Source organism: Zingiber officinale, chromosome 1A, assembly GCF_018446385.1.
Source record: "Zingiber officinale cultivar Zhangliang chromosome 1A, Zo_v1.1, whole genome shotgun sequence".
Lineage (NCBI taxonomy): Eukaryota > Viridiplantae > Streptophyta > Magnoliopsida > Zingiberales > Zingiberaceae > Zingiber > Zingiber officinale.
In genome coordinates, this window is record NC_055987.1 from 9,522,066 (window position 1) to 9,594,154 (window position 72,089).

Consider the following 72,089-nt stretch of genomic DNA (forward strand, 5'->3'; position numbering starts at 1 on the left):
CCATCTATTATTGTAGTTATCAATAATACACCAAGATACTTGCCCGTCAGGTGTGTTGCATCAATTCTAATTAATTTACGAAAATATGTTCGAAAAACTCTTCCATATGTACTGATCTTGTCCAAAAGTTGATGAGATGGAAAGTTGGGGATGTGGATGTTCCGCTGACCGCTCATAAACTCCGCTCCGCCTAGCAAGACAGATGACGTCAGTGCCGAGCTAGGGAAGGGGTCTCCGACGTTGGCCTTCCAACGCTCAAGTTAGTCACCGACGATGAAATAGAAGGCGGAGCAACAAGAACGAAGACGCTAGCACAAACAGTGTATCGCGTACCTACGTCGATGCTTGGACGACCGCTTTATATAGAGCTCCTATAGCGTGCGTGCCAGCTCCCCAAGGCGGGCACGTTTCTCAAAGTTTCCTCTGAAAAGACTTGTCGGTAAAGTGTCCCTAATACAATACCTTAACAAGTCGAGCATATCTCTGATGTGATAGTGGAAACTTCCGTCATACGATCTTCTGGTTGACCATGCCTGGTGTCAACGACACTAACTCCAAAAGAATGTCGATGGATAACACAAGGGATCTGCTGCTAGGCCAAGCAGAATAGTCGCTTAACCAGAGTTTCGCTGTGTCCGTACTACGTCCGCTCGGTCGTAACTTCGTTGCAACTACCGAATCATGTTGTCGGGTTGAGCGGAATAGTTGCTCGGCCAGGATACCGTACCCTCCTAGCGTCCACCACCTCCTTGAGCGTCGGTTGTTCGGCGCATCCCCCCCTGAGTCAAAGGTAGGGTCGAATCGGGCACCTTCTTCTCCCGGTCGGGGATCTGATCGCCTGACCGGCCGATACACTTATCGTTCGTCCGTCCATATGATACACGAACATTGACCATCTTGACTTTGACCCCCATTGTGGCTACTATCCCCTGCAGGGTGGGCCCCTCCTTATTATCGCATCATGTACCAAAAGTCCAAAAACAACGTTGAAATTTATTACCATTTCTTTTCAATGCAACGTATGTATCTGTGTCTCTATATTTTAGCTCACGAAATAGTCTAGGGAAAATCACCATTATCTTTATCGAAATCACCTACTACCTTATTTATAGCTTCCACACATGCACAGTATGCTTTTCAATATTATTCACTTCAAATCGTGATTTCATCTCATTCTGAATGTTTATGGATTTATAATCTGAATCAATAAAATGACTTTAAATCTAAGAAGCTATAAATGAAGATATACATGTAGGATGATCAGTTGTTACCATACTAATGTTGGTTGGTCATAGGAAGATCGTACCGGTTCCACTGTACAAAAATTTTGTACAAGTGTCGAACCTTTCCTAAACAACTTATTGTGTTCTTTAGAAGTTAAATTAGGAATCGCAAACGGAACTTAACATTATTGAATCCAAATTTAACTTATCTGTTCTTAATGGTTTAGATTTGGATCGCAAGCGAAACTTAACATTATTGATCCAAATCAACCTATGTTATAAATTCAATTAAATATTAATTTCCAAAATTGGCTTCCAGGACTGCATGGCGAGACACATGACCTTCTTAGGCATGAGAGCATCCACCACCGCCTATACAAAGCCTTTTAAGAAAAGCTAATATTTAATTTCCTTATATAACTCTAGGTTTAACCAAAAGGAACAATCGAATCACAAATTCGAAAAATAAAAAAAAAACACAAACTTGAATAACAAATTCGAAAAACTAGAATCTCGAATAACAAATTCGAAAAACTAGAATCTAATGCCTCTTGTGTTTGGAATTCTTACAAAGAAAATAACTAGCATGATGTAGAAAAAAATTACTAGTTATACCTCTTCTTTGTAAGCTAATAACCTTGAGATCTTCTGCCGTATTTCTCGCATCACCTTGGATGTCGTGTGGACGACGATCCTCCAAGATGAACACCACCCAAAAGCCTTCTTCCTCCTCTAAAATCCGGCCACCACCACAAGAGAACAAAATAAAGCAAGGGGAAAGGAAGAGGGAGAGGGTCGACCACAAGAGGAGCTCCAACAAGAGAATAAGCATTGTTAATGCATGAAGCCTCCTCTCCCCTTCTTTTATATTGCTTGCCCAAGGCAAATAAGGAAAGATTTTTTATAAAAATTAAAATTTTCTTATTGTTTTTCCTTTTCCCCTTTTATTTTTCCTTTTCTTTCCTCTTGATTGATTCAATCATCAATCTTTGATTGGCTAATTGATTGGCCGACCCCTTACTTGGGCACCAAGCAAGGGTGGCCGACCACTTAAAGAGGAATAAAAACTTTGTAAAAATTTTATAAGTAAAGAAGGAAAGCTCTTATAAAATTTTACAATCTCTCTTTTAAATTCTTAATGTGGATGTTAAAAAAGGAAAGTTTAAAAAATTAAAACCAAGTTTTAAAATTTAAAACTCCTCTTCTAAAATTTCTTTTTTTAAACATGGTTACAAAATTAAAAAGATTCAAATTTAAAACTTCTCTTCCTTTTTTTTTCTAAAACCATGAGGATAGTTAAAAAAAGAAAGTTTTAAAACTTTTAAACTTTCTTTTAAACCATGTGGCCTAATTCAAATAAGGAAAATTTTATATTTTAAAATCTCTCTTTTAAAACTTGTAGATATCTACAAAGAGAAGATTTTAAAAATTCAAAACATCCCTCCTATTATGAATTATTATGGCCAACCCCTCTTTGCTTGGACACCAAGCAAAGGGCCAGCCCCTTTGAGAAGGAATTGGCCGACCCCTATGGTTTGGTCACCAAGTCATGGGTCGACCCCCTCTTGGACACCAAGAAGAGCTTTTCATGAGTGGACTTGAGACATTAATGAGGCTATGACAGGGACCTAGAGGAGAAATTGATTTTGGCCTTCCGATGAGCTTGAGCATCCCGTGTTCGCCCCGAACACACAACTCAAGTTCATCAATAATAATTCATTCCACTAGAGAGTTATTATTGCACTATCGCACCAATCCCAAATTATATTATGAGCTCCTTCTTATCATGAGTGTGTTGGTTTCCTTGTGTTTAAGATATCGAATGCCCACTAATTAATTGAGTCACTGACAACTCATTTTAATTAATGTCTTAGTCCAAGAGTAGTACCACTCAACCTTATTGTCATGTCGGACTAAGTCCACTTGCAGGGTTTAACATGATAATCCTTATGAGCTCCTCTTGGGGACATTCTCAACCTAGATAACTAGGACACAGTTTCCCTATATAATCAACAACACACACTATAAGTAATATCATTTCCCAACTTATCGGGCCTATTGATTTATCGAGCTAAATCTCACCCTTTGATAAGTTAAAGAAATAAATACTAAATATATATGTTTGTTATTATATTAGGATTAAGAGCACACACTTCCATAATAACTAAGGTCTAGTTCTTTTATCAAGTCAGTATAAAAAGAACTTACCTAAAATGGTCCTACTCAATACACTTAGAGTGTACTAGTGTAATTTATTAGTCAAGATAAGCTAATACCTAATTATACTACGACTATTCCAATGGTTTGTTCCTTTCCATCTTAATCGTGAGCAACTGTTTATAATTTATAAGGAACTGATAACATGATCTTCTGTGTATGATACCACACACCATGTTATCTACAATATAAATTAATTGAACAACTACACTTCACAAATAAATGTAGACATTTGACCAATGTGATTCTTTTATTTCAAAAGTAAATGTTTACAAAAGCTAGGTTTTTGATATACACTCTAATAATCTCCCACTTATACTAAAAGACTAAGCTGACATATCTACTGTCATACATCTGATTCTCATCCCCTCCACGTGCTGATCAAAAGCTTTCGCCGGAAGGGCCTTAGTGAAAGGATCTGCCAGGTTATCTGCTGATGCAATCTTCGCGACTACAACTTCTACTCGCTTAACGATGTCGCGTATCAGGTGGTACTTGCGCTCTATATGCTTACTTGTCTTATGGGCTCGTGGTTCTTTCGAGTTTGCAACTGCACCGCTATTATCACAATAAATTGTATTGATTTTGGGGAAACCAGGAATCACATTTAAGTCCATTAGGAAGTTTCTGAGCCATACAACTTCTTTGGCTGCCTCAGAAGCTGCCACATACTCAACTTCCATGGTTGAGTCTGAAACGCATTTCTGCTTGACACTCCTCCATGCAATGGCTCCACCTCCTAAAGTAAACACATAGCCTGATGTAGACTTACTATTGTCCCTATCTGATTGGAAATCCGAATCCATGTAACCCACAAGGAGCAGATCATCTGCTTGGTAAACTAGCATATAATCTCTAGTCCTTCTCAGGTACTTTAATATATGCTTTACAGCAGTCCAATGTCCTTGTCCAGGGTTATTTTGATATCTGCTAACCATGCCCACGACAAAGCAGATATCCGGTCTCGTACACAGCATTACATACATTAGGCTTCCGACAGCCGAAGCATAAGGAAACTGCCTTCATGTCCTCTATCTCCTTTGATGTCTTCAGAGACATCTCTTTAGATAGAGCTACTTCAGGCCTAAAAGGTAGAAATCATTTTTTGGAGTCTTGCATGCTAAAACGAGCAAGGATTGTATCTATATATGAAGCTTGAGATAAGCACAACATTCTTTTCTTGCAATCCCTTATAATTTTGATCCCAAAAATGTGTGCACATTCTCCTAAGTCCTTCATATCAAATTGTTTGGATAACCATACCCTTACGTCCGATAACACTTTGACATTGTTGTCAATTAATAAAATATCATCTACGTATAGTACAAGACATACCACCACGTTTTCGTTACACTTGTTGTATACACAAGACTCCTCCAGACACTGAATAAATCCATATGACTGGATTACTTCGTTAAACCAGATATTCCAAGATCTAGAAGCTTGCTTCAGTCCATAAATGGACCAATTCAGCTTGCACACTAGATGCTCTTTGCCTTTTTCAATGAATCCCTCAGGTTGCTTCATATGAATGTTTTCTTCAAGACTTTCATTAAGGAAAGCTGTCTTGACATCCATTTGCCAAATCTCATAATCCATATGAGCGGTAATGGATAAGAGTATCCGGATAGACTTAAGCATAGCTACTGGTGAAAAAGTCTTCTCATAATCGATTCTCTCTTTCTGAGTATACCCTTTCGCAACAAGTCTTGCTTTGAAGGTTTCTACCTTCCCGTCTGTCTCTCTTTTCCTTTTGTAGATCCACTTGCATCCAACGGCTTTTATACCATCTAGTGGTTCTACAAGTTCCCAAACTTTATTAGAATACATAGACTCTATTTCAGAATTCATTGCCTTTTGCCAAGATACTACATCTATATCTTCGAGTGCTTCGTCATATGTCCGGGGGTCAAGTTCATGTTTACCCGGGATCAAATCCGAAGACTCTCCCAAAAACATGAATCTCTCAGGTTGCCTTACAACCCTCCCACTATGACGAGACACTGTCTCTGGTTGTGTATCATGTGTGACACGTGTTGCAGTATCTTGTAGTACTTCATCTTGTACTGTTGGTACTAAATTAGACGTGTCCTCTCTTATTTCTTCTAGAACAATTTCACTCATGGGCTTATGGTTCATTACATAATCTTCCTCTAAAAATTGAGCATTGGTTCTAACAATAATCTTCTGATTTTTAGAATTATAAAATAAACTCCCTTTCGTTCCCTTAGGATATCCCACAAACAGACATACTTTCGTACGTGATTTCAACTTGTCAGTATCTCCCTTCAGCACATGTACTGGACTACCCCATATTTGGATATGATTCAGACTAGGCTTATGCCCATTCCACAATTCCATGGGAGTAGAAGGAACTGTTTTAGAATGTGTCATATTCAGAATATACACTGCTATTTCCAGAGTATATCCCCAAAATGAATTTGGTAATTCTGAATAACTCATCATCGATCTAACCATTTCCATAAGAGTCATATTTCTTCGTTCTGCCACACCATTCTGTTGGGGTGTACCAGGTGTGGACAATTGAGATTGAATCCCGGCTTCTGATAAGTAATTCCTAAATTCTCCAAAGAGGTATTCGCCACCACGGTCAGACCGTAGTGTCTTGATACTTTTACCAAGACGTTTCTCTACATCAGCCCTATATTCTTTGAACTTATCAAAGCATTCAGACTTGCAGCGCATCAAGTAAATGTATCCATATCTTGAATAATCGTCTATAAAAGAGACAAAGTATTCATAACCACCTCTTGCCTGGATTGACATATGACCACACAAATCAGAATGAACCAGTTCTAACACATCTTTGGCTCTATACCCCTTGGCCTTAAAAGGTCTCTTGGTCATTTTACCTTCCAAGCAAAATTCACAGGTTGGAAAGTTTTCCAACTCTAATGAACCCAAGAGTTCATCGGCTACAAGCCTTTGAATCCTACTTAAGTTAATATGGCCAAGCCTTAGATGCCAAAGATATGTTTGGTTCATTTCCGAAGGTTCTTTTCTCTTATTAGAGTTAGAAGATGTGTTATTAATTTCCATTTGTTGCTTTATGGGAGAAATTGGATTTAATGTATATAAATTGCCAACCAATGCACCAGAACATATAATAACTTTATTTCTCTGTATAACTATATTGTTACTGAAAGAAACAAAATATCCATCCAAATACAGTTTAGAAAGTGAAATTAAATTCTTTCTGAAACTGGGTACATAAAGACAATTTCTTAAAACCAAACTTCTATTCCTATCAAAAGATAAGTAGACGTCTCCCACTGTAACAGTCGCCACCTTAGTAGCATTGCCCATGTAGACGGTTATCTCTCCTTCAAATAGTCGTCGGGTTTCCTGGAACCCCTGCAAAGAGTTGCAGATATGATCAGTGGCTCCTGTATCTACACACCAGGTGCTGGTAGATAACACCGCTAAACATATTTCAACTACTAGAGTATGAGATAGACCTTTATTGTTCTGATTCCTACGAGGACATTCAGGCTTAAGTATTAGAGTTTATGAATCCTGGTAACCAAGTGAGATCTTAAGCCTGGAGGTTTAGAGTTCGAATCCTGGGGGAGGCAAAAATCCACTGCCAGGGGTGGAAAGTCCTAGTGAGTAACGACACGGCCAAAGGGTCGTCGATCGATGACATGAGAGGTCGCCAAATGGGCCAACGACATAAGGGCCGCCAGTGGGCCGCCCAAGAGGCCAAAGTGCCGGGTCGTTACAATTTTATTATCTTGTCATCCTAACTTTATGACAAATAAAATCAATAGCTGGTTTTCCTTTGGTCACACAAAACAATAGCAGTGACTCCGTTGGGGAGGACACTATTGAATACGTCTAAGTGTATACAATTACTTGATACTTAGTCCATTAAATAGGATTGTGCCCCTTCAGTTGGAGAAGATCACACGCTTCTAAATAATTTTCTATAATCATCCATAAAGGAAGTTTGATCTAGTGATCTACAACAAACCCATCCGTTGTGGAGGGAGGCACTCAGAGCCAACACACAAGCTTGTTGCATCACTTACAAACCAACAATGGAGACCGTGGAATTTATTAAAAATCCCTCTCCCACTTAGTTATTTAAGGTGAGGAATTTTAAACTATGCGAGCATACATCATAGCAAATAAAGCAACAAATATGGAAAAATATTTTTCCAACTATTATGGCATTTTCTATCACTATCTTCTGTGTGCTGCAAACCCTAGCTACTGCCATCTTTAGCCACCACAATCGGGCCCGTCGCCGCATCCATCTTGCTTCTTATTCCACTGCGTCTCTGGTGCTCCAATAGTACCACGCCTCGTAATGATACGATCCGCGACAAAAATAGAATTTTACATTTATCAATCCTATATTCCACAAGGGAATGTACATGTAATCTAGATCGAAACAAAAATATAAAATCCTAATAACTAATACAACTCCTGCTGTATTTAATATTACAATCATGCACACACATTAAAATGCCCTTGACATGTCCAAGGGTCCAATCACACACAACAACCATAAGCCATAATAGTTGGAGTCTGCAACCACAAAGTTAGCATATTCTACTATTATGCTGCCTAAATTATGTATGACATGTGCATAATTAACAGAAAACCAAAACACAATGAGGCAAACCCTAGCTCTGATACCAATTGTTGGTTGGTCCTAGGAAGATCGTACCGGTTCCACTGTACAAAAATTTTGTACAAGTGTCGAACCTTTCTTAAACGACCTATTGTGTTCTTTAGAAGTTAAATTAGGAATCGCAAACAGAACTTAACATTATTGATTCTAAATTTAACTTATCTATTCTTAATGTTTTAGATTTGGATCGCAAACGAAACTTAACACTATTGATCCAAATCAACCTATGTTATAAATTCAATTAAATATTAATTTCCAAAATTGGCTTCCAGGACTGCATGGCGAGGCACATGACCTTCTTGGGTATGGGAGCATCCACCACCGCCTAGACAAAGCCTTTTAAGGAAAGCTAATATTTAATTTCCTTATATAACTCTAGGTTTAACCAAAAGGAACAATCGAATCACAAATTTGAAAAATAAAAAAACACAAACTCGAAAAACAAATTCGAAAAACTAGAATCTAATGCCTCTTGTGTTTGAAATTCTTACAAAGAAAATAACTAGCATGATGCGGAAGAAAATTACTAGTTATACCTCTTCTTTATAAGCTAATAACCTCGAGATCTTCTGCCGTATTCCTCGCCTCGCCTTGGATGTCGTGTGGGCGACGATCCTCTAAGATGAACACTACCCAAAAGCCTTCTTCCTCCTCTAAAATCCGGCCACCACCACAAGAGAACAAAAGAGAGCAAGGGGAAAGGAAGAGGGAGAGGGCCAACCACAAGAGGAGCTCCAACAAGAGAATAAGCATTGTTAATGCATGAAGCCTCCTCTCCCCTTCATTTATATTACTTGCCTAAGGCAAATAAGGAAAGACTTTTTATAAAAATTAAAATCTTCTTCTTGTTTTTTCCTTTTCCCCTTTTATTTTTCCTTTTCTTTCCTCTTGATTGATTCAATCATTAATCTTTGATTGGCTAATTGATTGGTCGACCCCTTGCTTGGGCACCAAGCAAGGGTGGCCGGCCACTTAAAGAGGAATAAAAACTTTGTAAAAATTTTATAAGCAAAGAAGGAAAGCTCTTATAAAATTTTACAAGCTCTCTTTTAAATTCTTAATGTGGATGTTAAAAAGGAAAAATTTTAAAAATTAAAACCAAGTTTTAAAATTTAAAACTCCTCTTCTAAAATTTCTTTTTTTAAACATGGTTACAAAATTAAAAAGATTCAAATTTAAAACTTCTCTTTTTTTTTTTTCTAAAACCATGAGGATAGTTAAAAAAGGAAAGTTTTAAAACTTTTAAACTTTCTTTTAAACCATGTGGCCTAATTCAAATAAGAAAAATTTTATATTTTAAAATCTCTCTTTTAAAACTTGTAGATATCTATAAAGAGAAAATTTTAAAAATTCAAAACATCCCTCCTATTATGAATTATTATGGCCAACCCCTCTTTGCTTGGACACCAAGCAAAGGGCCGACCCCTTTGAGAAGGAATTGGCCGACCTCTATGGTTTGGTCACCAAGTCATGGGTCGACCCCCTCTTGGACACCAAGAAGAGCTTTTCATGAGTGGACTTGAGACATTAATGAGGCTATGACAGGGACCTAGAGGAGAAATTGATTTTGGCCTTCCGATGAGCTTGAGCATCCCGTGTTCGCCCCGAACACACAACTCAAGTTCATCAATAATAATTCATTCCACTAGAGAGTTATTATTGCACTATCGCACCAATCCCAAATTATATTATGAGCTCCTTCTTATCATGAGTGTGTTGGTTTCCTTGTGTTTAAGATATCGAATGCCCACTAATTAATTGAGTCACTGACAACTCATTTTAATTAATGTCTTAGTCCAAGAGTAGTACCACTCAACCTTATTGTCATGTCGGACTAAGTCCACTTGCAGGGTTTAACATGATAATCCTTATGAGCTCCTCTTGGGGACATTCTCAACCTAGATAACTAGGACACAGTTTCCCTATATAATCAACAACACACACTATAAGTAATATCATTTCCCAACTTATCGGACCTATTGATTTATCGAGCTAAATCTCACCCTTTGATAAGTTAAAGAAATAAATACTAAATATATATGTTTGTTATTATATTAGGATTAAGAGCACACACTTCCATAATAACTAAGGTCTAGTTCTTTTATTAAGTCAGTATAAAAAGAACTCACCTAAAATGATCCTACTCAATACACTTAGAGTGTATAAATATAGACAAATAAATATAGACATTTGACAACTACACTTCACAAATAAATATGGCTTTTAATATACACTCTAACAACTAAGACTGCACTGGTTATGCTTTAAATATTTTGTAACCATGAACTCAATATCTCCCCTTGTAATCATTGTCCATGTGTAATTTTCTTCATCACAGATTAATTTAACTCTATTCTTCTTGGTGTCTTTTATTTTGTATGTGAAGCGTCTTTTCATAGCATATTTAGCAAGTGCATCTTTAAAATATTTTTGCGTTGTGTAAACCTACAATAAGAATTAATATATATTTATATTAGTACTACTGAAATTGAGTTAACGTTATGAAAGTTAAAAAAAATATGTTCCCTAACCAATATAAAATTCCTCAACAGAGTCATCTAGTTCTTCCATTAACAATGGAACAAGTCTTGTGTTCATTTCATATGTATTTTCAGCTAATGAAAACTACTCTTCAAGATCGCTATATTCGTTAGTGTTAACTCACTCATCTTATAAATAGTGCATATCATTTGCTAAGAATTCATCCTCGGAGACCTCCATTTCAATTTCCACTTCCATTCTATTATTGTGATATTCTTGTTCAATCCACGTATCCTCAAAAAGATCTTCCAACCATGTACTTGTATGTACTAGGTCATCCTCACAACTAGGAGCTTGCTCATTCAAATTGAAATTGTAATTAATAGCCTCTCTAGTATTGACCACAACACTAGAGCAAGTTGAAGATATCATATTGTCGATACACATATTTATATTTGGAATAATGGATTTATTTCAATTTTCTATTTGTGAATCTATAGATTGCATAATAAATGTGAGCACCTCTTCAAAAATTTGATCTTTCAATAACAAATTAATTATATTACGAACAAATATTCTATCAAAACTGTGAACATTTAAAAAAGCATAATAGTTGAGTGGAGGAAGTCAATAGACCATTAAATATGAATCTTGATAAATTATACTATAAACTTTTTAGGATTTATCCTTTTAGAAACAATTAACTTTTAGATAAAAATAAAATTAGAATTTTGATTTTAAAAGTTAAATAAAAACATCTAAAAATTAAAAATGTTAATATTAGTATAAATTGATAATGTTAATCTATAAAAAGGGAAAAGGACAACAAAAATTAGTAGAAGAAAATATACATGTGATTGATCCTAGTGAAAAGCTTCGTCATACGTAGGATTTTAGATGTTGTCGGTGTTTTGGAATATTTTTGAAATTCTTGAAATTTTAGAGTACTTTTTTGTGTCGGAAGTTTTGGAGCTGTTGGAACAATAATTTACACCAAACCAAAGCACGATACTTCAATTTTAAAGATGCTTTACCCTACAGGAAGATTTGAATGCTGACTAAAAAAGGGAACAGAGTTGAATTTTGCCTGACCGTTGCAGTCGGAGCTGGCCGGAAGGAAGGTTGCTTTTCGTAGATTAGGACTTTTGTCGCCGGGGAGGGTCATTTGTGTAAGTACTTCGTGGTAGTTTTGATGTGGTCAACCAAGTTAAGTTAAGTCCTGTGTGTACTTGATCCTTGTGTCTAAGTGTGCAGGAGTTTAGGAACACAAAAAGTCGAGCGGAAGATGCAGCTAGCGAGAAGGATGACATGGGAAAGGAGCTGACGGGTTCGGTGCATCCGAGGGACGAGGTGCTACGAAAGAGTACAACAATGGACAAGAATGACGTACGCGACGTTCGAGAGACGAGAAATATGAGAGGAAGCCTACTCGAGGAGAAGACCAGAAGATGGGTTCAGGTGAGGCCAATTCCGGATAGACGAAATCACCCAGGTAATCGTAGCAGTGGAAGAGCCAACGGGGAGCTGCGAAGCTGCTGGAGACGCCCTCAATTTGGTTGGAGGCGCTTCTGCGCCTTTCTATGGGAAGGCGCCTTCAACTACCCATGGAAGTCGCCTTCAACCCTTTGAAGGCGCCTTAGACTGGGCTAAATGTAACCGTTAGTAAAGATAAAACCTTATCTTCGCTTGCCTCGTTGGAGGCGTTTTTCAACCTTGGATAAGATTTTCCAAAGATTATAAAAATACCTCTAGACCTAAGAAATATAAAACAACTTCTGTATTAACTTTCCTAGTCATTTCTAAGCTATCAACGTGTGTAAAAGGCTTCTCCGCTTTCAACGAAGAAGATCTTTTAGTGAGCTTTTCAACGCCTTGGATTAAAAATCACCTAAGTTGTAACCAAGTAAAACTCTGGCCTTTTACTTACTCTTTTTAAGTTATCATTTCTTTTATTATTGTTATTGTGCTATTAATCAAAGGATAGAGAAAGAGGTTTATTTTTCTTGTAGGCAATCCCCCCCCCCCTTTTGTCAATCCCGCTGCACTAACAATTGATATCAGAGCCAGAACGCCTCAAATGGACTAATCGCCGACTGAACCCGAGACGATGGCCGAACCAAACATCTACCCGTTGAAATTCGAGGGAGAATTCGCGTTATGGAAGAAACTCATTGAGGTCTTTTTTAAAACTGATTTTGAAATACTTTTGATAATTAAATATGATTTTGTAGCCCTCAAAGGCCAACAAGGAGTAGAAAAAGAAGAGTATATGTGGACCAAGAAGGAGCAAGCAGATTTCGAATGGACGAGTCGAATTCCATCTGCTGAGTATACTGCCTCCGTAAGAAGTCAGCAGAATCGGCATCTACGAATTAGCAAAGGAACTTTGGAAGAAGTTCTTGGAGCTACACGAAGGTACGTTCGAAGCCAAGCTCCCGAAGCGGGATCTGCTCCGAAGCCAACTGATCAACCTCCGACTGAAAGAAGGAGAATCAGTGCGCAATTGCATGCTAAATTGAAAGAGCTTATCACCAGACTCGTGAATCTCAGAGAAAATGTAACAAACCGAGATTTTCTAAGGTGCACATTAAATGCTTTTCCAAGGACACCTGAATGATCCTCAATTGTCGACTCCTATTATATTTCTAAAGATCTAGAGATAAGTACATTAGAAAGTTGATTTTCCACTTTGGAACTTCACGAATCTAGATGTACAGAACCAAAGGAGCCCAGACAAAACATCACCCTGAAAGTAAAAACGGGCGATCCATGAAGACGAAGCAACCCTAATGGTAAGAAAATTTAATAAATTTCTTAAATCTAATAAATTTAATAAGTCGTAGGCGAGAAAACACTTTCAGAGCAAAAGGAAGGTGCTACAACTACCAAGGAGAAGGGCACATCAAGGACGATTGTCCCGAATTGAAGAAGAAAGAGAAGGATAAGGGCAAAAGACCAACAAGATCAAAGCACAAGAATCTGAAGGTCACATGAGATGAATCGTCGTCCTCCGAGTCTGAGATCGAAGCCTACGCCGGACTAGCTCTAATGGAAGACCACCAAGGAGAAGATGAAAGCAGCTCAGAGATGAGCATTGATGAAGGGGGAGGATCTTCAGAAGAAAGCTACGAGGAAGGAGAGCATCAGAACACGAGGTAAGTGAGGTACGAGCGCTATCTCCCAAGCAATTTTTTGAATTTATTAAAATACTTTCAAAGAACATAGTACAATTAGAAAAAGATAATGCTATGTTAAAATTAAACTTAGCAAAGTCATGTCCTTTAGACATGTTTGATAATCTAAAATTAGAAAATGAAAAATTGAAAGCACAAATAGAAAAACTAGAAAATGACTATGCATATTTGAGTTCTAATATCTTTCAAATATCAATATTAAAAAATAATGATAGAATTAATTGGTACATTAGAGATCACCAAAGATAAATTAGGAAAATTCTAAAAAATTATGTACTCCCAAATTTTTAGTAAATCTAATAGCCAAGAATCTATATTGGGTTTTAAAATCTTTTTTAGATTAAAATTCATTTTTATTTAGATAGAAATTGTCTCAATTAGAAATTTTTTTATATTTCGAGTTAAAAATTTTTCTATGCTATTTGATGATTTAATCTACAAACAATGACTTTTTCAAAATTTTGTCTACTATTAAGTTATTTTTTAAAAAATTTAAATGCATTTTGAAAATCTTATTTTTCTGTACTGCAATAATTTATTTATTTTAGAATACAAAGTATTTCTTCGTGTAAAATTTTCTAACAGTTTATTTTATTTTTTCCTAAATTTTTTTATGTAATCAAAGGAGGAGAAGTAAGTACAAATTAAGGGGGAGTAAGAATTTTATTGCTTATTACTTAATTCATTACGAATTTTATTGCTTAATTCATTGCAATATTTGATTCTAATTGCAACTTCTTTACACAAGTTATGTTGTATTTTTAACCCTAACTTGAACTTGAGTCGATGCACATCAAAAAGGATTAGATTATAAGTACCTCGTGATAGTTTTGATGTGGTCAATCAAGTTAAGTTAGGTCATGTGTGTATTTGATCCTTGTGTCTAAGTGTGCAACAGCTTAGGAACACAAGAAGTCGAGCGGAAGAAGCGGCTAGCGAGAATGATGACACGAGAAAGGAGCAGACGGGATCGGTACATCCAAGAAACGAGATGCTACGGAAGAGTACACCGGTGGACAAGAAGGACGTGTGTGACATTCGAGAAACGAGAAACCGGAGAGGAAGCTTGCTCAAGGAGAAGGCTGGAAGATGTGCTCGAGTGAGCCTAATCCGGATGGACGAAATCACCTAGGTGATCGGAGCAGAGAAAGATCCAACGGGGAGCTGCGAAGCTACTGGAGATGCCCTCAATTTGGTTAAAGGCGCCTCCGCGCCTTTCTATGGGAAGGTGCCTTCAACAGGGTTGAAGGTGCCTTTAACCACCCATGGGAAGCGCCTTTAACCCTTGGAAGGCGCCTTTAACCCTTGGAAGTCGTCTTAGACTGGGCAAAATATAACCGTTAGCAAAGATAAAATCTTATCTTCGTTTGTCTCGCTGGAGGCGCCTTCCATCTTACTGGAGACGTCTTCCAGCTTCGGATAAGATTTTCCAGAGATTATAAAAAGACCTCTAGACCTAAGAAATATAGAACAACTTCTGTATTAACTTTTCTAGTCATTTCTGAGTTATCAATGTGTATAAGAAACTTCTCCGCCTTCAACAAAAGAGATATTTTAATGAGTTTTTCAACGTCTTGGATTAACAACCACCTAGATTGTAACTAAATAAAACTTTGACCTTTTACCTACTCTTTTTAAGTTGTTATTTCTTTTATTATTATTATTGTGCTACTAATCAAAAGATCAAAAGAATTTATTTTTCTAATAGATAATTCATTCTCCTTTTACCGACTCCGCTGCATCAATAATTTATCTTCGTTGAGTTATTGTGCCATGCTGCAGACCGTAGAAACACATCGATATTGGAAATGACGTGTTTAGGTTTAGATTTTCTTGTTCACCTTTTTAACAAAGAAAGTGCACCATTGCCAGCCTTCGGTGTTGATTTGGACACACATCGTGAAGAAAAATCAAACATAGTTCAGATCTCTTTCGGTTCGAATACATCCGACCAGCACGAGGGCTAATGCGGAGGGTAAAAAAGGTATTAGATACATGATTTGGTAATTTCCAAAGTCACGCATAGTATTTGAGTAATTGGCAAAGTTACATAGGCGGTTCGATACAAAATGAAACTTTCATTAGATTGGCATCCAAGGCAAGATTTAACTGATAAATATTGGAAACTGAAAAATAAAAAAGTTGCAGAATGATACATTAACGAACTTAAAAAACCTTCTATATGAGCAAAAGAAACAACAAAATGAGTGGATGGAAAATTTGCATCCGTAACTCTTACAGTGCACCAGCTGTATGTGCAGCAGTAGCTAAAGAAGCTTCAGGTTCATCAGAGTTATCTCTAGCTGATTTAACTAAGTCTTGCATTTTCCTATCTTTGGCCTTCCTGCGATAAGTTTCTAGGACAATGAGGAGAGCTGTGATGTCGGCAGGACTCACACCACCAACCCTACTTGCTTGACCAAGAGTTTGGGGCTTGATCTGAAAGCATTTGTACTACAGAAAATTAGGCATGTGTATTTCAATTGATCGACTATATAACATGAAGATGAAAAAAATAAACTTTTGACTTAACAGTATAAGTTTTAGATCTCAACAGAAAAGTCTTATTTATGTTTAAAAATTTCTAAAAAATATACTAACTAGTTTGCATTCAAACCAGTGGACACCGGGTGCTGCTGCCATGGCCAAACATGAGAGAACTCTTTGGGGGTTATTTCTATTTGGGTGGGGCTAGGAATTTTGGGATTCGTATCTAAGAAAACTGCATGAAGTTTAGAATAGCTATTAAGCTATATGAAAATGAAACCTGGAGGTAATCCAAGAACATGATATGTATGAGGGCTCTAATAGCGACAATGAAAGCTAATATATATTTGCATCCAAAAGTGATTCAAACTGATTGTATCGGTGATACGTGTGCATGTTAGTGTGAAGTTAATAGATGCATTTATTTTTATGTAATCATATATTTAGTTCAAAACAAAGATACCTGATATGGTCTTGCAGAAACAGAAATCAAACCAATGCCCATTGTTCAACAAGGAACACTATAGCATAAACGATATAGTTACAGTCACCAGTCCAATTCAAAACATTCAGGGAAAAAAGTTAACAAAGATTAACAGAATTTACAAAAAATGGAAAAATAAAAGTCAAAATTTCCATTAACCATCTCACAAAATCACAACAACAGCAAGGCAAATGTTCCATGTTTTTAGGGTTCAATTATGAATCTTATCTTGTCATTATCCCGTCATTAAGTATATGAAGTGGGATTATGGATATTTCCTCATCATTGTGTTCTATGAAGCCACACTATTAGTAATATGCAGAAATCACCATATAAAGTAAAATCAAGTGGTGTGAGCTACCATACCTTAGATAACTTCTCCCGTGCTTCCAGAGACAAAGTTGTCATGGAATAGTAATCCAAGTCGTCTGGCAATTTTCTATGTTGTTGATTAATGATCTAGACAAAAAAAAAATGTAATAATGGTGGCAAATAATTCCCAAGTCTAGTCAGCCAAAAATCTTATAAAATATTTCATGTTGTACCCATTTTACAAAATAAAATTGATGAATTGGATGGTTTTCTCCCACCATTTTAGAAAGTCCAAAAGTTAGCCACAACTTTTCAATATAAGTATAACAGATCATTCTTTTAATCAAGTACTAAAAGATTGCCTCTTCCTGTTGGCCTGCCTTTATATTTGGAGTTCTTAATCTCTTTCTGTCATTTTGTTCTTTGGAGTTTACGTTTTCTCCAGATCAGATACAATATGGTATAACTAACATAAATTAAAGGGACTTCCAGAAGTCTGATATCAGTGCTTCAAATCCTCAATTATATAGCTAGAAATTAGAACAGTAGGCAACTATATTACTGGTAAACTCAAAAATCCAACATGGAAAACTTTTATGATGTTTGCAACGCTTATGAAACCACTGATATATATGAGTTGGAAACAGGGTTTAAAGAATGGTACTCTATACAGGCCAGTCCAGACATTACCTACTAGTCAGTGAGATAAACCACAGGCAACTCACTATGGTTTGAGCTATCTGTTGGGAAGTAAGGGCAATCTGCTAGTACGGTTGTATACCATGTGTAAAAGCAGTATCTTGCTTGGTACAGGTCATAGAGAAGAATCTTCTTCGTTTTTGGATTTTAAGAAAATAATAGGGTGTGATCAACATTGCTTCATATGAACATTTTGCATATGGATAACTAAACACAAGTTAATGTAAGTAATACATAAACGTATCTAACCATAAATGATATGGTAATTACTAGGAATAAAACAGCTAAAGAAAACTAAGCCAGGTACTGTCAAGCTTATGGTTCTTCAAACTATTTACAGCTTACAATTTACAACAAAGTAAAAAAATTGAAGAAAACAATTCAAACAACTAACAAGGGTGACAACAAACAAACAGGCACTCTTGTTATTAGTTAATACTAGGCAAGAATTCAATATTTGGTTAGTTAGCTAAAGCTACAGGCCTCAAAGAAATGGAATACATAAAATAAAGCAATGGAGCAATATAGATCAATGGCCCTGTTATTTGTCCCAAAACTCACATAGATCATTTTGAGGTAAGATAACAATAAAATGAATACACAAAAAAGTAGTAAAATCCATTCAACTTCAAAAAATGTACATATAAAACACAGACATATAATTTAGTGACTAAACTATCTGCAGAAGTGCATGGAATGATTAGATTTACTTGTTGCAACTGACTCTGTTGGCGTGCAATAAAGCCCTCGTACTTGATGTCAATCTCCACACATTCTTTCTCCATCCTGGATAAAAGTTGGTTACCGTAGCCATGCTTGTCAAGAACTTTGTATTCTATATGAGGTTTCTTTAGAATGCTTTCCAATGTAGAAGAGTCTTTAACCGGTTGTCCAGATAAGGCACTAACATCAGCAGCAAAACTACCACCTGTTATAACAGAACTATAACAGTAGTCTCACCAAGATGTTTAGATGTTATCAAAGAATCCAGGTAGCCTTGAATCTGACACCAAGAGTAAAGAATCTTGGATGAAGTAATTAAACCAGTTAAGCTAACCTGAAATTCGCACAGATTTCAAACGCTCCTTCTCCTCCATTATTCGAGCTTGCTTTAACTGGTAGATATTCCAACGTCTGTCATCTATTAAACCAATTTCTCGACCCAAAGAAGTCAGCCGGCTATCAGCATTGTCAGCGCGAAGAAGTAATCGACGCTCTGAACGGCTGAAGAAGGAAGATTCATAAGCAGAACAAATAACTGAAGCAGTTACGATTTACAATTTTTACTTTTCTAGATGAACAGCTTGGTTTTGACTGTTACTAATGAAAGAAGGGCAATCCCATCACTATAAAACCTTTTGTGTTCATTTCAAGTTTAAAAATAAAGATATAAAAGCTACAGAGATAGAAATGCAGAGCAAAATTTGATATAAACTCATAGGAAATGTACGTATTCTAAAGAACGTCACAAGAATAAAAAATAAGTGATTTTTCATTCCAGTTTTCAACTTAACTACAACAAGCAATGTCAATAGTCAATACAGCACATAAATGCTTATCTCAATAGTCCGATAGATTAGACAGGCCTATGTTACATCTACAAATCATGGTGTTCGACACGACTATTTAAAATTGACCAACAATTTTACTGAAGAGAAACGATCCAGGGAATAAAGGTAGAAGGGTGCACCCACAAAATAAGCATCATACCTTGTTAACATGCGGTAAGGCTCCCGTAAATCTTTTGTCACAAGATCATCAATTAAGGTACCAATGTAGCTACTTTCTCTCTCAAGAATTATTTCAGATTTTCCATCTGAATGTCTCGCAGCATTAATCCCAGAAACAAGTCCCTGCACATGACATTTGAATAGGAAACTAGAAAAACAGTGTCCAGAAATGTGCATACACTTTTTTGAAGACAGATGGAATGTGGGATATAAATGACTAGGCTAAGGAAACAAAGTGCATACAAAATGTGTTCAGCCATGAAGAGTGTAACCTGAGCTGCTGCTTCTTCATAGCCTGTGGTTCCATTAATCTGGCCTGAGAAAAACAAACCTTCAATCTTCTTTGTCATTAGGGATCTCGAGCACTGATGGGCAGGCAAGTAGTCATATTCCACAGCATATGCTGGTCTGAGCATCAAACAATTTTCAAGCCCAGGTAATGTTCTTAAAAGTGCCAATTGCAGCCTCTCAGGTAAACCAGTAGAAAACCCCTATGGGACAGAAAAAATTACAGTTTAAGGCTTTAAGATATAGAACATAGCAAATGTGCTATCTAAAGTAAAGAAGGATCACATCAAAACCCAAAGGAATGATAACTTGGATGAGTTAGTTTTAAAGCAATGGTGAAGAAATCAAAGATCAGAGATTAGAGTTTCCCATGAACCAATAATGTGTGGGCTGCTAACAAACCAGTAACAAATCTGAATAAAATTGATGAGCTTGAGAAAGTTGTGAAGTTACCATGGAACAGTTGCATGGTAAGATATGCTAAAGCAAATGTCCAGATGATCTTTGCAATTCAAGGAATGTCAAAAGTGGAAAACATAAGGCTATGGAAGATAGAAGAGTTCATTGTAAATTGGATTACCATAGAAACCATAGCTTAGCGATATACAATGACAGCTACCTGCACGTAGATATCAGGGACAGTACGGCCTTCCGGTTCAAGAAATATTTGATGGGAATCTTTGTCTTGAAATCTGACAATCTGATAAAAATCTACCAATTATTTAAGAGAGAAAGCAATGAGACCTACAACTAATTCTTAATCATATTTGAAATTAGAAGTTAAAATATCAGTTGTAGTATTGAAATTTGCCCAAACCCGATATTAAACTGTCATGACTTGTGATATACCTTATCTTCAATGGATGGACAGTATCTTGGACCTTTTGCTTCTACCCAACCTCCATAAGTTGGTGTTTCGTGTAAGTTATCTCTGATTAGCTGATGGGTATCTTTTGTGGTGCGTGTCAAATAACAGCACATTTGCTCTCGCTCTATGTGATAATCAGGATCAAAGCTGAACCAACTTAACTGTTTCAGAAAGAAAGGTAAGTTCAGGAAGCACATTTACACCTATAAGTTTATAACAAAAGATGGTGAAAAGAAATCACCTGCATATGCACTTGTTCCTAAATATATTGAGAGTCTAACATCATTGTCAACCAGTGTTTATCCCAAATCTTTTCCCTCCAGTAAGCTCTATGCAAGACTAAAATCAATTTTATTACATTAATCGACCCAACCCATCTAACTATGGAAGGTGTTGGTCACATTGAAACATGTGCAACCCATCTCAATCTATCTTGACTTATTTTATGGTCTATTGAAGCTAAACACGAGTGTGTTTGCGGACAGAAAATCCATTGTCCAGAATCCCTTCCAATTAAATTGTTCCAAGTTTAATAATTTAAATTAGTTAAATCCTGCGAAGAAAATGGGTCAAATTAAGATAATTAATTTATTATGTCATTTTAGAGAAGCTTATTCCACATAGTTTGTGTTGTGTGCACAACTATAAAACACAATTATGTAAATATTGCACAATAATTAGTACACTAGTGGAGGGCAAATACAGCGAAGTTGACCTAAAATTTGGCTATGATATCACTATATATCTGTACTAAAATGATACACATTCCAAGTTCTCAAATAGTTGACTTAAGGAGAAAAAATAGTATACAATCAGTGATAAAATGCAAAGAATAAATTCTCCATATGCTTGCGATTAACCAGACTGGGTAACGTCGAGCCTGGGGTGACCAGCCCGACCCCACGGAAGTTTCCCACCAGTTACCAGGATAAATCGGGAAGCGCTCGTAGCGGGCAGCCCATGAGCCTAGCATCCTTTAGTTGCGTGCCCCATTTGGAGGAAAAATTCCTGCAAATTCGCCATAATTGAGGCTCGAACCGCAGGTGCCTGGGTAACAACTTGAATGTCCTACCGCTGCACCATAGCCCCGGGGGCATCATAATATAAATTCTCCACATTCTTGATCCAAGTTATGATGACATTGACAAAATGATAGTTCCTAAAATTTACTAGATCATTTTTTTTTTTGACAAAACATCAATAACAAAATATGTAATTGGGAAAACAAGAAGTTTAAACCCAAAAATATGCTTACTTAGGTCATGATAAACCTAGAAATTATTTAAAATGATTTACCAGATAATTTTTATTCACTAGGAAATCTACTTGTGACCCTAAAAATCAATGTAAATGCAAAGATGACAAAAAAGTGTGGCAAAATTACAGAACGATTTAATAATACTCTTCAATTACAAAAGACTTATATCACCAATAACATAGAAAAAGTTAATCTTCCAACTGACTGAAACTTGTATGATAGATAAAACTTAAAAGGGTATAGAAGTCAAAGTTTTTCTAGTCCACTACCAGCACAAGCTTTTATCAATAATTACCTCTTCATCTCCGTGCTGAGGTTCTAAACCAGAGAAGTCAACACTACGTCTGTCAACACGTGCCGGAGTTCCTGTCTTGAGTCGGTCCGTCTCAAATCCAAGCTGCTGCAATCTCTCAGTTACTCCATAAGAAGCAGATTCCCCAGCTCGTCCTGCAGGCATTGATTTTCTACCAACCCAGATCTTACCACTCATAAAAGTTCCTGTTGTCAGAACAACAGAAGAGGCATAGAAGTTCATGCCAAAGAAGGTTGAAACTCCTTCCACATTGTCATTCTTGCCTACCAAGATATCAATCACCATAGCTTCTCTAATGAAAAGATTTGGGGAGCTGAAATAGTAAAACAATTAAAAGCCGCTTAGAATTTATTGCAGCAGTTCTTATAACCAATAATGCCATCTTAATGCATTCTAGATGAACAGGGAGATGCAACTTTAGAACAGTTTAGGATTTACATAATTGAATAATCAACCTAGCAAAGTGAATCCTAATCAGTACAACTGAATAATCAATCTAGCAAGATGAACCTAATCAAGTTCAACTTAAATAAGCATACTGTGACACGGGTTCTGCACTAAATTGTTAGCCAGTTAAAGCTTAAATCATAAATTACACTACTAAGTTTTGAGGTTATAGTTTGAGTTTCTTTAGTTAGCATATTGTTTCATAACCTTAATCACTCTTGAGGTTATATTTTCTACCTGCTAAACTATTACACTATTTTCTGATGTAAAAAATTAAGAATAATGCAAAGTTAGGTAAAGGATTAAGAACTATATTATAACTCGAAAGGACTAGAAATATTGGTTAAGAATCAGTCCAGCTATATTCACTACCCATCTCTGGACAAAAATTCAAAAATCATGTGCATTCCTAATAAAAAACGTTGCATAGTCTCTAACAAGGGCATGCACAAGGAAGTATGAGGTGTCTAAACAAAATAATTGATCTTTAGCAAGTCGAGAACCTTTCAACAACTTTTTTCATTTCCATGGCATACTCCCTCTTATCTGTCTGAGCACGCAATGCTCGAACAGCAGGGCCTTTTGAACGATTAAGGACGCGCTTTTGTAAATAACACCTGTTTGAGAAAAAAAAAACAGATCATCTTAAGAAACTGGTATTATAACATGATAAAGGGGAAAAGGACAAAATTAATGATAGTCCAGCAATAAAAGAAATTAATTGTATTCATCGAGCAAATCTGCAATGTACTAGATGTTGGGATATGCCCAATGCGGTTCGTGCTAAAACACATTTCGTAAACATGCACAGCGAAAAATAAAACAATAATAATTCCTAAATTATTACATCACATGAACCACATGCATACAAGGATACAACATACTAAATATGATCGCATAATTAAATTTTTTACGGAAAATAAATTTACGCTAGGTGTACCTTACGGATGACCTGTAACGAGAAAGACATCAACCGTAGCGACGTTGTCGAACCTCGTCTCTATTCATATCCACGCCGAGCTCCTCAAGATAACTCCTTGAGTACAAATCTCTCCTTCGAAAGTTATTAGCCACAAGCATAGAAGAGGGATAAAGAGGAAGAGGAAAAGAAGCACACAAGGGAGAGTTTTCTCCCTTGTGGTGGTCACGGCAACAAGAGGGGTTTCCTCTTGTTGTTGGCGGCGAGAAGAGAGAGAGGAGAGGAAGAGGAGAAGAGAAATTGAGTTAAGGTTTTCCAAAAATCTTACAAGCCAATTAATGATCTCATGTGTATGTTCTCTCAACCATATCAATATATAGCCCTTATTAATGAGTTGGATTAGAAAGCCCAAATCCAACCCATTATCCCTTAACCAAAAATTAATCCATTAACCCTTTGGTTTGGTTCACAACTAAACCAAGTTGGTTCATGACTAATTCATGATTAAACCAAATATGGTCCAACTCTTCCATAAGATATGCGATCTATCTGCGCTTCCATTACGACAAATATTTTTATATTTGTCTTATATATGGTCGAACCAAACATTTATCTCTTGATCTAAGAATTTTATTCTTTAACTTGTTTTACATCTTTTAGAGACTCGTTAGTGTGTGTGACCCAATAGGTTCCCGGTTTATCTTGGTTGTCCATAATTAACTACTTAATTATAGAACAATCATGAGTGGCACTGTTGGTCCCTTGGTGGTCGGCAAGAGAGGAGGGGTGAATTGCCCTGCAAAAATAAATTCAACCCTTTCTCGACTTATAGCTTATTAAAAACACTTATAATAAAAAAACTAAGAGACTAATTACAGAGACAGAAACACAAGGAGACTTACTTGGTTTGCAATCAGGAGATTGCTAATCCAAAGAAAATTAAGCGCACTTTTATGTCGATCTCCTTCGGGCGGTGTAGCCTCTTACAACGTTAATAGCACACAACTAAAAGTAGAACAGAAAGAAATGAATTACAAGTGATTGAATAAACTGTTGAAATCATAGCTATATTTATAGCACTGTTCTGGGTGCCTGGAAGGGTTCCGAGCGCCTGGAGTGGGATAGAATTCTATTCCTGATGCGTTGATCAATGACCACGTCACTTTTGATAATATTTGGGTTCCGGGCGCTCGGACTCAATAGGCTCCGGGGACCACATAAGTCAACACAATTGACTTTTTACGGTCCGGGTCCTCTGCTCTGGTTCAGCTTGTCTCGGTCCGAGTCTTCCGCTCCAGCTCCACTAGCTTGGGTGATTTCAGCCATCTGGAATAGGGCTCACCCGAACCCAACTTCCAGCCTTCTCCTCGAGCAGCCTTCCTCCCCAGCTTCTCGTCCCTCGAACATCGCGTACGTTTTTCTCGTCCACCTGTGTACTTTTCCGCGACACCTCGTTCCTCGGACGCATCGAGCCCGTCAGCTCTCTCCCGTGTTGTCCTTCTCGCTAGCCGCGTCTTCCGCTCGACTTTTTGTGCTCCTAAGTTCTTGCACATTTAGACACAAGGATTAAACCAAACAGGACCTAACTTAACTTGTTTGATCACATCAAAACAACCTTGGGGTTCCAACAAACACTTAGTAGTACATCATGATCCTCAATTACTAGTAAAATAATAGTTTATCTTAGAATTAATTCTAAACCCTTCAGAAGCTATAATGAGTCGTGTCTCATTCCTTTCATTCTTCTTATACCCACTTGGTTCAGGACATGGTGTCTTGTCCCCACTAGGCTGACTACGTCACACCTAGCACAAGTAATAATTCCTCGTTATGCGAATTCAAATTACTCATGCATATGTACAAGAGTCTCGCACTCTTAACATTTGATGTTTTGGCTAAAGACCTTGAGTAATAATCCTAACGAGTGACCATAGGGTATACGTCTCCTCGCAAGGAGCGGTGAATCCTCTATGGGTTATCCAAACACCTTCGGGCACTTCAACTTATACCAAATCATCCCGGGTTCATACCTCAATGAGATGTTTGCTTAAGATGTCAAAGTATAAGTCTCTATAACCAAGATGACTTATATACCTCAAGTCAAAGGAAACTTACACTCGTGTTGCAGTAAGAACTTCACATACATATCTATATATATGTAGAGAACCATATGAAGACTTACAACGAGTCACTCCAATGAACTAGTTACCATAACCAGTATCCACGTTTAACTATCGATATCCCAATGTCTTCAGCCAGTAAGAAAATAACTGCTTGGCCGAATCAAAGAGTATAACCTGTGCTAGTCTTAAAGAATTGATGATACCCGAATGCATTAATTCCACTACTAGAAAAATTTCAATATATTCATAATTGCACATGTAGAGATAATCACTAATTGCGATCCAATCACAAATTCTCTCATAGTATGAATTATATTACGGACATTCAGTAAATGAGTTTAAGACAATCAAACATATAATATGCACTCAAATAGTGAATCTATACTTATCAAATAAATAGAAAAAAAACCGTAAAGCGATTGCCTTAGGGCATCCCTCAAATTCTAACACTCCCACTTGGCCGAAAGTCAATTGTCACGGTGTCCTAAGCCGTAAGCGCATGCGTGACTCTCAAACTTGCTTTGTGGTAGAGCCTTTGTAATCCGCTAGATTCTTTCAATGGGAATTTTCTCGAGTTGTATTTCTTTCCTACTAATGATCTCCCTGATCAGATGATAACGGTGAAACACATGTTTTGATCGCTGATGAGACCTCGGTTCCTTTGCTTGCGCAATGGCTCCAGTGTAGTTGCAGTAAACAGGTAATGCTTCAAAAATGGATGGAACCACTCCAAGTTCAGTAACGAACTTCTTGATCCAAACCGCTTCCTTTGCTGCTTCCGAAGCTGTAATGTATTCTGCCTCACAGGTAGAATCTGTAACATTGTCTTGCTTGAAACTTTTCCAACTAATTGCGCCTCCATTTAATATGAATATGAATCTAGACTGGGACTTGGAGTCATCCTTGTCTGCCTGGAAACTAGCATCTGTATATCTGCGTATGGTCATATCACCATCTCCATAAACTAAGAGCATATCCTTAGTTCTTCTTAAGTACTTAAAGATCATCTTGACAGCCACCCAATGATCCATTCCTGGATCAGACTGGTATCTGCTCGTAACACTCAGCATATGATACATCGGGTCTTGTACATAACATAGCATACATAATAGATTCTATTGCGGACGCATAAAGTATCTTATCCATGCAAATCCTCTCGTCTTCTGTACGTGGGCGCATAGACTTCGAAAGTTGAATTCTATGCCTCGTAGATACCTTTCTTGGATTCAAATATGCTAAATCGTTTTAGCACTCTGTCTATATATGTGGACTATGAAACACCAAGCAACCTTCTCGATCTATCTCTATAGATTTTCATCCCGAGGATGTAAGTTGCTTCTCCCATGTCTTTCATCAAGAACGTATTATAAGCAATATGTCATTAGCATATAATATTAAGAATATGACTGCACTCCCACTAACCTTTTGATACACACAAGGTTCATCTGGATTTTATGAGAAATCAAACTATTTGATCGCCTCATCAAAACGGATATTCCAACTCCTGGATGCTTGCTTTAGTCCATAAATGGACCGTTGAAGCTTACATACTTTATTCTTGTTGACAGATGTGAAGCCTTCGGGTTGTGTCATATACACATCCTCGAGCAAATTTCCATTAAGGAAAACTGTTTTCACATCCATCTGTCATATCTTATAATCATGATGAGTGGATATGGCTAGGAATATCCGAATGGATTTAAGCATGGCCACAGGTGAGAAAGTTTCGTCATAGTCAATGTCTTGCCTTTGACGATAGCCTTTCGCCACCAACCTTGCCTTGTAGGTAATAATATTACCATCCATGTCGGTTTTCTTCTTAAAAACTCATTTGTACCCTATAGGCGTAATGCCTTCAAGTGGGTTCACTAAATTCCAAACTTTGTTTTCCTACATAGAATCTATTTCCGACTTCATGGCTGTAAGTCACTTGTTCTTTTCTGAACTATTCAGAGTCTCTTCGTAATCAATAGGTTCCTTATCCTCAATGAGTAACACATCATTCGATTCTCTTACAAGAGATCTATATCTCTCAGGAATATTACTTGTCCTACCTGATCTACGAGAAGGTTGTTTTATAATCGATTGTGGTTCTTGACTAGGCATCTCATTAGTGTTTATTAGAGTCCTTGAACTTCATCAAGTTCAACCATACTCCCACTTGTTTCCTGTAAGAAAAATTCTTTCTTTAGGAAGGTAGCATGTCTTGAAACAAACACTTTTTGTTCTAAGGGGTGATAGAATTGGTAACTCTTAGTTTCCTTAGGGTATCCAATTAATAAACACTTATCAGGCTTGGAGCCCAACTTGTTTGATATAGTCCTCTTCACAAAAGCAGGACATCCCCATATCTTCAAATAAGATACAAGAGGTTTCTTACTAGTTCATACCTCATATGGAGTAGTTGAGATTGCCTTCGTCGGGACTCTATTTAGCAAGTAAACAGTTGCCATGAGTGCATAACCCCAAAAGGTCTTAGGAAGATCTGCACGATCCATCAATGATCTAACCATGTCTAACAAGGTTCGATTACGCATTTCTGATACACCATTATGTTGTGACGTATAAGGCGGAGTCCATTGAGACAATATACCATTATCCCTTAGATAATTTAGAAACTCTTGGCTTAAATATTCACCACCACGATCGGATCGAAGTATCTTAATATTTTTAACAAGTTGTTTCTCTACTTCACTTCTGAATTTTCTAAACTTTTCAAAGGCTTCAAACTTGTATTTTATTAGATACACATACCCATAACAAGAGTGATCATCAATAAAAGTAATGAAATAGCTATAACCCCCTAATGCATGAGTTGTCATTGGTCCACATACATCGGTATGTACGAGCCCAAGTAACTCATCAACTCGTTCACCCTTTCGAGAAAAAGGTAACTTTGTCATCTTGCCTTTTAAATATGAATCACATATATTAAATGTATCTAATTCAAATGATTCGAGAACTGCAATCTTTTGCAATTCGGACATGCGTTTCTTGCTTATATGGCAAGGCTACAATGCCACGAGTAAGCGGTTAATTGATTATCTATTCGGGCGTGTTTATTGCTCTTTTCGATATTGAATATGTCATTAGATATATCTAACGCGTAGATGTCATTGTATAAAATTCCAATGTTATAAAGAACGTCATTTAAGTTTATATAACGACAATTGTTACTAAAAGTTAAATGAAAACCTTTTCTATTAAGCAAGAAATAGAAACAATGTTCTTTATTAATGCTGAAACAAAATAACAATTATCTAGTTTTAGGACAAGTCCACTAAAAAGCTTTAATAAGTATGTTCCTATGGCGACTGCAGCAACCTTTGCTCCATTCTCAACTCGCAGACTTGTTTCTCCCTTGACGAATCTTCTGTTATTCCTTAGCCCTTATATGTCATTATATATATGTGAGTCACACCCAGTATCCAATATCCAAGTGTCTGAGGAAATAGCATGACAATCAATAACGAAAATACCTGAAGAGGATGGGGCATCGGATGTCTTATTCTTCTTCACGGACTCAAGATAAATCTTGCGGTTTCTTAGCCAGGGTCCTATCTTGCCACAATGATGGCATGAGCCCTTTTGTGCCGGTTCTACTGTCTTGGTCTTTTTGCTCTTCCCTTTAACCTGATATTTTGGCTTCCTCTTAGAACCTTTCTTGGAGAAGTCTACTAACATCACTGTTTTCTGTTCACCCTTAACAGAAGTCTTGAGCATATTTATCATCTTGGGGATGATCGATTCCAAATTGTTCATCCGATAGTTCATCACAAATTGTGAATAACTTTTCGGTAAACTATGTAGAATTAAGTCAATACTTAACTCATGATCCATCGTAAAATCGAGTGATGCTAAATGCTCTATGTAGCCATTCATCTTTAATACGTATTGTACTATAGACGAACCCTCCTGCATCTTTAAGCAAAAGAGAAGCTTGGAGACCTTGAACCTTTCGGATCTAGTTTGCTCATCAAATATCTCACGAAGATAATAAATAATATCATAAGCATCCAAATGTTCATGCTGTTTCTGTAATTCAGGAGTCATAACGGTTAGCATGATGCAACTAGCAAGTACAGAATCATCCTTATGTTTCAGAAGGACCAACAGTTGGTCCGCAGTTGCATCAGCATCAAAACTGGAGGGAAGAGACTGATCAAGGCCATAAGCTAGCTTCTCAGCTTTGAGAACAATTCTCAAATTTCGAAACCAGTCCAAGAAGTTCGACTCAGCCAGTTTGTTCAAGTCCAAAATCGAACGCAGATTAACAGAAGTCATAATTAAATGATTAACCTAGAAATACAAAAACGAGAATGTATAAGAAACATGATTTTATTTATGTAAACAATTTACATAAAAGCCCGCTTATTTATCAAATTCAAATACCCTTATTTTGAATTCGGGAGATGGTAGGTTTTCTCCAAGTGGGTTGATATCCACCATAGATAAGAATAACCTTGACTTTGGCCAACAAGTCATTCTTAGCTATAGCGGTAGATAACATATTTACCGATTGCATATTACTTATATGCAACTATCACATTATGCTAGCAACTAATTGATCTTTCGCATAAACATCGGGTTGTTAACACATTAACAAATATACCTCAAATGCACATCACCCAACTTCACCTCTATCCACATTGATCATGACTTTGGCACAACAAATCAACGCTTCAAGTTTAAAATCAACCCGTTAATCATGAGATTGCATCTCTATGGTTTGAACATGTTTAATTTCAAGTTAAGCTTGACTTTAGTCAACAACTCAAACAAGAACTTAAACTTTGATTTTTACCATATTAACGAAAGGTGTAGGTTTTAATATTGAGTGAGGAATTTAAGTCTCATCTACATGATGCAAAATTCTATCTACATGGCACGTCGCACGCATAGCATAAATGATGACATGACACATCACACGCATGGCATAACATGACACATCATACATATGGTAAGATCTAATCACATCACATGCATGGCAAAATCTAATCATGTCATAATTAATGCATCTACATGGCATACAATATGGTATGTTCATAGCATAAATTTACATATATTATAATTATATTTTGGAAATAAAAATATGTTATAAATCTAATTTTAATAAATCAAGATTTATCTAATCAAATTAGGAAACCAATTTTCAAATTTAATTAACATATCTCATCTAGAATTTTTCTATCAATCAAGAATCTTTAATTATTTTGAAAACAAATTTTCAAATTAATTTCCTAACCATTTAGGAAATAAATAATTAATATTTCTTAATTTATTACAGAATAATTCAAATCTAGATTTTTTGTGATTTTTAATTTAATTTAGAATATCTCAAATCTGAATTTTTTATGATTTTTTAAATCTTTCCAAATTTTGTATTTCCTGACAATTTAGGAAACTTTTGAAAAATGAAATATTTTAATAAATTTTAAAATTAATATCTCAAATCTGAATTTTTTATGATTTTTTAAATCTTTCCAAATTTTGTATTTCCTGACAATTTAGGAAACTTTCCAAAAATGAAATATTTTAATAAATCCAAAAATTCCAAAAAATATTAATCCTATAATTTAATTTAGAATATATCAGGTCTGAATTTTTTTTTAATTTCAAAATCTTTCCATATTTGGTATTACCTAACAAATTAGAAATTTTCCAAAAATAGAATATTTCTTAAAATTTCAGAAAATTTTAGAAAATTTCAGAAATGATAATTTCTAAATTAACAGAATATTTCTAAAATTATATCAGAAACTTTCCAAAAATAGAAAAATCTTAATAATTTCAGAAAAATTCCAAAATTAATTACAACACAAATTACGAACCGTAAAACAATTTTACGATCATGTCGAAGCATGATCAAGCTTTGATATCACTATTGAGATATGTCCGATGCAGTTCGTGCTAAAACATGTTTCGTAAATATGCGCAGTGGAAAATAAAACAATAATAATTCCTAAATTATTACATCACACGCATCATACGCATACAAGGATACAACATGCCAAACATGATCGCATAATAAAATTTTTACGGAAAGTAAATTTACGCTAGGTGTACCTTACGGATGACCTGTAACGAGAAAGATATCAACCGTAGCGACGTTATCGAACCTCGCCTCTATTCGTATCCACGCCGAGCTCCTCAAGACAACTCTTTGAGTACAACCCTCTCCTTCGGAAGTTACTAGCCACGAGCGAAGAAGAGGGATCAAGAGGAAGAGGAAGAGGAAGAGAAGCACACAAGGGAGAGTTTTCTCCCTTGTGGTGGTCACGGCAACAAGAGGGGTTTCCTCTTGTTGTTGGCGGCGGGAAGAGAGAGGGGAGAGGGAGAGGAGAAGAAAAATTAGGTTAAGGTTTTCCAAAAACCTTACAAGTCAATTAATAATCTCATGTGTATGTTTTCTCTCAACCATATCAATATATAGCCCTCATTAATGAGTTGAATTAGAAAGCCCAAATCCAACCCATTATCCCTTAACTAAAAATTAGCCCATTAACCCTTGGTTTGGTTCACAACTAAACTAAGTTGGTTTATGACTAATTCATGATTAAACCAAATATGATCCAACTCTTCCATAAAAGATGTGACACATCTGCGCTTCCATTGCGATAAATATTTTCATATTTATCTTATGTATGGTTCAACCAAATATTTATCTTTTGATCTAAGAATCTTATTCTTTAACTTGTTTTACATCTTTTAGAGACTCGTTAGTGCGTGTGACCCAATAGGTTCCCAGTTTATCTTGGTCGTTCATAATTAACTACTTAATTATAGAACGATCATGAGCGACACCTAGTAGTACATCATGATTCCCAATCAGTCGGAAAATCATAGTTAATCTTAGAATTAATTCTAAACCCTTCAGTAGCTACAATGAGTCGTGCCTCATTCTTTTCACTCGTCTTATACCCACTTGGTTCAGGATATAGTCTATATGTCTTGTCCCCACTAAGCTGACTACTTCACACCTAACCCAAGTAATACTTCCTCGTTCTACGAATTCAAATTACTCATACATATGTACAAGAGTCTTGCACTCTTAACATGTGATGTTTTGGCTAAAGACGTTGAGTAATAATCCTAACGACCATCGGGTATACATCTCCTAGCAAGGAACGGTGAATCCTCTGTGGGCTATCCAAACACCTTCGGGCACTTCAACTTATATCCGATCATCCCGGGTTCACACCTCAATGAGATGCTTGCTTAAGATGTCATAGTATAAGTCTCCATGATTAAGATGACTTATATACCTCAAGTCGAAGGAAACTTGCACTCGTGCTGCAGTAAGAACTTCACAGACATATCTATATATATGTAGAGAATCATATGAAGTCTTACGAATCACTCCAATGAACTAATTACCATAACCAACATCCACATTTAACTCTCTGACATCCTAATATCTCTAACCAGTGAGAAAACAGCTATTTGGCCGAACCAAGGGGTATAACTCGTGTTAGTCTTGCAGAATTGATTATGTCTGAATGCATCAATTCGACAACTAGGGAAATTTCAATATATTCATAATTGCACATGTAGAGATAATCACTAGGTGCGATCCAATCACAAATTCTCTCATGCTATGAATTATATTACGAATATTCAGTAAATGAGTTTAAGACAATCAAACATATAATATGCACTAAAATAATGAATCTATACTAATCAAATAAATAGAAAAAAAAAATCATAAAGCGATTGCCTTAGGACATCCCTCAAATTCTAACACTAGATAATCAAAACTAGCATTGAAATTTGCTGTGGTTTTATAAACACAAAATAACATCCATTTACATAATGGAACTGTGCTGATAGACCCAATCTTACAAAGAGGAGAAAATTGAAATACAGTGAGCACCAAAAAGGAGGATCAATAGGGATAAAATGATCTCCATTAAGCTAGAGGATTCTTTTTGTGAGTTTATAAATCTTGATTACTAATATTAAGAATGAAGATGAATCAGATGTTAAATGCAAAAAAAAATGTCAACAAAATTCAAGAATTTCTAGAAGTTTGTTTTATATACTATGACAAAAACTAACCTGTGTGCTTAACCTTGCAAAAAGACTTCATGCACTTGAGAGACAAGATAATCAAAAAAATATGTTCTTCTAACGCCAACTAAATTGTCTAGTGCCCATATTTGTACCAAGTTTAGTTGTGTTGGAAGATTGTTTACTGTGGCTCTGTATGCAAATATTGCAGCTATATTCATGAAGCATATGATCGATTTTCATAAACAACCAACTAGGCTTATAGAGAACGGCAATAGAATGAAGGCACATTTCAGATCTAGGTTAGACTGTGGGAAACTATTAACAATATGGCTACACAGAATTTACAACTTCGGATATTTTTACCGTAAGACATCCAATATTATTTCAGTAACATTATCCTTTAGTTCTGTTTGTGAAATCCCATGTAAAATTAGGATTTAAGTAAATTATGCAGCAAGAAAAAAAAATCCTTCAAAAAATATTTTCTTAAGTAGTTCTGTAAATATTTTCAAGCATTCTTCTCTAAGGATTAAAGAAAAAAGAAGAAGAACAAGCATTTAACAATATGCTTCAGCAATATACAAGTGAAACAAATATGTATTCTATAAGAACACTAGAAACATGTTAAAGTCAATTGTGGTGAGTACTCTACCTATCAGCAATTTTCCCTATTTCACCACCGAGAGCATCCACTTCATGTACCAACTGAGATTTTGCAGGACCACCAACTGCTGGATTGCATGGCTGTGTCAAGAAATGATAATTAAAAAAGTATGAGAACATGTTTTAAGCCCAATTACATAATTTGACCCCAAAAAATAAAAAAGGTATCCATCAAATGTTGCTTATCTAGTTAAATGATATTCAACCTAAAGAGGAACGATCAGGACACAGCTACCTAAAAGCATAAGCTTTTATGCTAAGGAAATTCAATGAAATTATCATATGCCAGAAAATGTGTTTTCACCTGAAAAGGCAATAAATAAACCACATAACCACTCATATGCTAAAATCCTTATAATATATCTAGCAAATCCAAGGAAAAAGAATATTAGTGTACAACATAGCAGAAAACAAATCCTCATCTCAGAAACAGATTCTACAAGATATCTAGGTAATTATGCACTATTTAACAATTAGTACTACCTGAATTATAAAATGTACCATAAAAATATGGCATAAACTTGCACTTAGCCTTTCTCTAGTGGTTTTCTATCACAGATGATTTGATATTTAGTGAACTAGACACGTAGCAGAGAAAGGGAAAATCTGTAAGTCTGAAAACATTCTCCAGGATAAAGTACATCAGATTATTCAATTTACCGGCAGTATTGAATATGGAAACTACAGGCAAACAAAATTGTCTAGAGTAGGGATTAAATATTGTCTTGTGGTATTTAAGAAAGAATTATTATGAATCCAAACTTATACCAACATGCAATTACGACTTTAACCATTCTTAAAATTAATTCTAAATTTCTAATATTGTGACGCTCATCCTCATGTTGACACCAGTTATTATTCATTGCCTTCTTATTCCATGAAGTAGAAGTGATCTCACAAAAAGAGAGGGAAAATAAGACACTCAACTGTGATAAAGACGTCAACACGACAAAATAGTATAGTGGTTGAGAAGCTTGACAATCAATGCTATGAAATAAAGTCTGAATTGTAGTTCACAACAATCTTCTAGAGAGAGATGTTCAAAAGATGAAGTTAGTGAACAATCTTCAAACGACTTGATATAATCTTTATCCTTAAATTCCCCTCAAACTGAAGATACCATAAGATTTTGAAGCTTGACAACCAATGCTATGAAATGAAGGCTGAACTGTAGTTCACAACATAAGGAGAGCCTTGGCACAACGGTAAATTGATGTCATATGACATTGAGGTTATGGGTTCAAGTCACGGAAACAATCTCTTGCAGAATGTAAGGTAAAACTACATACAATATATTTAATGTGGCCTGACCCTTCCACGGAACCCCACATTGGCGGGAACTTCGTGCACCGGATTGATAAATCTTAATGGCCAGAATCTGGCCAGCTAGAAAATCTAGACATTATTAAATGTGCATGGCTCCCATTAACGAGGGGGATTAAAATAGGAGACACGGCGACAAGGACAATTTGGCTCGACCCAAGAACTGGAGTAGAATTTGCCAACTCCTCCGATAGAACGTAAAGGTAGATTTCTTAATTAATTAATGCTTTTATTAATTGACAACGCAATTGCCGAAGTCATTTTGAAAAGACAAATCGATCATTCATGATTGATGCCCTTTACTAATTGATTGACTAATGAATATTGATGGTGATTGATGAAGAGATGGTGGGCGATAGGATGGGCAATCTGACGGTGGAGAATTTAGCGGGGCCGAGCAAGCACCAGGTCGTAGCCCTCCGTGTCAACGCCGACCTCTCCGCCTTCTACCGCTGCAACTTCGTGGGTTACCAGGGCACCCTCTACACCCACTTGCTACGCCAATTCTTCCGCAACTGTGATGTCTACAACACTGTCGACTTCATCTTCGGCAACGTTGCTGTGGTGCTCCAGAACTGCAACCTCTACACCCCACCGCCCCCTCGACATAACAAATTACTAATTATCCCTTAATTAAACTTGAAACCAGTTATAAGACAGATATCAATCTGACTAAAAATGCAAAGCTAATATTCGGCTCAAAGTGAACAATCAGATCGATCCAAGTATTGATTGGATAAGATCGATCTGATTGTTCAATCTGAGAAGCGAGGCGCACCGGTAACGGAGTCCTTAAAACGGAGAGGAAGCGGGTGGAAAGCATGCCCTTGGGTTTATTCTGTGTCGTTGGTGAGCTTGATGAGTCCGTCGCAAGTGATCTCCGCAAAACTGTTGAGGCTCAAGTTTGCCCCTACGAATCCATTGTAGACGAAGGCCTCATCGGCGGAAGCCGCCGTGGTTGTTCTGCGACGACGATGAAGGGGAGGACGGAGGAAAGCATGGGAAGTTGACTCATCATTGGCAGAAAAACTATCTAACCCCAATTTTCTTATGCTCACCCTGCATAATTAAGGACTTAATTCTATGGGATCAATCTCACTAAATAGAATTTGATTTATTTGTTCTCCCTTTATTGAGTGGTTTAAGATGAATAGAATTTAGGTGATCTTAATTTAAAGAGGATAGAACTAGTTTGAGTTATGTGATGATCCCTTGGTTGGTTTATGTGGTCTAAACTGTTCATCCTTTCATTGTATAATGCTATCACTTTTATTCAATTTTTTTCTGCATAATACATACAAAATCAATGGAGGAGATACTATACGTCACTGAATGCTTGATTCATGAAATGACCGACAGCCACCTCTTCAAGAAGGAAGAGTAAATCTAAATGGCATGCTAGCTAGAATGACATTCTAGCTGGCCCAATTCTAGCCATTCAACAATGAAATCTTAATAGCCAAAATCTGGCTAGCTAGAATGACATTCTAGCTGGCCCAATTCTAGCCATTCAGCACTGAAATCTTAATAGCCAAAATCTGGCTGGCTAGAATGGCATTCTAACGGGTTAGATTCTAGCCATTTAAAACTGCCCTTTTTTTATTATAGTTCACAACTATGTTGTGAAAAGTGTGTGCTTGGTTGCGCTTAAGTGCAAGGTGCAGCTAGGCATGCCATTTGCGCTTGGGCAACGACCCAGACGTAGTACTTGAATGAAGCATGCTTAAGCGTGTGCCTTTTGAGAGGTTAAGACATGCTTAAGGCGTAATTTTCCATGCCTTATTGAAGTTTAAAAAAAAATTAAAGTCCAACCCATAACTTTAATTACCATTTAAATTAATTATGTTGCATTAACTTGCATGCATGTGGCATATTTTTCTTACGTGACTCTTCCTCTCCCCTAGAAAATGAACATCCTCCTCCTTTAGTCCCTTGCAAACTTATTTTATTGATTTTCTCTCTATTTGATTCTTCCTCTCTCCTAAAAAATCAACATCAACACCCCCCCCCCTCCCCCCTTCCCACTTATTTCACTAATTTCCACTGTGGAGTGGTGTTGTTCTTTAAATGCAGTGATTGGCGGAAGGGGTAGAATGGGAAACAAGTACACCCTTTGGAAACAAATGCAGCGCCACAGTGAATTTTATATTTACATTATTATTTAATAGTTATGAAATATTTAAATTTTGTTAGTGAAATATTTTGGCAAAAATTCCCTATATATGTTTGAATTGTAAAAATTTATACCCAAGTTCCTTACTTTGGTAGGGCGTGCGGCTCACCTTATGCCTAGAGTCTTAGGCCCCAAAGCACCTATGTGCTTTTGGGCACTTCACGCCTTAAATAACTATGGTTCACAACAATCTTCAAGAGAGATATCTTAAAAAGATGAAGTTAGTGACAATCATCAAACAATTTGATATAATCTTCTTCCTTAAATTCCCTAAAACCGAAGATACTGCAAGATTTTGAAGTTTGCAAGGAAAAAATGGCAACTTGTGTGAGATTACCAATTTAATAAATAGATTAAGGTTCTAGCAATTACTCTTGTGACAAGGGTTGACGTTGAACTTTACTCATTCTCTCTCCCAATATTAGTCTTTATTTGATCTAACGGCCTCCTTTTCAAACTTGCTACCCTGTTTTATCTATTTCTTTACACACATCAATGTCCAAGGAGAGAAAAAGTGTGTAATAGAGAAGCAATATGGTTTTTTAATAGTCACGAAGGAATGGAAAGCCACACCATCATATGAAGCTCACAACCTCTCCATACTGAGATTAAGGAAGAAAAAAAACAAAAATCCTACAAGAAGATCCCAGTCTGATGTGAAGTGAAAAGGGATAAAAATCATAAAATATTGTGTTGTTGTACTAAACAAAACTATCACACTATACAAATGTAGGACTCAAACACAATACCCTATAATTGAATACCTAATGTGAGAATAACCAATTGAAAGCATGATGATGACTCTAAACATGATTAACAGTAATTACAATAGTTATAAGTTCAAAACAGCTAGAAAATGGTATTTATAAAAGATGTGACCCATTATCAATCTATCAAAAGTATGAAAAAAGAATAAAGTTAATTCTTAAAGATAAAAACTGAAGAAATTGTAGAAAATTTATGTTTTTCTCTCATGTTACGTCAATATGCCCAGAAAATCTATGAACTTGGCAATATTACATGTTTTGAAGCAATGGAGAAAATAACATGTTAACAAATAACAATAATACCACAATTTGGCAGTTGACTATTGAATGTAAACACGATTAAAGCAACAATGAGAAGTTAAGAGTACAACAAAACAGACCTGCCATGCGATACGATCAATATTGAGAGTAAGAAGTAGAGTCCGTGCACCAAGTCTAGCAGATGCAAGTGCAGCTTCACAGCCTGCATGCCCTCCCCCTACTACAATGACGTCATATTGTTCCTCAATTGCTTCAGAATAGTCAGTCTGCCCTGTACATTAAGCAAAAGAGCCTCTTGTTAATGATTCGAGATCACGTACTTTTAGAGGACAAATATGTTATTAGATAAACAACTAGTTAGCTGTAAAGATTCTTAAAAAAAGTTGAATGCTCATCCTGAAAGTATTGCTGAATGAGTAATCGAGCCAAAAAGAATGATAGAGAATTACAAGAAAGAAGAGATTCAATTATGTGTGTTCAGGGTTGACTCAGAATAAAAAAACTTGCATAAATTGGTGATTAAACATGATAATCATTCTTCAACCATAGGAAAGATACTAGATAGAAATTCATTCTCAAAAGTCACAAATAATCCCAAGCTAAATAAATAGAATACAGCAGTTAAGAGAAAGAAAGGGGTAGGAACTAGCTTAGGTTTACTGCTTGAGACTAAATACATAGAATATCCTCTCTAAAAGGTTCATTTATCCCTTCATTCCTTAGACTACCCTAGTATTTTCTTGGTCAAACTTCCATATAAGTCGGTCTAAAAAAATTCATATATTGGCAAAATACCATATATATATATATATATATATAATATTCCTAGTGTGTATGGGTGTCACGTCAAGAGCTGATGCGTTTCTTGGATTTACTTGATGGGGAAATGTGGGATCGGACCGTTTATCCCCGAACCAGTCGGGTTATAAGACCCAAGATACCTGGTGTATATGTATTGTAGGATCGAACTAGAAGCTAGAAGGGGTGAATAGCATTAAGAATTGTAGAAGCAGATGGCAACAGAAATAATTGAATAATCAAAGTAGCCCAACGAAAATATAAATTACTTAAACAGATTCAAATGCAAAGCAATGTAAGCATGCAAATGACTTAACTACAAATTAAGCATGTAATTAATTGATCAACCAAACCAGAAGTATAGACACACGCAACAGTTATAAAATCTGATTCTTATTTCTAATTTACCCTTTCAGAATAACAAATATGAGGCAACACAAAATCAAATGAAATGCTACTCTAGTTGTTGCCAATAAGAAATGAAGTGCAAGTAGCAGTGTGTCGCAGCACAAAAGACGAGAGGGCACAAGAGCATGAGCACAAGAGAATGTGAGAATAGTGATTTTCAAGCTTCACCTTGAAACTCTTTTTATAGCACTTCTGGTCTTCTAGAGCCATCCCGGTAAGGGTGTCAATTGGGGTGGATCGGGTTGAAAAAAAATAATAAAAAATCCAAACCTGAACCCGACCCAAATCCAAATACAACCCAAAACCCCTAAACCCAAACCTGACCAACCCGACCTACCCGAATAACCCGATTAAAAATGACTTCCCTTTTTTTTAGTTATTTTCCCTATAATTCTTCACTTTTATCTCAATATTTCATCATTATCATACTAATATTGATATTGATATAGATAAAAACATCTTAATTTTCAAAATAAAATTTGATTTAACCCCAAAAAAATCCACTAAACATTAAATTCGGGTACCCGAACCCGACCTGAAAATCTCCCAACCCGAAAACCATCCAACCCAAACCCAGCCCAAACCAGAAAACCCCCAACCCGAAATTGATATTTTTCGAGTCGGCTCGGATTGAGTTGATGGGTCAGGTTCATTTTTGACACTACTACTTCCTGGTAGCCTGTATTGATGCTGACGTAGCTACAATATATATATATATTGGCCAAATACTATATATATAGACACACACACTATATTGGATTTATGTTAATGAGCATATTACTGATTGGTGCTCATACTCTTGTACATTACCAAGAGATGATATGGCAATCATGGCAGTTGGAGACAGCAGAGCTTGTATACAAAGTTTTAAAAAAAAAAAAAATCAAGAATTCAGTCTCTCAAGTCGCCATCATTTATCAATTCAACCAGGCTAATGGTTGAATGGCTCCATAGAGGATTTGTTTCCATACAAATCAAGATTGGTACCTACATTAAATAGATTGATTTTGAACAACTTCAAAAATAAATTCTTGTGTTTTATGACTTGAAAACTTTCTTACCGGCACCAATAACTGCTTGGATTCCATAGTACCCATAGTTAGTGATTATAAAAAGTAACAGAAAGGACTAAGGAGGCTGAATTAACTATTAGGTCTGATTAGGGAAATGCACTTGCACAAGGAAGATGGATTCAGTGGTTTAAAGACTGTGGGGTATCATATCCTTTATGGAGAGGGAAACTTGTTTCTTGGGGAGAGCTTTTGGTGTCCAAAAATAGATTGCTTTTAGGAGTGTACACTAGATTGAGATGGATAGTGTGCAAGGTGGTGGAAATCGATTTGTCTAATTTCATTGTATCTCTTCTTTTTGTGTTGTATACACTTGGATTCTCTTTATAAATATAGGCTCGCACAAAGCCAGTTAAATTTGTATTGTCTTTCTTTGTGTATTTCTCTTTATAAATATAGTGAAGCTGATGCTAGAACGGACTCCAACCTCATTCACTGGTAGAGTAACCAGAAGCAATCCCAACAACCCGGCCTCACACTCGGTTCACTTCAAAAGGGCATTACAACACATGCAGTGTCTTTACGGGAAAGCTTGAAGCTAACATTGGCATCATCAAACTACACAAGCTGGCGTTTGCAGCCAAAATAGGCGTGATTCAAGGTAATAAAAGAGGATTAATTCGAAAACCTAAAATACCATCGAACCAGTATCAGTTTATGTGTACATACCCTTGGAAATGGTGCTATGGCCTCGGGAGTTAAGAGGTACCAATCGTCTCAACGGAGGGCGATGCCTCCGGGTCACACATCGGAAGTCGGCAGTGACCGAAGCACGGAAGAAGAGGCCTCGAAACGACTGGAAGGAGTAGAGGCGAGAGCCGATGCGCGTAAGAGCCGCCGTGGTGGCGACGGACACTGGGCAAAGGCGGTGCAACATGGCCGCCGCTGGCCCGTGCCCGGATAAGCAGAAGAAATCGAGTTATCTACTCCCAAATAGATGAAGTCGGGCGGCCCAGTTTCCCTATCTGTACATTATTTATTTATTTTATATTTTTCACCGAAATAATTAGAATAAATATTAAAAGCACTTCTGTGTGATATTTTGCCACCAGTTATATTAGTGGTGGTAAAAGATAATACGCTCGCTCTCAGTGTCCTAGTTAATTCATCTCAGGATCAACATTGAAGAGGTAAATCATGGACGGCTACTAACCTTTGGAATAATGACTAACACATAAGAGAGATATTTACCTTGACTTTGCCGCCACCAGTTATATTAGTGACATGATGGATTGTTGTTGCAATTGTTATTTTTCGATTTATTTCAGTCGTTAGTAAAAAATTTTCATGAAGTTGAACAGATCACTCAGAATACATGGTGTCAATAAAAAAATTATAATTATAGTTTCTAATGACAGAGGAAAATGATGAAACCGGAAACTGAGTTTATTAACATTTTTAAGAAGAAAACACACACATAAGTTCAGTCATCAATCGATCAATCCAAGCAGTTCTGAGAACCCAATTATCTACCAGAAAGAACTGCAAGATTCAAATGTATTTAACCTTTTCAATATCAAATGTTGCAGCAAAACGATACATTGGGACAATCAAATCCTTAATCTCTTGGCAATCCAATCAAAGCCAGAAGAACAGCAATGAAGCTACCATTGATCAATCCCCTCAGAATCTTCTGCTTCTGCTGTGTATATGGAGGATATCTAGCTCGGACTTCACCAGCGAAGCCGCGAGATAGTACAGACTTTCTGTGACTAAACGTGTCGAATGAAAATTTCCCATGGTAAGCTCCCATTCCACTTTCACCCACACCACCGAACGGCAAATGTGGATTAGCAAACTGCATAAATGGAACACATTTTGTAGTAATTTGGTTTGCCATGATCCGATGCTAGCATTAGCAGTCGATTGAACTTACATGTAGGCCGGTATCGTTGATGAGAATGCCACCTGCAGACACAGTTTTCACAAATTTCTCTTCTAGTTTCTTGTCCTTAGTGAACAGATAGGCTGCAAGAGGCTTTTCCTTTGATTGGATAAAATCAAAGCACTGTTCTATCTTATCAAACTGTGTTGAAGAAGTATAAAATGTTTATTAGAAAATGAACATTGAGTATATAAGATTGCCAAAGCATAGAGGGCCTCTTACTGTGATAATTGGAAGTAAAGGACCAAATATTTCTTCATCCATTATCAGTGAATCGTGCGGAACATCTAACAAGAGAGTAGGAGCAATCTTCCTGCAAGGAAATATGTGGCCATTGCAGATTAAAGTTCAATCTTGTCCTGGTTTTAACATAGAAACGGCTTTCTGATTCTTACAGGCCTTGTTCGTCACGCTGGCCTCCGTAGATGATTGTGCCAGAAATTTTCTTGTCATTTAGGAGATTTGTCAAGCGTGAGAAATGCTTAACATTCACAAGACGAGATAAATCTCCTGATTCCAGTGGATCCTTCCCATAGAATTTATCCAAAGTTATCTTTAGTGCTTCTACCTGTTATGTTTCATAGAATGTAAAATAACAGGAGATGAGGTAAAAGCTACAGATACACTTCGTCCCCGAAGAATTTACCAGTGTTATTGCGAATGCTTTTGTTGTTAGAATATAGTCAGGGGCAATACAAGCTTGTCCACTGTTGGATCCCCACTTGCCTACTGCAATTCTCTTGGCTGCCACCTGAATGATTGTCAAAATAGATAAGGAAGCAAATCAAGATTAGTTTGAAGGTGAATCATTGTCGCCGACGCGCACAAAGCAAATAAAATATAAGTACTTTAACGTTGACATTTGAATCCACAACGACGGGAGATTTCCCTCCAAGCTCCAAGGTTACTGGTGTAAGATGCTTCGCAGCAGCAGCCATCACAATGCGTCCCACATTTCTGCTACCTGTGAAGCATATTGAGTTAAAACTACATGAACCACACTTCTTGAAGTCTAAAAACGCGTCGAGTTCAGAATGTTTGCAAGCTGAAATATTGAACGGCTATTTGTAATGAGCATAAGTACACAATAATCGTTTGAAAACCTGTGTAGAATATTTTGTTCCACTTTTGCTCCAGAAGTACTGTTGTTTCAGGGATGGAACCCTCAATGACTTTTATGCAAGAATTATCTACATAGGCTGGTAAAATCTTTGCAAAAAATGATGATGTAGTTGGGGAAACTTCTGATGGTTTCAAAGCAACAGCATTGCCTGCTGCTATAGCTCCAATTACAGGGTCAATTGACAGCACTGCAAGAAGAGAAGAAACAAACTGTTATTGCTCTTGCTATGTAGAAGATCAGATCTTTACTAGACAAAGCATACTGATGTTGGCATAGCTTCAATGTAAAAGAGAATCATAGAATCCTTTTGTCAGCACTCTAGGACCAACATACGTCGAGTTAGCTATAAAGAAGCAATGATATGATGCTTAAAAAAGGTGAGACATTACAAAAGGTATATTTACTGAAGGGCACATGCTCTTTTCTTTTCAGATTTTCAGTAAGACAATTATCAATAACTTCTATACTGAACAAGTAGAAAAGAAGAATAGCTTGGTCAATTCTTCATGTTAGGGGATTATTAATGGAAAAAAAAAACAAACTTGGTAAAGATATTCATTTGGACGATCTGAATGATCATAAGAGCAGCAACTAGCAGAAATTATTAAGAAAGTTTTAACACAGTTGTAAAATGTAAAACATCAGATATTCTCACAGTTCTTAAGAAAAACTATCATTAATCCTAAGAATATAGAAGTACTTGTCCTGAGATAACAAGCCACTTGTTCTCACAAATCAATTTAACATTGAAAGTCCACTTACAGAATGGATAGTTCCAAGATGAAATGATTAGCACGATGCCCAAGGGCTCTGAAATAATTTCTGCTGATGATGGAAAAGTTGTAATAGATGTTGGCACCTGAACAAAAATTATTAAACCTTGATATTAGAAGGCTAATTTTAAGATTACAATACGATTATAATTTAGTATTTTTAGCTTTTAGAATACCTTTTCCGGTTTCATCCATTGTTTCATTTCTTTAAGGGCAAATGTACATGATGCTTTTGCCATTGAAATCTGGAACATGCAATAGCCATGAGTACACAACTTGGTTTGAGAATACTGGCAAGCAGAAAGGGAACATGGAATAAAGATGATCAAATCTACCCATATAAATCCTACTGAGCTTCAAAGTGCTAAATTACATTGGAGGACAGATAAACCTTTGGGCTGTCACTACAGCAGAAAATAGCGAAACCACAACAAAACATAGGAACATGTATAGCAAAATGAGGAAAATAAAATTATCACCGATATGTGTTGTGCAAAATTTCACTTTATCACTGAGAACTCTAACTCTCTAATCATCTTCAGCTCTATGTAAGAAGGAACTCTAGAGTTGATACCCTGGGAATGAATTTAGTATATCATCATGCCTTTCACTAGCAATTATCAGTACAAGGATTACACTTGAAATTGGCTTTTAATCAGAATCAAAACCTTCCATCTATAAGATGTTTAATTCTAATTTCCTTTATATTTGTCTCTATTACAATACAAGAAGAAACTCCAGAGTTGATATCCTTGGTAATGACAAATTTAATATATTATCACCCCCATCACTATTAGGTACGAATACAAGGATTACTTAGGAAAAGAATTCCATCTATAAGAAACTGAATTCTAACTCTCAAATTGTCTTTGACTCTACTGTAATAGAAGAAGGAACTTGAGTTGATACTCTGGGCTATTCGAATTTTGTATATTATCATCCCCTATCACTATCAATTGTCAAAACAAGGATTGCAAATGAAATTGGCTTTTAATCAGAAGTAAGCCCTTCCACGCCACAAGAAAGTGGCCTAGATTACTTCTTTAAAAGGTCATTAGATATGGCATTAGTGATAATATCCAAAAATTTGAATTTCCAAATTCAAGCTAGTAAAATAAATTTTCTGCCACACTTCTCAGGAATCAAAGATGTCATTTTCCTAGTTTTATCAGAGAGACTCTGCAAGAGTGTGCAGTTAGCCGATGGCTCATTTTACAAATTCAAGCATTTATTGCTATTTGCAACCTGCAGGCAAAGTTTTCGTTTGCCTGTAGTGATTCCTAGCGAACAAACAACACAATCGAGTCCTGCAATAAAGCACGGTTAGCATCAAATGTCGCCACTTCAGAACGATCTGTCGAACAAAGAGTCAAAAAGAATGATAGGAAAGGAGATAGACAAGGATTTCGATTTTGGGGTACCTCATGAAGGAAGGACTCCAAATGGGGTTTCGCGAGGTCATCGTGGAGGGCTGTCATGATCTCCGCCTCTTTTTCCTCGATCATCCTGGCAATGCCCTTCAGCTGCTCGGCCCTCCACGCGTAGCTCCGGGTCCTCCCGGAGGCAAAGCCCCGCCTCAGCTCCGCGATCAGTTCGGCCGCCCAGGCGCCGTCCAAGGCTCCTCCCGCCGGCAACTTCTCACCTCCCTCCATATTCCTCGATCTCTAAAAACCCCAAACTCAACGAGCCTGAGACGATGCTAGGAAGAGCCAGGACAAAGTTGAATTCTTTTATAGCAAGATGAGTAGGCTGAAGCGGTGTTGACATCGTGTACAGACAAATTTTTTCTAAATAAAGATGAAATTTTTAAGAAGATCAACAATATTGGAGTAGAGGAGAAGATGAATCCGACGATGACATTAAGAAGAAATCTATCCCCTGCCCAAACCCAAACTCAAAGCAACGTCTTCTTTACGTTGTTAGCATCAGACTTGTAACCCTCGCCATGCACACCAAACGTGGACTTCGCCCTTCTCTCGCTGCGCGTCTCCTGCCTTTTCTCCGAGTTTGGTAAGCCTTATTTCAACATTGCAGCTGTAATTTAGTTGCGAAACACAAAATTTTGTAATGTGCAATTGCAAAAGAAAAAGATTTGTTGCACTAATAATTGAAGTTGCGACGTGAAAGGAATAAGATAGGAAGATAGGGTGTTACAGCTGCTTACTAATAAATTTGACAACTGTGAGATCGATGAAGACATAATGCAATCTTCATGTCCTTGTTCTTCTTCTCGGATTCATGATCATTGAAGTGGATCGGCATGAATCTTGTAATCCCTACTAACTACTAAGTGTTTCTCTACTCGCCAACGATGATAGTGATATAACTGATGAGGTTAAGTTTCCTATGAACTAGGAAAATAAAACAAGGATCTGGTTACGGTGAATCTACGGCAAGGAAACATAAATGCATAAGCTAAGACGATGGATCTAATTGTAGCGGAAAAGACATCGTCTTCATGCATCATCCATGAATTTGAGAATCCTATAAAAGTTGAGGGAGATCAAGGGGCTAGTCTTCTAAAGGAGTTAGGTTAATAACGCCGTAATCTCTTTACCGATAGAGAGCGTAGAGATCTATCAAAATACCAAAATTCAACAAGGACAACACATTATTTCACCCATTCATAAGTGGAAGCACCACTTTCCGTCCAACTTACATGTGTTAAGCATGCCACCTGCATTCATCCAAAGTCAAGATCGAATTATCCATAAAATTCATAGTTGCATTACTTATAGTTTTCTTGTTTGTAGATAAAGCGAATTCTGAATTCTTTTTCATTCTAAGACATAACTTGTATCCATGTGCTTTATAGTGGTCTGGAGTTCGCTCCCATTAATATAATAGTCATCCCTACGCTATCACGTCAATCCCACAAGTCTCTTATACATTCTCATTTGATTACAACAGGAGAGTAAGTCAAAATAGAGAAACTTACATTCGATTAAGGGATAACCTGTCTCAAACTGATGACTTCTATCATGTTAAAATGACACTCTACCGTCGAGTTATATCCTTTCTACGTCTCATCAAGAAATAGAACTAACTAATTCTAAGTCAAAGAGTTAAAAACACTCAACGCCACTATTCTTGAACAGAACAGACTTTCTTTTCACACTATTACTATTATAAATAGTAAAATAATGAAAAAAAATTGATTCAATTGTCATATATATTGGGACCATGCCCTATATATATGGCATAATCCGTTATTAGCTCATTAATGATAACGGTTTGGATTACCAGGTTCTACACATATAAACTTCCACATCCAATAACTCAAATCCTCCATATTAGTTAGATCACTTAACAGGTTTGATTTTCTTAATAGCACAAATCTGGATACTTACAAATAATGTGTAAGCTCGTCATATAGAGATTAAATCCAACAATCTTCCACTTGAGTTGCATATGATTTGCATGCAACACACGAGTAAATCTTAGTTAACGTCAATAATAATGTCAAACTTTGTGGGTATAGAAAAAACTTTATAAATAATCTAATCCATTAACTCTATTGATTTAGAGCATCCACATCAATTTCCTTATATCTATATCTAAAATTTAGGATAAATAACTCACTTTATTAAATTTAGACAATCATTTTTCACTAAACACTACATCAACTATCCTAAAATTTCTATTATCTTTAATATTTTATTATTTTCTTCTCTTTTTACTATTTTTTTATCATTATATTTATGGAATGAGTGGAAGGGGAGAGATTAAAAAGAATGAGTGAAAGAAGAGAGATTGAAAAAAAATATTATTTTATTTTTAGAGTAGAGGTTTCATTCCCTAAATTTAGAGAATCACTATTCATCAAATCTAAATTTAGGGAATAAATAGGGTAGCTGATGCAACGATTTTTTGGCTACCCTATCCAAAATTTAGGGTAAAATTTTGGATAAGGTAGCTGATGTGGATGCTCTAAAAAGGTAACAAACTCTAATTATCAGAATACCAATGTCATTAATAACATAAATCAAAATGTGGATGTGTAGTATGAAAATTACATGCAATGTGATCTATACATGTCAATTTTTAATTGGTCCAATTAATATTGGGGTCCTGATTATATTTGTAAACACTTTTTGTAACACTACAGTAGCAAATCATGATCTAAACTTTATGATCCTAAAAAAAATCTATATCATATTTGCAAGCACTATATGTTGAGCAACAGTAGTAAATCATGATAACTTTATTTCAGATTATTAAGTAAAATATACATGAATATTTTGAACTTAAGTATGTACCCTAAAATAAAACAAAATATATGTGTTAATTAACAAATACAAAGCACTATAATAAATACAAAATCTTACTAGATGGGTATTTCTTCCATAAGAATGATCCACATATCCATAACATGTGTATGAAACATCTTAGACACCAACCCTTGATGAGTGGATCTGTTAATATAGAATCTGTGCTAATGTATTATATTATCACTTGATGACTCTGAACTCTTTCTTTAACCTCCAGAAACTTGATGTTGATGTACTTCAACTTCGACAAATTACGGTTGTTCTTGGCATAAAGTTCTGTGATTTTATTAACGATCCTCAATAGTCTTTCAATGTCATCAAAGATCTCCAATGCTGTGATGAAGTTCCGTAGCCAAATTCGGTGATTAAATACTTCAAAGCAAACTACCAACTCTGCTTTCATAGTGGAAGTGATTATAAGTGTATGTTTGACATTTTTCTATGATATAACACCCCCCTTCCCCCACAAGCATGAAAATGTATCATGAAGCAGACCTTTTGCTGTCCAAGCATCTAGAAAAGTCAGAGTCTAAATATCGAATCACCTCCAAGTAGTCAGACCTCCGATACGTGAGCATGTATCCTTTTATTTTATATAAATACTGCATCACTCTTTTCATGGCTTTCCAGTATGTCAGTCCTGGGATACTTAAATATCTACCTAATATCCCCACTACGTATGCAATGTTCAAACGTGTACAAACCTATACATATACGAGACTTTCCACAGCTGGCACATAAGGGAATTGTTGCATCTTCTTTATTTTAAGTTCTAATTATAGGCACGGCTGCAAACTGAATTTAGCACCTTTAGACATTACTGTGTGTGTCTCTAGGTGCACAATTTTACATGTCACCATATGAGTATCTTTTCAATATAGTCTTTTTATGAAAGTCTAAGAATATCTCTTGAACGATCATAACATATTTATATGCCTAAGACAAAAGATACTTTACCAAATCTTCATTTCAAAATTACCTAATAGAAAAGACTTAATTTCTTGCAGCAAACCTTGATTATTGCTTGCCAGCAATATATCATCCACATATAGGATAAGAATAATAAACTTGTTCCTTCTGAACTTAACATATATGCATTGATCAACACAGTTTTCCTTAAAACTAAATGAAGTAACCATCTAATTAAATTTAGGTACCATTGACATGATGTGTGTTTCAAGTCATAAATAGACTTCTTTAATCAACATACTAGGCCATTTTAGTTCTTAGACTCAAAGTTCTCCTATTGCATGATGCATATAGACTCCTTAATGTCACCATTAAGGAATGCATTTTTTACATCCATCTGATGTAGTTCTAAATTAAAATTAACTACAAGTGTCATGATTAGTCTCCTTGTAATTAATGTCCTCTTTCTGAAATAATCTCTTGGCAACAAGGCGAGCCTTATTATTATGCCCCAAGGGTATACTTGTCTATAAGATCAAACAATACCCCTTAGTGACGATAAAGAAAATAATTGATATCAAACCAGTTAAAGCCAATACAAAAACAATGCAATATAAAATCACTAAGATTATAAATTCAATCTTAGTATGTATGTATATGTGAACATAGTAAACCAAACAAAATAAAAGTTATACATAACTCCAAGATTTGATGAGGAAGAATCAAATTAGACAACGAAAAAGAAAACAAACAACTAGAAAAGAGACTCAAAACATAAGTGGGACCAACAGCCAGGACCTTTCAGTGATATGATACATCCTCTACTTGCTAACCTGAAAGTTAAAGAAATAGTAAGAGGTAGTATGTACAAATGACTCAACAAGTAGATAGAAAGATAGTGTATGCATGAATTAACATGAAATGGAGTCAAAGAAAGTAGTCTCAAGTATACACAACAATAATAACCAAATAAATAAAAATAATCACATCTAAGGGTAAAACTCTACAAGTTATACTATGATATCACTAACATAATGACAAAAGTATAAACAATAAATAGCACGGATAGCAAAGACTATATAGATATCAATTAAAATAATAACAAGATCAAGCAACTAAGTATCAATCTAAAAAAAACATAGAGTCCAAGTAAACATATAATCCATGCGTAATCAAACACTCATGAAAAGAAACTATAAAGGTCAAGGAAGAACTACTCGTCTTAACTATAGAATCATCATAATTGTCTTCGAGTCAAAGAGGTTTGCTTTAATCTCGAATCCTACACATACAAATGTGAAGCAAAACTAAGTATAGAATACTCCTAATAACCATGAATAGTATATGTGGCTAATCATTTATTTCCGCCTTTAATAGTTTCTAAATTTCTCAATCGTGAAGAAACAATTTATTAATTAATTGATTAAGGATGTTAATTAATAATTAGTTTTTCATTACCCTAACTATAATTAATTGATTAATTAATCAAACCTAATTAGAAATGGGATTCAATTCAACCTACTTGTTAACATGTTTCAAATCAATCAATGTTAGTTAATCATCAATTAATTAAATAATAATTATAATTAACTAACTAGTATTCTTAATTTAATCAACTAACTTTCAATTAATTAATCAAATATTAATTAATTAACTAATCCTAATAAATCAAACAACTTTGATTACTTAATTATGATTACCTTAAGATTTCGACGGCACTGTGGCACGAGGGTCGGGCTCTCTAGTAGCGGTGTCAATGATGATGGCAATGACGATTACAAGGGCATGTGACAATGGCTATCACGGGCAGTCGACACGACAACATCGCACACGATGTGTGTTTGCTCATGGTAATCAGATGCAGTTGGTGACTTTGGCTCGGAGGTGGGGAGGATAGGAAAACGTCGGTGAGGTGGCACTGTTATCAGTGTGAGGATGGCACATGCATAGGGATGGCAGAGGTCGAGCAAAGGTGGTTGCTGCTCGAGAAAGACGATGCGGAGAGGGAGGCCACTTGCCGATGTTCGGGGCTCTCGTCCCAAGGAGGAGAGAAGGAGAGGTAGGAGAGGGAAGTGGAAAAGCAACATCGGCGTTGGCTGCCCATGAGCAGCGGACTTCGCCAATTTAGACGCGTGGTGGCACCCGTCGCGTTCGTTGTCTTGATGCTTCGTGATGATGTACAGCGGAAAAGAACTCAAAGCAAACACTCACAATATTAACATGAGAATTTACTTGATATCCACCTTAAGAAGAGGTGACTAATCCAAAAATCTGACCCTCAGTCACTCATCCAAGAAGCCTTGTACAACGTTCACAATACAACAAGAAGAAAAAGGGAAGCAAATACAAGTAAAATCTTACAAGATTTACAGCATGAAGCCGAAACCCTAGCTTCTTCTTCTTGCTTGAATACACCTCTTGACTTGCTTAGAAGTGTACCATCACTCCTCTCTAAGCCTCCAAGATCAGGTGTGTGTAGGTGAGCTCGGTGGAGAAAGTTGCGTAACGTTGGGGATGAAGCTCGCGAAGAACTGCTGACGAAATCGCTCGCCAACGACTTTAACCTGTGCAACGGTCACAGGCCAATCGATCGGTTGATCAATTGGGGAGACTGAATCGATCGACTGATTGATTCAGCCTTCTTCTGTGCTCTTGTGTCTGTGCGAGAAAACTGACCCTAATCGATTGGGGAGCCCAATCGATCGGATGATTGATTGGGGAGCCCAATCGATTGGATGATCGATTGGGGAAGCTACTGTGCGCACGATATAAGCTCCTAATCGATCGACTGATCGATTGGGTTATCATTTGTCGCAGCGTTGTGCCCAATCGATCAGCTGATCGATTGGACTTGGTCTAATTTGATCACTTGATCAAATTGACCAACCCTAGCTTGCCTGAGTCAAGTCTAGGGCTCCCAAACCCAACATCTGGTCAACCGTGACCTGTTGGGACTCCTCATGCCTAGCATCTAGTCAACCTTGACCTGTCATGACTTCTTCACCAAGTGTTCGGTCAATCCTTTGACCCACTTAGACTTTTCTCCTCGTGCCAAGTATCCGGTTAACATTGACCCACTTGAACTTACTGCCTCATGCCAAGTGTTCGGTTCTCCATGACCTGCTTGGACTTCCACCAGATGTCCGGTCACCCTTGACCCATCTGAATTTCCTCGTGCCAAGTATCCGGTCAATCTTTTGACCTACTTGGGCTTCCCAACACCAGGTGTCCAGTCAACCTTGGCCCACCTAGATTTCCTCATGCCAAGTATCCGGTCAATTCTTTGACCTACTTGGGCTTCCCAACACCAGGTGTCCGATCAACCTTGACTCACCTGGATTTCCACGTGCCTAGCTTCACTCACCAGGTCTTTCCATCTGCCTAGCTTCACCCACTAGGGCTTTCCATCTGCCTAGCTTCACCCACTAGGACTTTCCATCTGCCTAGCTTCACTCACCAAGACTTTCACCTACCTTCACTCACTAGGATTTTCCCACTGCCCGACTTCACTCACCGGGACTTTCACCTGCCTAGCTTCACTCACTAGATCTTTCACCTAGCTTCACTCACCAGGATTTTCCAACTGCCTGCTTCACTCACCAGGACTTTCACCTAGCTTCACTCACTAGGATTTTCAATTATCTAACCTCTAGTTAGGACTTTCCCAGTCAAGTATCCAGTCAACCATTTGACCTACTTGCCTCTTCTTCATATCTAATTGGGCAGTCTTTGACCAGAGGGGAATTGCATCAATAATCTCTCCAGTCGGATGATTACCTACCTTCACTCTTGTATTGTCACACATCTAAACTCAAACATCAAGACTCAAGCTTGAGCCAACTCAAGCTTAGTCAACTAGGTCAACCTTGACATAGGGATATTGCACCAACACATGCAACCCAAGACTATGATTACATACTCTTTTCATTCAGCAAAATTTGATCTAGCTAGTGTAGGAATATTATTAATACTGACAGTTACTAATTACACTAATTAGAAGAGAAAACTATCATAAACTCACAATTAATGCCAAGAACATTGAGAGATATATTTTAAGAAAATTATGCAATAAAAGAAAACATACATATGGACGGGCTCTTTATGAGATGTCAAATACAACATTACATTTTAAATTTTGAACTAAAATATAATTTGTTAGCGGTAAGTTCTATTATAGCTCAAACCTTAGTTGACCACATAATGTGTTTTTTTAGGACTGACACATTATGCACATAATTGACACTTCATATGATCTATTTTAGTCCATAACTTACAACAACTTTAATCAGTCATGTAATATGTCTTCCTTTGGACCAACAAATTAAGTGCATAATTCAAACAAGAAAGTTTATTCCTTAGTTGTGCGCTGTCCTTAAATATATATCTAGCATAAAAGTAATTTTCCTTTGAGCAATTTATTTTTAGCATAAATATATGTCTATCGATACAAAATGCACTAAATTTATCTAAGGTATTTTCCTCTAGGCCAAGATAATAGTTCAATTTACTAGCACATGCATATAAATAGACTCAAAAAAATTTTAGGTGGTATGACCGTATAGAGACAATCCTCTATTGCTTGTGATTCTTCAGTGTTTTCCCAATGAAAAGCTAAGCAACGTAACGAAGGTCAAGGAGGGTTCCCTAGATCCAATATGGTCATGCTAGACAACAATGTTGTGTTGGGTACTGGAAGCACTGACATGGCCCTGTCATATCAGCCTGTAACACAACCTGGTTGTGCCCCATTGCATGCCCATGTCTAGGTTCACATCGCCTAACACGCCTGGTTGTGCCCGTGGGCATGGCCGTGTTCGCGACCATTAGATTTTGGCACAACCTGGTTGTGCCAGTGGGCACGGTTGTGCCTGGTCATCTAGATCGTGGCACGGTCCGGCCGTGCCCTTGAGCACGACTGTGTTCGAGCATACAATTTATAGCACCGTCCGATTGTGCTCAATAGCATGGCCATGTTGCGGCCATCAAAATCTGGCACAATTCGATCGTACCCGATGGCAAGGCCCGACCGTACCTGATGGCAAGACCCGACCGTGCCTAATGGTAAGGCTCAGTCATGCCAGATGGCACAACCATGTCATGACGGACGAAATCTGGCATGGTCGTGGCCCGTCCCAAAAACCCCTAAACTCTATTTTTTCCAAACCACAAAACGCAGTTTTCTCTGAAAAATTATAGCGGTTACCATCGTTCTTCATGTTCTTCACAGAAAAATCACGCTGAAATGGGAAAATTAGGTCATTCTTCATAAAAAAAATTGCTTCTATCGGCACATGTTTTGACATGTTTTACTTAAATCCTAGGTTTTCTTGCCTAGGATTTTTGACAAATAAACACCATTTTATACTAGCAAAACCTGATCTAGCATAAAACAATAAAACCGATGAAAACCCTAATTGTATCGCTATATAAAATGATGAAACAACTGTGGCTCTGATACCACTAGATTAGGTTAAGTTTTTCTAAGGTCACATGAATTCTAGAACATGTATGAACTCATATAAAGAAAAACAAAACAATAAAGATCTAGTTACGTCGAATCTATAGTAGGAAAAATAAATACATAAGATAAGATGATAGACTTGATTGTAGTGGAAAAGTTATTGTCTTTATGTGTTGTCCATGAATACGAGAATCCAGTGGAAGAAGAGGGAGTGCAAGGGGTTGGTCTTCCGGAAGAGTTAGGTTGATGACAATATATATATCTATATATATATATATATATATATATATATATATATATATATATATATATATATATATATATATATATATATATATATATATATATAATTCGAGTTAGCAAGTTCTATACATATAAACCTTCGCATCCAATAACTCAAACCCTCCATATTAACTAGATCACTTAACGGATTTTATTTTTTTAATGACACAAATATGCATTCTTACAAATAACACGCAATCTACCAAATAGAGATTAAATCCAATAATAAAACCACATTTTTGATGAAATGAACCCGTACTTGAAGCACCTGGTATCGAAAGCACGTAACTATCTGATGCGGATATACTCATGAGGCCCAAAGGTGATAAGGGAGAAGATAGAGAGCATTTTCGTCATTCCACATATTAAGGATTTTGAGTTTAATTACAAGGAGCACTGTTCACAGAGGGGAAAGGGGAGGGTTTTTTGGCTGCCGCCGTCACCAAGCATAGGGGATTCTGATTCGCTGCCAGGTAGAGGCCAGCAATGCCACCGGTCGCACACGTTGCCGCTGCCGGTCACACACGTCCTCCATCGTCGCTGGTGAGCCCTTGCTCCCCTCCTCTGCTTCCCCTCTCCGCTGCCTCCTCCAGTGGCTGTCGGCGTATCTTGCCACTGCCGACGCCTCCAGCGGGCGTCGGCACCTCCTCCAACGGTCGTCGGTGCCTCCCGCCGCTGTCTCCAGCAGATGCTGATACCTCCAGTAGTCGTCGGTGCCTCCCGCCACTGCCGTCGCTGCCTCCAGCAGCTGCCGACGCCTCCAACAGTCACCGGTGCCTCCAGCAGCTGGCGACGCCTCCAGCAGTCGCCGGTGCCTCCCGTCGCTACCGCCGCTGCCTATAGTAGTCGTCGGTGCCTCCAGCAGCTGCCGACACCGCCTCCAACGGGCGTCACCTCTAGAGATAGCCGCTACCTCCTCTAGCGGTCGCCGCCACCCTCCGGGCAACCGCCGTTTGAGTGCTCAGGTTTGTCTACTCCGGCCTCTGAGTCGAGATAATGTTCATCCTGTGAGCCAATGTGGTTCCGGCCATCGAGCCATTGTATTTCACTCTTCATACCACGATTATGATTGGGAGTTACTGGTATTATCTAGCTTGCGTACTGTGCACCGGCCTGCGAGCCGCTGTGGTATCTCGGCCTAGGTGCCGCTATCATATTTCGGCCTACGTGTCACGTTTTGGATCCATGCTGCACCGAATACTCTGTTGTCACCCCTAGATCCAGCTCCTCAGTTGACTCACACTCATCTACACTGCATGGTCACGACAACTCGATCAGCATCGCGACCAGCTCACCAATCCATCCGAAGGCGCCCCCCCAGGGCCAGGGTACGCCACTGTACTCATCTTGTATTTAGTTAGTTATTCTGCTATTATTCGGCTACTTATATATTCGTGGGACCTGCCTCAAGCATCGGGGTACCAGGGATCGGGGTAACCCGGTCGCTGGCTATAAGTTCTGTTGACCAGAGGACTTCTGACGACTTGGTCAACACAGAAGACAGCTCACCATCCAGGTCACAGAGATGCGGTCAACATTCCAGCCACATACTTTGGCAGTTCCGTCTTCTCAAATTTCCGACAGGATCATATTTGAAGTCGTCTGTGGGAACTTCGCCTGATCTGGAATGTGAAGATGGACGATGCCGGAAAATTCTGTCATACTCATGACCTTGGTGAGTTTCGACGAGCATATCATATTCTCCTCATTCCACAGGTATTTGGGAGTCGAGAATTGAGTCAGATCCTTTACTGGTCGACAGATCAGTTTTTCCATTATGTTTTCTCTTTCAGTCAAAGGATTTGCCATAGTTTCCTGATTGAAGACTCTCGTGTCGATCGGCCGGGTCTATGCTATACTTGAGCTACAGGCTCAACGTCGAAGACTCCCGTGCCGATCGATCGGGTGTATATTATATTTAAGCCATAAGCTCAATGTCGAAGGCTCCCGTGCCAATCGGCCGGGTGCATATTATATTTGAGTCACAGGCTCAACGTCGAAGACTCCCATGCCGATCGGTCGGGTCTATGCTATACTTGAGCCACAGGCTCAACGTCGAAGACTCCCGTACTAATCAGCCGGATGTATATTATATTTGAGCAATAGGCTCAATGTCGAAGGCTCCCTGTGCTTAGTGGTCAGGTGTATGTTATATTTAAGCCACAACCTCAACGTCGAAGACTCCCGTGCCGATCGGCCTGGTGTATATTATATTTAAGCCACTGACTCTATGTTGAAGACTCCTATGCCGATCGGTCGGGTTTACATTATATTCTTGCCACAGGCTCTATGTTGAAGACTCCTGTGCCAATCGGCCGAGTTTATATTATATTAGAGCCACAGGCTCAATGTCGAAGACTCCCGAGCTGATCGGTCGGGTTTGAGTTATATTAGAGCCACATGCTCTAGAAGTCGAGTGGCGACTATAAACTCTTGAGTTAAAGACTCCCGAGCCGATCGGCCGGGTTTGAGTTATATTAGAGTCACGAGCTCTAGAAGTCGAGCGGCGACTATAAACCCTTGAGTCAAAGACTCCCGAGCCGATCGGCCGGGTTTGAGTTATATTAGATCTACGAGCTCTAGAAGTCGAATGATGACTATAAACCCTAGAAGTCGAGCGACGACTATAAACCCTTGAGTCAGAGACTCCCGAGCTGATCGACCAGGTTTGAGTTATATTAGAGCCATGAGTTCTAGAAGTCGAGAGGCGACTATAAACCCTAGAAGTCAAGCGGCGACTATCAACCCTTGAGTCAAAGACTCCCGTGTCGAGCGGCCGGGTTTGAGTTATATTAGAGCAACGAGCTCTAGAAGTCGAGCGACGACTATAAACCCTTGAGTCAGAGACTCCACAGTCGATCGACCGGGTTTGAGTTATATTAGAGGCACGAGCTCTAGAAGTCGAGTGACGACTATAAATCCTAGAAGTCGAGTGACGATTATAAACCCTTGAGTTAGAGACTTCCGTGCCAAGCGGTCAGGTTTAAGTTATATTAGAGCCACGAGCTCTAGAAGTCGAGCAGCGACTATAAACCCTTGAGTCAGAGACTCCCGAGCTGATCAACTGGATTTGAGTTATATTAGAGCCACGAGCTCTAGAAGTTGAGCGATGACTATAAACTCTTATCTCCCTCGTTCGGGGTCGAACGGTCTTCACTGGTCTCAGACCAGCTTATCGGATCTCATATCTCCCCCGTTCGGGGTCGAACGATCTTCACTAGTCTCGGACTAGCTTATCGGATCTCATATCTCCCCCGTTCAAGGTCGAGCGATCTTCACTGGTCTCGAACCAACTTAGCAAATTCCCTTATCTCCCTCGTTCGAAGTCAAGCAATCTCCACGAGTCACAAACCAGCTTATTAGAGCGTCCATCTCCCCCGTTCAAGGTCGAGCTATCTCCAATGATCTTGGGCAGGAGTATCTCCACTGATCTCGGACCATCTCATCGCCACTGGTCTAGGACTGAAGTATCTTCACTGATATCAGGCCAGGGTATCTTGCGGGTTCCATGCCCTTCGATCGCATGAGCCTCGCACCCACTCGGGACATCAACATCGTGCTTTTCGCTCTCGCGATCCTCTCCCACTCGGCATCATCCCACTCAGTACTACTCAATTGTCGGGACAACATTTTATGATCGCCCAATCGACATTCTCTAGGCCGCTCGTTCAGCATTCTCGTAGTCGTCCGACCGGTATCGCTTAGCCGTCCGTTCGGCCACACACTTAAACTACTTGGCCGAACGCTCGACATTCTCTAGATGGCCTGGTCAGAAGTTTATGATCGACTGGCCGACATTCTCCCGGACGCTTGGTCGACACTTTCGTCGTGACCCGATCTTTATCTGTTGACCGTCCGCTTAGCCATTCTCTTGTAGTTTCTGACATCCTTGTGATCGCATGGCCGACATTTTACGGTCACCCGTTCGACATTTGGCTCGCCCGGTCTCATTTTACGATTATTCAGTTGACGTTTTTTCGGTGGCCTGCTTGGCATTCTCCCGATCCATCAGTTAGCATCTTCTCGGTCGTACACTCGGTATTGCTTGCCAAGCGTCTCTCTTATCAGTGTCCTTCCGATTGCCCAGTCGACATCCTTCTGATTTCCCGGTCGACATCCTCGCGGTCACACGCTCGGCATCCTGCGCGTCACTCGGTCGACTATCATTTTACTCGTCGTTCACTTGACGTTTTTTCGTTCACTCCGCATCAGTCCGATTATTTCTCATGGTTCACTCGACATCACTACCATCTCTCGTATGACACCATTACTATAGCAGTCGCTTGCGAGGCACTATACGATGGGTTCCGCAATGTGACTCTGATATCGAGAGTGATTCAGCTTTCACGACAGACTATCTAGTCAGTCGGACTTGCATCTCCTTCGACTAGATTTGAAGGGGAGACTTGTGATGTAGATATACTCATGAGGCCCAAAGGTGATAAGGGAAAAGATGGAGGGCATTTTTGTCATTCCACATATTAAGGGTTTTGAGTTTACAAGGAGCATTTGTTCACGGAGGGGAAAGGGGAGGGTTTTTTGGCTGCCGCCACCGCCAAGCATAGGGGATTCTAATCCACCGCCAGGTAGAGGCCAACGACGCCACCGGTCGCACATGTCGCTGCTGCTGGTCACACACCTCCTCCATCGTCGCTGGTGAGCCCTTGCTCCCCTCCTCTGCTTCCCCTCTCCGCTGCCTCCTCAAGCGGTCGCCGGCGCATCTTGCCACTGCCGACGCCTCCAGCAGGCGTCGACACCTCCAGCGGTCGCTGGTGCCTCCCGTCGCTGCCCCAGCAGCTGTCGACGCCTCCAGTAGTCGTCGGTGCCTCCCGCCGCAGTCGCAGGTGCCTCCAGCAGCTGCTGACACCTCCAACAATCGCTGGTGCCTCCCGCCGCTACCGCCGCTGCCTTCAGCAGTCATCGGTGCCTCCAGCAGCCGCCGACACCGCCTCCAGCGACAGCCGCTGCCTCCTCTAGCGGTCGCTGTCACCCTCCGGGCAGTCGTCGTTTGAGTGCTCAGGTTTGTCTACTCTGGCCTCCGAGTCGAGATGATGTTCGGCCTATGAGCTGATGTGATTCCGGCCATCGAGCCGTTGTATTTCGCTCTTCGTACCGCTATTATGATTGGGAGTTACTGGTATTATCCGGCTTGCGTGCCGTGCACCGGCTTGCAAGCCGCTGTGGTATCCCAGCCTAGGTGCCATTATCATATTTCAGCCTACGTGTCACATTTTGGATCTATGCTGCATCGGATTCCCTATGGTCACCCCTAGATCCAGTTCCTTAACTGACTCACACTCATCTACCTTTTACGGTTGCGACGTCTCGATCAGCATCACAACCAGCTCACTGATCCATCCGAGGGTGCCCCCCCGGAGCCAAGGTACGCCACTATACTCATCTTGTATTTAATTAGTTAGTTGTTCTGCTATTATTCGGCTGCTTATATATTCATGGGGCCCGTCTCGAACATCGGGGTACCAGGGACCGGGGCAACCCGGTCACTGGTTACAGGTACTGTTGACCAGAGGACTTATGACGACATGGTCAACACAAAAGACAACTCACCATCCGGGTCATGGAGATGTGGTCAACATTCCAACCACGTCACTCCGGTAGTTCCGTCTTCTCAGATTCCCGACAAAATCACTATCATTTTATTCTAATTTGGTGTAGAAAATGAAGCTCTAGTTTATAAACATAATAATTGTTGATCCACTTTGCACCCCTTTTTGTCTTTCACTACAAGAAAATGCTATAATAGCGACAGATTTAGCGATCGAAATCATTTCGGTCGTTAATATAACGACCGCAATAAAGTCGGTCCCAAATTTAGGGACTGAATATAATTCGGTCGTTAACTTAACGGCCGATATAATTTCGGTCCCTAAATTAGCAACGACGAAACAACAAACTAAATTTGAAACATAAAATTAGCGATCGATTTAGAGACTGCTTTAATTTTTCGGTCTCAACCAGAGAGTCTTGTAAATTATTGCAATAGAAATTAAAACTTCGGTAGAATCGGTAGCTAATTAGCGACTGAAATTTAATTTCAGTCGCTAATTAGCTATCGATTCTAAATAGCGGTTGCTAATGTCTAAAGCTTTCACCCCTTCTTTCACGAATGAATTTCAATTATTTCGTTAAATTAGGAGATCAAAATTAATTGCTGTAGCTAATTTACAAATAACGGTATTCAAATGCGTTGAATAATTAGCTATCATTATATTTATCTTTTAAAGTTTAACTTAATTTGTTATTTAATAAGATTATTTATGGCTAATTGGTTAATAAATTGTATAGATTGAAATTAAATTTAATATCTGATCCGGTGGTCAAGGCAGGGGACCCCATTACGAGGGGTCCACGTCACGTGGAGGTCAAAGGGCCAGGGGGGCCCGCCGGAGAAGGGCGAGCCGATCGGACTCATGAGGAAAGGGTAGGCCGATCGGCCGACCAATTAACATCTGATAGTAAAAGGTGCCCTGATTAGGGTCGGGGTTCCGACGCTCAGTTTAAACAAAGGCTAAGAGCCGAGCGGAAGGCCTAAGAGAAGGCGGGACGTGAGAGGCGCACCGCCCGACCGGCGCAGGGAATGAGGGCCGTCCGGACTGTTGGTGCAACCTTGGTCAAGGTTGACCTAGTTGACCCGACTCGAGTTGACCTAACTCGAATTGTATTTTAATGTTTGACGAGAACAGAAGAGTTGTATTTTGATGGGAGATTGTTGGTACAACCTTAGGTCAAGGTTGACCTGACTCGAGTTGACCTGACTCAAGTTGTATCTTGATGTTTGACAAGAACAGAAACTTGGGAGGTTGTGGGTGCAACCCTTGGTCAAGGTTGACCTGGTTGACCCGAGGTGAGTTGACTTGGCACGGAAAAGTCCAAGCAGGGAGCTTGGCACGGGAAAAGTCCAAGCAGGGAGCTTGGCACGGGAGAAAGTCCAAGTATGGAGACTTGGCACGAAGAAGTTCAAGTATGGGAACTTGGCAAGTGGAAGTCGGAGAGGGCTCGGTAGCTCGTTCTCCGGACTATGGTCAGAGAGGGCTCGGTAGCTCGTTCTCTGGACCGGATGTGGAAGTCGGAGAGGGCTCGGTAGCTCGTTCTCCGGACTAGGTCAGAGAGGGCTTGGTAGCTCGTTCTCTAGACCGGACGAAGTCGAAGAGGGCTCGGTAGCTCGTTCTCCGGACTAGGTCAGAGAGGGCTCGGTAGCTCGTTCTCTAGATCAGGAAGGCAGATGGAAAATCCTGGTGAGTGAAGCCAGGTGAAAATCCTAGTGAGTGAAGCCAGGTGAAAGTCCTGGTGAGTGAAGCCAGGCAGATGGAAAGTCCTGGTGAGTGAAGCCAGGCAGACGGAAAAGTCCTGGTGAGTGAAGCCAGGTGAATCCTGTAAGTGAAGCCGGTGAAAACCTAGTGAGTGAAGCTAGGTGAAAGTGAAAGTCCCGTGAGTGAAGCCAGCCCTGGTGAAAGTCACAGTAAGTGAAGCCAGGAGGAAAGTCTGGTGAGTGAAGCCGGGCAAGGAAAAATCTAGATGGATCAAGGGCGATCGGACATCCGTGTTGTGAAGGTCAAGTAGGTCAAGGGTGACCGGATACTTGCGAAGAGAAAGTCTAAGTGGGTCAAAGGATTGACCGGACACTTGGTAGGGAGTCTTAGCAGCAAGGGTGACCGGATGCTAAGCATGAGATACCAATAGATCAAGGTTGACGGATATTGGTTTGGAAGGCGTGGGACTTGGTTTGGGCAAAAACCAGAAATGATCGATCGGTGGATCGATCGTGATATTGGTTATCGATCGATGCGGTGACCGATCGGTAACAACGATATCTCTTGTATGTTATCGATCGGTCTGCGGACCGATCAGAGGGAGAAGAAAGAGGAGGATCGGTCTGTGGACCGATCAGGAGACGATCAGAGAGTTGGGCGAGTTTTCTGTGAAGAGTGCTGATCGGTCTGGAGACCGATCAGCATAGGTTCTGATCGGTCCCCAAGACCGATCAGGGAGGCCTCGGACCGATCAGGGTGGAGCATGATCGGTTCAGGTATAGCCGTTATGAGTGACAACGGCTATCTCCGTCTTCTTCGCTGTCTTCTTTGCAGTGCAGGTTATAAAAGGAGATCAAGGGCTTCTACAGCAGGTCTTCTTCTTCTTCCTCTCCTCAGCTGCTACCTCTTGCTTCTGTAAGAGCTTGCTGTTGCTGAGCTCTTCTTAGTTGAAGCTTCGCGTGAGCTTCCTCGGCTGGGGTCTCCAACAGTTGCTGCTGTATTTGGCCCGTGAAGTTGCTGCTTCATCAACAGCCGACGAGAAGGCAAGATTGTTTGTTTTTACATTCATATTGTTGCTTCTTCTTGTGTATTCTTGTACTCCTATTCTTGCTGGTGCAAGAAAGATTGTGGCGAGGTTTCTCCACCCAGAAAGAGTATATATATATTAGCCGGTTCTCCGGGGACTCATCCACCGATGGATTAATAGGCTTCGTCCACCTTACGGACACGCCGAGGAGTAAGAGTATATCTCCGAACCTCGTTACATCGACGCGTGTTGAGGTTTGATTTCTCCGCTTTCGTTTCTATTATTTTTATTTTCCGCTGCGCTAACGTCAACTTGTAGAAAGAAACGAAGATTTGGGGTCGGCTATTCACACCCCCCTCTCTAGCCGCGACCATCGATCCTAACAAGTGGTATCAGAGCGAAGTCGCTCTTCATTGGATCAACACCCGGGGGAGCACGAGCTAGAGAATGGAGTTATTTGGAGAAGACGTCACAATTCCACCTTTCTACGATCGCGACGACTTCGCGTTTTGGAAGGTAAGAATGAAGTACTTTCTTATGACTAACCTAGAAAATTGGAGGTGTGTGCAATTAGGTTTTACTCCTCCATTGGATAAAGAAGGAGAACTTTTGAAGAAGAAGAAGTGGACGAAGGAGCAAATCCACCAATCAACCATCAATGATGAGGTAACGAAAATCATTGAATTTTCTTTACCTAATGATGTTTTGTGTAGGATAGGTGGATATAACGATGCCAAGGAGTTGTGGAATAACTTGGCAAAGTTCCATGAGGAGAACTCCACTTCAAGTCATGAAGAGGAGTCAAGTGAGCCAAGTAGCTCACATCATGGAGGCATGGATTTAGAGGTTGAGGGCTACTCAACATCTAAGGAAGAAGAGGAGGAGAGTTCCTCTTCAAGATCGGAGCAAGAAGAAGAAGCTTCTATCTCCGGAAGGGATGAAGAAGAGAGCTCACATCCATCCTCAACCCTAGGTAACTCAAGCCATTTAATTTCAAATAAATTACACATAATGTGCTTTGAGTGTAGGGAATTTGGGCATTACAAGAGTAAGTGTCCAAAAGGGGTTAGGAAGACTCCACCGGCGCCAAAGGTCAAGGAAGCCGGAGTCCCGACACGCAAAGGCAAGGAGCACGTGGTGTGCTTCCAACGCAAGCGAAAGGGACACTATAGGAGTCAATGTCCGAGGGGGAGGCAACCTCACAAGGACAAGAGACCGAGCACGTCAATAGGGGGAGCTAAGGCAAACCCTAAGGTAACATTTAAGTCTCATTCTTGCAATAAGACACATGCTAGTAGGTTTGTTACAATTGTTAATAATGATAAGAATGTTAACTTTAGGAACCAATACATGAGCTTAGGAGCCAAACATGTTAACCTAGATAAGGATAATACTAGAAATGTCAACCCTAAAATTAACCCATCTAAGGCTAAGGAAAATCTAGGTAGAAATCCTAAATCATCTAGACATATGCCTAGGAATACCTCAAAGAAAAATGATAAATTAAAGCTTGAGGTATTAGAGAAAGAAAATCAAGTCTTGAGGTCAAGACTTGACTCTCTAGAAAAGGCTCTTGAGGATTTGACTCTAGAGTCTAGGGGTCAAAAACCCAAGTCCAAGGACAAGGAAGGTTTGGGTCACAAACCTAAGTCCCAAGTGGTCAAGCCCACTTACCATGATGTTCCATTCGATTATGGAACAAAACCTAGGACTAGGAAGACCATCACCAAGGTCACAAGGGGAGTCACCCCTAGAGTTGATCTTGATGAGTCCCAAATGACCAAGGCTTCAAAGCCTAGGAGGGTCATTAGGAGGGTTGCTAGGGAAGTCATTCCTAGTGAATATTTAGTGAACCCAATGAGCTCAAATAGGTATTGGGTTCCTAGGAGCGTGATTTCATCACGCTAGATGAGTTAGGGTGTGCCAACCTTACTTGAATAGGTAGTTAACCTAATCATGGCAAAAGGTGGCACTTTAGGAATTTTCAAGGTGTGATCAAGCCTTGAAAATGAAATTAAGAATTATTCCTAAGGTGATTAGAATGTGCCAACTACATTTGAGGAGTTCTCTTAGGTCAGTTTAATTGGCACATAGTGATCTAAACATCCTTGGTATATGATTTTAGGTCTATTACTCTTAGGAATATAGAACCTATGGCAAAATGATCAAGATTATCAAAAATGGCAACTAAGGCTAGAATTAAGTATTTTCTATACCTTTATATGTTGTTTGCCATATATTGATCGTCATATGTCATGTCATGACATCATACTTAATTTATGATCATTTAAAATGTCATGATAATGCTTAGGTTAGTTAAATGTCATGCTTTATTTAAGTTTCATACTTTATGCCATGACATCATGACATTGGCACATGTTTTTACTTATGATATTATATTATGCCATGTCATCATCTCTTGCAGTTATAATCAATTAAATTGGTTTAAGGACAAAAACATAATTTGATATAGAGATCAAATTGTTGTTTAGAAAATGCATGAGAACCTAGCCTAAGACGACCTAAACCCATATCTCACATCAAAATTGACTTGGATGTGTTTGATACACCTTAGATGTGTGTGAGATATTAGGATGATGAGTTAGGATCAAGGTGCATAGTTCTTGTACCTAGATGAGCCTAATTCTAATTGGAGGATCATAGGGAAAGCTTGTGTACAAGTCATGTACATTTAGCCCTAAGATTATGGTCCTAAATTGAAGGGTTTAAAATCATTTCAAAATTGATTTGAAAAACCTTGATGAAGCTTTTCTAGTGATAGCATTCATCATTGAGCAAGTTGATACAAAGTTGAACTAAACTTGAGCTATTTCAATGTTTTTCAAACGTTGTGTCAAGATTTAAAAATGGAAGTTATTTTCATAGAAAATTATTTTTCCGTGATAATATATGTTATGAGGATTGTATCCTCAAAATTTTACAATTTTTGAAATTTTATGTAATTTTTGAGAGGTTTCTGAATTTCGGAAGTAGAAAAATCAGAAACTTCTGATATCAGAGTTGGGGACCGGATACTTGGCACGAAGAGAAAAGTCTAAGTGGGTCAAAGGGATTGACCGGACACTTGGTAGGGAGTCTTGGCAGGTCAAGGGAGTGACCAGATGCTAAGCATGAGATACCAATAGATCAAGGTTGACCGGATATTGGTTTGGAAAGCGTGGGACTTGGTTTGGGCAAAAAACCAAGAGCTGGATCGATCAGTGGATCGATCCAGTGATACACTGGGTTATCTGATCGGTCTGGTGACCGATCAGTAACCAAACAGTATGCTACTGTATGTTATCTGATCGGTCAGAAAGCGAACAGAAAGCAAAGAGAAAAGGAGGGGATCGGTCTGTGGACCGATCAGGAGACGATCAGAGAGTTGGGCGAGTTTTCTGTGAAGAGTGCTGATCGGTCTGGGGACCGATCAACATAGGTCCTGATCGGTCCCCAAGACCGATCAGGGAGGCCTCGGACCGATCAGGGTGGAGCCTGATCGGTCCAGGTATAGCCGTTATGAGTGACAACGGCTATCTCCGTCTTCTTCGCTGTCTTCTTTGCAGTGCAGGTTATAAAAGGAGATCAAGGGCTTCTACAGCAGGTCTTCTTCTTCTTCCTCTCCTCAGCTGCTACCTCTTGCTTCTGTAAGAGCTTGCTGTTGCTGAGCTTTGCTTAGCTCTTCTTAGCTGAAGCTTCGCGTGAGCTTCCTCGGCTGGGGTCTCCAACAGTTGCTGCTGTATTTGGCCCGTGAAGTTGCTGCTTCATCAACAGCCGACGAGAAGGCAAGATTGTTTATTTTTACATTCATATTGTTGCTTCTTCTTGTGTATTCTTGTACTCCTATTCTTGCTGGTGCAAGAAAGATTGTGGCGAGGTTTCTCCACCCAGAAGGAGTATATATATATTAGCCGGTTCTCCGGGGACTCATCCACCGACGGATTGATAGGCTTCGTCCACCTTACAGACACGCCGAGGAGTAGGAGTATATCTCCGAACCTCGTTACATCGACGCGTGTTGAGGTTTGATTTCTCCGCTTTCGTTTCTATTATTTTTATTTTCCGCTGCGCTAACGTCAACTTGTAGAAAGAAACGAAGATTTGGGGTCGGCTATTCACACCCCACTCTCTAGCCGCGACCATCAATCCTAACACGGACGACGCTCTTCGTCCAGCCGGCCGGACAGACGTCCTGGCCGGTGGTGGGTAAATAGGAACAGGAACATCTTCTGACAGCCGTCGAGTCGTATGGTTAGGCCATACTCCTAATCTGACAACGGGGTGTCCTGTTGTCCCATCGAAGGCGCGATGGGACTGTAGCAGTATGGCGTCAGGTAAGCTCTCTGACAGACACACACCGAGGTATGGGCTGCGGACACGCACACGCCTCGGTGGGCGTGTAGGAGCTCTTCCACCGCTCTATATAAAGAGCCGCAGACTTCGTCGGAGGTACGCGATATACAACCTTTGGAGCTACTTTTTCCACCACCTGCTTACCTGACTTGAGCGTCGGAGGGTCGCCGCCGGGAACCCCTTCCCGGCCCGACTTCTGTGCAGGTTCGTCGGAGCTTCTTGCCACCAGTCGAAGAGCCACGACAGCAGTCGAAGAGCGCCCCGTGCCCAGCGTCCGCTGATTCAGCGTTCGGACAGGATCAAATTGGCGCCGTCTGTGGGAACGCTCCTGCATCCGAGCGGAAGACCGTCGAGCTCCGATGTTAAATATCGAGAGACGAGCCGGCGTCTATAAACGTCCGAGCGGAAGACCGTCGAGCTCCGACGTTAAATATCGAGAGACGAGCCGGCGTCTATAAACGTCCGAGCGGAAGACCGTCGAGCTCCGACGTTAAATATCGAGAGACGGGCCGGCGTCTATAAACGTCCGAGCGGAAGACCGTCGAGCTCCGACGTTAAATATCGAGAGACGAGCCGGCGTCTATAAACGTCCGAGCGGAAGACCGTCGAGCTCCGACGTTAAATATCAGGGGAGCCGGCGTCTATAAACGTCCGGCGGAAGACCGCCGAGCTCCGGCGTTAAATATCGAGAGCCGCGGCGTCTAAACGCGTCGAGCGGAAGACCGCCGAGCTCCGACGTTAAATATCGAGAGACGCCCGGCGAAAGCGTCGGCGGAAGACCGTCGAGCTCCGACGCTAAATATCAAGAGACGAGCCGCGTCTATAAACGTCCGAGCGGAAGACCGCCGAGCTCCGGCGTTAAATATCGAGAGACGAGCAGGCGTCTATAAAGCGTCGGCGGAAGACCGTCGAGCTCGGACGTTAAATATCGAGAGAGCAGCGTCTATAAGCGTCAGTGGAAGACCATCGAGCTCCGACGTTAAATATCGAGAGACGGCCGGCGTAAGACCGTCGGCGGAAGACCGTCGAGCTCCGGCGTTAAATATCGAGAGGCGAGCCGAAAACGCCCGGCGGAAGACCGTCGAGCTCCGATGTTAAATATCGATAGACGAGCCGGCGTCTATAAACGTCCGGCGGAAGACCGCCGAGCTCCGGCGTTAAATATCGAGGCGAGGCGTCTATAAACGCTCGGCGGAAGACCGCCGAGCTCGGCGTTAAATATCGAGAGACGAGCCGCGTCTATAAACGTCCGCGGAAGACCGCCGAGCTCAGGCGTTAAATATAGAGGCGCGGCGTCTATAAACGTCCCGGCGGAAGACCGTCGAGCTCAGGCGTTAAATATCGAGAGACGAGCGGCGTCTATAAACATCTGAGCGGAAGACCGTCGAGCTCCGGCGTTAAATATCGACGAGCCGGCGTCTATAAACGTCCGAGTGGAAGACCGCCGAGCTCGGACGTTAAATATCGAGCCAGCCGGCGTCTATAAACGTCAAGCGGAAGACCGCCGAGCTCGGCGTTAAATAGACGAGCCGACGTCTATAAACGTCCGAGCGGCTCGCATTGCGAAAATCTAGCGAAAACCCCTTTGAGGTAAGGCGCGAAGCAAAAGATGGTTAATCGGAATTAAAAATGCGAGCAAGTGAACGAGTGATGTTTGCGCGTCGAGCGGCTACTTAATTGCGTGGCGAAAGATGTTATTGAAGGCAGCCGGCTTGGGTCCATGTTAGAGCGTCAAGCCGAGCGGAGGAGTTTTAAAGAACACTTCACACATGACGAAAGAAAATTTTCTTCCCAAAACAAAGGTGACAAGAACAGAAAGATGGTCTATTTACGCCAAATACTAGGCAAACAAAAGAGGTTACAGCGAAAATCAGTCTTGCCGAACGGCGAAGATACAAAAAAATGGATAAAATACACTCCTCATGCGTCAAAATCAAAAAGGGCATCCGGAATGGCGCCCATCACATTAGCCAGATCCTCTGGGGGGATGGTCAGCTCGGCGGGAAGGTGACCTTTAGTCTTCAAATAATCTACCGCCGCCTTAATCGCTTCTTCGAAGGTGAGGGAAATCTTGTCGGTGAACTTCTCCCCGAAGTCGTCCGAGCGGACAAATGCCTGCCTCACTTCGTCAGAACGAGCCGACTCCCCATCCTGATACTCTTTAAGCGCGGCTTGGGAAGCATCGTTGGCGGCCTGGAGATCCTTTAAATCCCCTTCAAATTTGAGTAAATCGGCCGAGCGGCCCTCCTTCTCGGTGGCCAGAAGGGCATCCAGATCCTTGATGCGTTGCTCTAGCCCTCTGATCTCCACCTTCATTCGGTCCATGTCATCGATGGCCTGGCGCTTCCGGGTGGTCGCTGTCTTGATCTCCTTATCTCGTTGTTTGATCATCGCTTCGAGCCGAATGACCTTGCTCGCTAGATCGGAAGCTCGTTTCCGTTCGGCTTCCAGTAATTTTTTGGCCTTCTCCAGAGCGGCCGTCGACTGTCGGTTGTCCCCCGCGGCCTTGAGTTTTTTCAATTCATCCTCCAGCTTGGCCAACCGATTGCTAACGGCAATTTGCTCCACCCAGTTCTACGAGCAAAAGTGAACAGGTTAAAAACTTAATTCAAATACACGAACAAAGAAAAAGAGCATACCCCGGTGGCCTGTTGAAGGTTGATGTCGCCGAGCTGCCCGGGAGTCATCGCTTTTATTCGGCGCCGAGCGTCCTCCCAAGCTTTTGCAAGAGGGCCCGTCAAGGTGATCTGCTGTTCGGGGACCACTGGCCGATCAACAGCAGCCATGTATTCCTCTGAGGGGAGGCGCAGGACGGTTTTAATTAAATTCGGGCCGCTCGGCTCGCCCTGAGAAGCATCGGCCTTACCGGATGGCCCACCGGTGGACGAGGAAGGAAGCTCGCCCAAACGCCTGATACGGCGCAGAGTTCTTGAAGGGCTGGACGGCGACACCTCAGAGCTTGCCCTCGGAGAGCCATGTGGGGTCGGGGTACTCTCTAGGGAAACCGTCCCAGACAACACCGGAGCATCCGCGCCCCGCTCGGGCTGTGGCTCATCATGTGGAGTTGAGGCAGATGCAGATTCCGGTCGTCGGCGCTTCCGAGTGAGTAGCGGAACATCATCGGCCGAACGGCCTTCCACCTCGGCTTGGGTAGAAGGTTCTGTGCCGCCTGCTGCCTCGTCGTGGGAGGTAGCAGCTGCTAAGGCTTCAGGGGCATCCTGAGTCCACTCACCTAATTCGCCGGTCGGATCGGCTGGATCAAGGCCCTGCTCGGCGACCTCCTTGTTCTTCACCGCCTCAATCTGAGCGGCTTTCAATTTGAGCTTCTCGGTCGCCTTAGCGCGCCACATAACTTCAGCTGCAGAAACAAAGATTAAATCAATTATAACAAAAGAAAAAGGAGGGATGAGAATCGCTTACTCATGCTGTAGGGCAGATCGGCCGGGGTAGAAGATAGGCCAAATATATACATTACTCCCGGAAGGAGCAGCTAGTCAATGTGATAGCGCTGACCCACCAACCGCTCGGCCGCATGAAGGTAGGCCGCATCGCCTC

The 72,089-nt window shown here is 39.5% G+C and overlaps 3 protein-coding genes across 5 annotated transcripts; 1 reads left to right on the plus strand and 2 right to left on the minus strand.

Annotated features, from left to right (window-relative positions):
* Positions 1-15,833: 15,833 nt before the first annotated feature.
* Positions 15,834-42,130, minus strand: LOC122017726 (tRNA uridine 5-carboxymethylaminomethyl modification enzyme MnmG-like). 2 transcript variants are annotated; one of them, XM_042575405.1, is made up of 13 exons: positions 41,849-42,130; positions 39,023-39,174; positions 34,369-34,460; positions 23,165-23,278; positions 22,197-22,527; positions 20,625-20,804; positions 20,395-20,475; positions 19,760-19,978; positions 19,468-19,610; positions 18,815-18,981; positions 18,468-18,685; positions 17,113-17,205; positions 15,834-16,214 (listed from the first exon to the last, which is right to left on the minus strand). In XM_042575405.1, the coding sequence occupies exons 1-13, from the start codon at positions 42,054-42,056 to the stop codon at positions 16,011-16,013; spliced, it is 2,202 nt and encodes a 733-aa protein (XP_042431339.1). In that variant the 5' UTR covers positions 42,057-42,130; the 3' UTR covers positions 15,834-16,010. The 2 variants fall into 2 exon arrangements, with proteins under 2 accessions (XP_042431339.1, XP_042431348.1); XM_042575414.1 differs by lacking the exon at positions 17,113-17,205.
* A 414-nt stretch (positions 42,131-42,544) lies between these two features.
* LOC122017739 (aldehyde dehydrogenase family 3 member H1-like) lies at positions 42,545-47,478 on the minus strand. Of its 2 annotated transcripts, none has more exons than XM_042575431.1 (11): positions 47,125-47,478; positions 46,382-46,976; positions 45,137-45,205; positions 44,950-45,046; positions 44,168-44,374; positions 43,913-44,028; positions 43,711-43,815; positions 43,460-43,632; positions 43,287-43,377; positions 43,056-43,205; positions 42,545-42,977 (listed from the first exon to the last, which is right to left on the minus strand). In XM_042575431.1, the coding sequence occupies exons 2-11, from the start codon at positions 46,610-46,612 to the stop codon at positions 42,738-42,740; spliced, it is 1,479 nt and encodes a 492-aa protein (XP_042431365.1). In that variant the 5' UTR covers positions 46,613-46,976; positions 47,125-47,478; the 3' UTR covers positions 42,545-42,737. The 2 variants fall into 2 exon arrangements, with proteins under 2 accessions (XP_042431365.1, XP_042431358.1); XM_042575424.1 differs by having other exon boundaries at positions 46,382-46,994.
* An 8,891-nt stretch (positions 47,479-56,369) lies between these two features.
* LOC121996407 (lysine-rich arabinogalactan protein 19-like) lies at positions 56,370-56,726 on the plus strand. The gene has a single exon (XM_042550371.1). It carries the CDS (start codon positions 56,370-56,372, stop codon positions 56,724-56,726), a length of 357 nt encoding a protein of 118 aa, XP_042406305.1.
* The last annotated feature ends 15,363 nt before the right edge of the window (positions 56,727-72,089 follow it).

What these genes read in the sequence shown, in the direction of transcription:
- LOC122017726 (XM_042575405.1), bottom strand. Translation starts at nt 42,056, where the DNA reads ATGTTGCACCGCCTTTGCCCAGTGTCCGTCGCCACCACGGCGGCTCTT. An exon ending in TTGATCGTATCGCATGGCAG is followed by an intron (nt 34,461 to 39,022) that starts GTCTGTTTTGTT and finishes TTCTTGACACAG; the next exon opens with CCATGCAATCCAGCAGTTGG. An exon ending in AACAGAGTCAGTTGCAACAA is followed by an intron (nt 17,206 to 18,467) that starts GTAAATCTAATC and finishes TTTTTTGTCTAG; the next exon opens with ATCATTAATCAACAACATAG.
- LOC121996407 (XM_042550371.1), top strand. Translation starts at nt 56,370, where the DNA reads ATGCCACCGGTCGCACACGTTGCCGCTGCCGGTCACACACGTCCTCCA.
- LOC122017739 (XM_042575431.1), bottom strand. Translation starts at nt 46,612, where the DNA reads ATGGAGGGAGGTGAGAAGTTGCCGGCGGGAGGAGCCTTGGACGGCGCC. An exon ending in AAGCATTCGCAATAACACTG is followed by an intron (nt 43,633 to 43,710) that starts GTAAATTCTTCG and finishes GAAACATAACAG; the next exon opens with GTAGAAGCACTAAAGATAAC. An exon ending in TCAACGATACCGGCCTACAT is followed by an intron (nt 42,978 to 43,055) that starts GTAAGTTCAATC and finishes CCATTTATGCAG; the next exon opens with TTTGCTAATCCACATTTGCC.